Source organism: Mustela lutreola, chromosome 6 (genome assembly GCF_030435805.1).
Source record: "Mustela lutreola isolate mMusLut2 chromosome 6, mMusLut2.pri, whole genome shotgun sequence".
Taxonomy (NCBI): domain Eukaryota; kingdom Metazoa; phylum Chordata; class Mammalia; order Carnivora; family Mustelidae; genus Mustela; species Mustela lutreola.
The window spans coordinates 143,248,132-143,320,220 of NC_081295.1; the positions used below are offsets into that span (position 1 = coordinate 143,248,132).

At 40.3% G+C, this 72,089-nt stretch overlaps 1 protein-coding gene across 1 annotated transcript; it reads left to right on the forward strand.

The window, feature by feature from the left end:
- The first annotated feature begins 22,388 nt into the window (after nt 1-22,388).
- On the forward strand, nt 22,389-52,498 carry TMEM170B (transmembrane protein 170B). Its single transcript, XM_059179255.1, has 3 exons — nt 22,389-22,720; nt 39,409-39,579; nt 49,936-52,498. Exons 1-3 carry the CDS (start codon nt 22,402-22,404, stop codon nt 50,064-50,066), a joined length of 621 nt encoding a protein of 206 aa, XP_059035238.1. The 5' UTR covers nt 22,389-22,401; the 3' UTR covers nt 50,067-52,498.
- The last annotated feature ends 19,591 nt before the right edge of the window (nt 52,499-72,089 follow it).

Sequence of the window (72,089 nt, forward strand, 5' to 3'; positions counted from 1 at the left end):
AAAACCAAACAGACAAAATATATACTCTTGAATATAATTATCTAAGTACATATTTCTAATTCCCATAAGAAATTATGGCAGAATAGTTTTGTGATGGGAAACCTGGAAGATGTCAGAACAGTTGGATTCCGACTATGAATCATCCATTTATCAACTTGAAATCTTATTTAAGTAATAATACTTTCAGATATGTGGCAATAAAGCCACTTCATAAGGTTACTATGAAGGCTAAAGACAATGATCACAATGCTGATGCTAGTAGATTACATTTGGGGGGAGCTTATCATGCACTAGGCACTCCTGTCCATTTTTCATTTAATCCTCACAAAACCCCATCAAGGTTAGTATTACACTTTTGGAAGTTGAGAAAACCAGAGTTTAGAGAAACTCGGTAACTTGCTCAAGGTCATACACTTCATAAAATGGTAGAGCGACATTTCAAATCCAGATGTCTCCAATGCCAAATACATTGATAATTGTTCTTTATCCCAAATATATGGAAAGAATATAACAATTTCTGATGAATATTAAATAATCCCATTGTGCTAGTTCCTTTCCCTTTTCCTTCTCTGCTCTCTGGGGCAATGAAGCACGCTAACAAATTTAACAACCATCTCAAACATATTCTGTGTCAAATCTGTGTTTCCAACTCAAATTGCCTTTCTGTAAACTCAATAACTATGCATCCAACTTCCTTGAATGTCCTAGAGGCATCTCAAATTCAATAGAGCCTTAACCAAACTCATTATTTCCATGTTAATTGCATTCTATCCATGGTCCCTATATCAGTCAGCAGTTTTCTTGTAGTTCCCTTATCACTTTCAAATCTTCATAGCTTATTGATATACTATTTATACCCCCTAACTGATCAAATTTTTGACCAGATCAAATGACTGGTCAAATTTTTCTGCTCACTAAAAATTCAACTTGAAAAATCCCTTCCCTTTTGGATCTTTGTAATATCAATTAAGTAGCATCACCTCTAGTCAACTTTCATACTTTGTATATAACTCTATTCTTATATTTTATGATTTTATATTTTAGCAATAAGTAGATATTTTTTCCCCATTGCCCAAACACAGTTTGCTAGAAGTTTTTAGACAATGGAATTGTTCTAGATATGTTCTAGTAACTACTGTGATGGACTCTGTAGCACTAGATTCTAAGGTCTGTAAGGGTAGACTATATCTTCATTCATTTTTATATGTCCACTATCTAGAACATGGGAGATCCTCACTTCATCTGTAGGAAATCAATCAATCAGTCAATGAATAAATAAAATATTTTACAGTGGCAGAGTAGGGGAAAATATACTTACCACAAATACCAGGCAACTGCTACATATAAGTACTGGGAAAACATTAATCAACTGCGATTTATTTATAAATGAAAAGCTAATGCAAATAGGCTTCCAGTAATGGAGAAATTGCTTCTATCAAGTCAACCTGCTCTCAAATAACAACCATCAACTCTATTTGAAATATAACATACAATATTCTAAAGGCATTCCAGAAGAACTAAAAGAAACTGGAAGGACATCTACACTTGAAAGAAGTAAATGGCACAGGGTAATTTTCTTATTTTTAAATAGCTTTTTGTTTGAGGTTAGGTCCTGGCTACAGCTTGCCATGTGGTAAATTCTAATAGAAATCCACAGGCTTACTGGCTAAGGTGAGCCAGAGTACGGAGTTTGGGGAGACGACACAGCTGCAAAATGAAGGGGAAGTCCTGGAACTATTATAACCATCTCAATAAATAACGATGGATTCAGAAAGAAGCAGGAAAAAAAAAAGAAAAATTTAAAAAAGGAAATTTCTGAACAGGAGCAAACACATCAAAAAAGGAGACGACAGTGAAACTCAGAGCTCCGAAGCAGGGGAGCAAGGAGCAGGATGAAGACCTTTTATCCCTAAATCTGGCAGAAAATGAAAACAAAGATTATTGAAAATCTGTATTTGGAGTTTGGATTCTTATAAAACACATGTGTGGATTAACAGGAAGCTGACAAAATCTCCAAGATCTCTTCAGATGACGGCTAGCGCTGCTGGAGGGCAGGCTATCCTGGAGAAGCAGCTCTGGGAAAGCGCTTTGAAACAGTAGCAGACAACAGTTGATCCCTTGGAAAAGGCAGTAGAAGCAGGTGCTGGAGATCGGCAAGAGCCCCACAAGGAAAGACGAAACACGTCTTTCGCACTGTCATGGACATGGTAGACATAGCAGGAAGGAGTAATCAACCAGTACTGGTAAAGTTCATGCATGAATCTCAACACCACAGAGAGGAACACGGGTGTTCTACTTTCGGGAGCTGATGTAGACATTTTGACTGCGAAACTTCACGCTATGGTTGGTAACAGAAGTGGGGAACTAACCTGGAGCGCTGGTGTGCGTTGGCTTAGATTCCGTCTGGTGGACTCTCTCCCCCAGTGCACATCATGGTAACTTGATCCTTAGAGAAATAACCCCAGCATATCCACGCGCTTTAGTCTTCCTTCCCCTTAAATACCTAAATAATCAAAGGAAGTGTTTGTGGTGGGAATATCTGTGGCTTTGGGAGCAATTAAATATGTTCTTCTTTTTTTTTTTTTTTTAATCGATCATGACTGCTTTAGAACTAAGTGATGGGATTTCTGTCCTTCTCCAGGACGATAAAGGAAAAAAGGCAAATGAACTGAAGGAAGTTCACCATTCTCAACAGATAGGCAGGTATGAGGCTTTTGAAATTTTGGGGGTACTCCGGCAAATACTTGTTTTACATTTGGATGATATAAACAATGCTATAAATGTTAGATTGAATAACTTCATAGCGGGTTGAAACTTTGTTCTTTATAGTGCATTAATAGATGTTGTTTTAAACATCATCATTGTTCATAAAAATATCCTTTTTAAAAAAATAAAACCTTTAGAAAAAAAGTAGTGTATATTCTTCCTTGATGAAGTTTGAGAATGAGAGCTATGAGATTAGCTGAAAATATCTTAAGCATATCTAAAAAAATACTTCAACCTAACAGAGGTCAAATAACTTCACGTAATGAAAATCTTGAAATAAAAATATGATCTTCATTTAATGGTAGGCACATATCAAGCTACACATTTAAACCAGAGCTTCAAATACTTAAAAAAATAAAAATAAAAATACCTAAGAGAAGTTTTGCAGATAACTTTATCTGCAAAATATCTGGGGGCGCCTGGGTGGCTCAGTGGTTTAAAGCTTCTGCCTTCTGCTCAGGTCATGATCCCAGGGTCCTGGGATCAAGCCACGCATCGGGCTCTCTGCCCTATGGGGAGCCTGCTTCCTTTCTAATCTTCTATATATGATGTCATAAAATTTATATAATGCATTTTTAACCTAACATTGTTTTGCTTGTGATTTTCTCCTTTTCAAGACTCTTTAAAAGTTTGTTATTTTTGTTTGCATGGAATGTAATAGTACTAACTTCCATTTCAACATATTTTCATGACATTTATGATTGCCTTTTCTAAAGACATAAATTTGAACTACACGTTGGATCCCAACTACTCTTCCAATAGACATCTATTTCTGGACTACATGCCAAACCCATAATGACTCTTTTTCCGTGGGAATGGCCCATTTCACAATCCCCTCTCTACAATGTAACTTTGTTGCTAAACAAGCACGGCCCAGAGAAGTGATCATGGAACCCATTTTATAGTAAATTTTATTTTAAATTTAAACATCATTTCGGATGTCTAGTTCTTCTCTTGTCCCTGACGACATTTAGGGGATGTCACAAACTGAGCATTTCAAAATCGAATTTTATATCCTGTTACAAGAAAAACCACGGAAGCAGTCTCTGTAACAAAGTTACAGTAGGTAATCTGTTTCAAGACCACAGTTGATCGTAAAATTCTGGCAACCTAAACAAAATGGGCCAATTATGCTCTCACCCAGGAATTTCAAAATGAAGCCCAGGGTAGAGTTTGCCTCTTCATGTGGTCTGCAATAGAACCCGCTTTGTGGAATGAAGGACCAGACAAAGCAGGCTTTAGAGAGAAGGAAGCAGGAGGAAATGGACAAAGGAGAAGCAGATACAGACCAGGAGCACTTCCTGGATTCTGTCAGCTGTCAGTTGCTGGTTTCACTTCCTTCCAGAAGGCCAGTTGCATTCCTGCCTTTGGGTTCTGTGAAACCCCTCATCATCGCAACACCCAAGTCCCAACTTCTCTGTTTTTTGGTCAAACTGAGTTTCTCTTAAACAGATCCCAATAATGCAAAAATAAATATGGCTTACGGGAGGTTTTTTCCTGTAAACCCTATTCATGATTAGTATATGGGAGAGGGCTATTCCCTATTTCCTCAATCTAAGGGTCCAGGTTAGCTTTATATGGCCTGATGCTCACTCACTACTCACTGTAGTGCTCCCCACTCAGTACATATATGCCCCCTGCTACTCACTACTTACACGCCCCCCACTTATATGCCTCCCCTCCCCACTCACTACTTATATGCCCTGTGCTCACTCATTATGTATACACCCCTCTGACCACTTAGATGCCTCCCCACCCACTAATATGACCCCTGCTACTCACTACTTACATGCCCTGCCCCCCACTTCCACATTACTTCTGTGCCCTCTGCTTTCTCACTAAGATGCTGAGTATAGTCACCAGATCACCTCTGCTCTTCTTTTCCAGAGGTGACAGAGGAGGTGGTCAGAAAATGTACAGCATTTGACATTCGGTGACTCTTTCAGATGAGCTTTTAATTTGAATCCCTTTGTGTTGTTCCTAGAAAGGAAATCAAGTTTCATTTGCCTAGGAAGTACAACTGGTAAGTATTTCTGACGTCGTCAATAATTTGAACACTTTGACAATGAAGCACCTTCGTTTTTTGGCTTCTGAATGTCAGTAAGTTCTGTTTTCAGAAATTTTGCCTTGGGTGAAGCATAGATTTACATGTCAATATTTTGAGTTGACTAAGGCAAAGAAAATAAAAATGACATTCACTCACCTTGCTAAATAAAAATGTTTCCAGTATTCCCTATATATATATACATATATATATATTTTTTTCTTTTTGTTGCTTCCTCACAACGCTGTAGACTCAGGATATTAGACCTCTCACATGAAGACTGGCTTCCAAGAGGTCCTCTTACAGCCTGGGCTCACCTTACCAGTATAATTTTTACTGGCTAGTGTAGAAAGTCAAGGAGAGTAGAGAATTCGCACAACTCTAAGATGTCCTGGTGATTTTTCCTCACATGATTTAGAAAACTATCTTTGTAATTCATGCTGCAGACTCTGTCTACCTTGGGTGAAAAACTTTCAGCCTAGAAAACTTTCGTAGAACACATTAGGTTTTCGAAACTTGGTTTCTCTGAGCTCTCCAACTATTGTGAAACTTTACTAAAGACATTAATCAAGCAAAAATTATTTATCAATAAATAGCTTTATGCCAGGTGTTATGTGTTATAGAACCCCCACTCCCCATGAGATGTAGACTTTGTCATCCTTTGTCTTGTAAAGTAGATTGGAGGAGGGGCTCCTGGGTGGCTCAGATGGTTAAGGGTCTGCCTTCAGCTCAGGTCATGATCTCTGGGTTCTGGGATGGAGCCCCACATTGGGCTCTCCGCTCAGCAGGGAGTCTGATCCCCCTCTCCATCTCCCCCTGCTTGTGCTTTCCTTGTCTCTCTCTCTCTCTCAAATGAATAAATTTTTTTTTTTTAAATCTCAAAAAAAGTAGACAGGAAGAGATGGGATACACTACATATGCTAATTTTTAGTTTTGAGACAGGAAAGAGAGAAATGGAAAAAGTAGATGCAGAAGCTAAGTTACAGAGGCCACGCAGAGAAAGTTACAATCTGTATTTCTGATCATTTTCCCATCCTTCCTTTGCTGGGGCTTACCTAAAATGAACTGAAGCTAAAATGGTCAGAGAGAACTTCTGAGAGACGTGGGATTCGATTTGGGGCTAGAAGGAGGAGACAGGATTTGAAAGGATAAGTTGCCACACGGACAACATAACCCAAAGTGTGGAGACGTGTGTACCCTCAGTTTTGCAGAGAAACAGTTAATCTTACCAGAGCGTAAGGGCATGTTGGAAGCCACGGGAAGCAATACTGGGCGAACATGGTGGATAAAGAGAAGTTAGAAGACTTTAATCAAAGGAGAATTAGGAATTTCTGAGCAGAGAGAGAACAGGATAAAAATTGGGGTTGGGAAGATTAGTTGGCAAAGGTCATGAAAGATGCATCGGAAGGCTGGAGACTGGAGTCTGGCAAGCTAACTAGGACATTGCTGGAGTCGTTCTTGCATGAGGCAATGAAGACGTGGGCTGGGCAGTGTCGTTGCAAATGTAGTGGTTCGGTTTCATTCCTTTGCATGAGGCTGTCCAGTTCTCCCAGCACCATTTATTAAAGAGATTATCCTTTCTGCATTGTATGCTCTTGGCTTTTTTGTCATATATTAATCGACCACAGATGGGTGGATTTATTTCTGGGCTCTGTATTCTGTTCCACTGGTCTATGTGTCGGTCTGTATGCCAGTACCATACTGTAGGATTATTTCAGCTTTGCAATATAGTTTGAAATCAGGGAGAGTGATGCTTTGTTTTTTCTCGAGCTCGGTTCTTTCTTAAGATTGTTTCAGCTATTCAGAGTCCTTTGTGGTTCCATGCACATTTTAGGGTGGTTTGTTCTATTCCTGTGAAAAATGCCATTGAAATTTTGATAGGGACTGCCTTGTATCTTTGGATTGCTTTGGGTTGTATGGATAGTTCAACAATAATCTTTAATCCATAAGCATGGAATATCTTCCCATTTATGTGTGTCTTCAATTTCTTTCAGTAATGTCTTATAAGCTACATGCTTTAGAGATTTACTAATTATATTATCCTTCAGAGAAGACATTCTGGAAGGTTAGAGTCTTATTCTAATGATGTTGCCATTACTTTGAACACTTTTTAATTCTTTTTCAAACCAATTTATGAACTATGGAAACAACTGTTTCACCACTTATGTTACACCTCATTTTTAAAATCTCAATTCAATTAATTAACATGTAATGTATTATTAATGTCAGAGGTAGAGTCAGTGATGCACCAGTCTTATATAACACGCAGTGCTCAGTACATCCCATGCCTCCTTAATGCCCATCACCCAGTTACCCATCCCCCCACCCAACTCCCCTCCAGCAACCCTCAGTTTGTTTCCTATAGTTAAGAGTCTCTTATAGTTTGTCTCCCTCTCTGATTTTGTCTAATTTTATTTTTCCCTCACTTCCCCTATGATCATCTGTTTTGTTTCTTAAATTCCACATATGAGTGAAGTCATATGATAATTGTCTTTTCCAACTGACTTATTTCACTTAACATAATACCCTTCAGTTCTACCAAATCATTGCAAGTGGCAAAGGTTTTTTTGATGGCTGAGTAATATTCCATTGTATACTATATACACCACATCTTCTTTATCCATTCATCTGCCAGTGGACATCTGGGCATTTTCCATAGTTTGGCTATTGTGGACATTGCTGCTATAAACTTTGGGGTCATGTGCCCCTTTGAATAACTATATTTGTATCCTCCAGATAAATACTTAGTAGTGCAATTGCTGGGTCCTAGAATAGCTCTATTTTTAACTTTTTGAGGAACCTCCATACCGTTTTTGAGAGTTGCTACACTAGCTTGCATTTCCACCAAGAGTGTAAGAAGGTTCCACTTTCTCCATGTCCTCTCCAGCTTCTGTCGTTTTCTGACTTGTTAATTTCAGCCATTCTGACTGGTATGAGGTGGTGTCTCATGGTGGTTTTGATTTATTTCCCTCAGGCTGAGTGAGGGCTAGTCTCCAAAATCTATAAAAGAACTTCTCAAAATCAACAGCCAAGGAAAAATAAGCCAATCGAGAAATGGGCAGAAGACATGAACAGACATTTCTCCAAAGAAGACATAGAGATGGCCAACAGACACATGAAAAAGGTTACACCTCATTTTTGATCAAAAGAAATATTTTCCCAGGCTGATTATTCAACTCATATTATACCAAGCAACTTCTGACTATTTCCAAATGACAAATCCACACTCAAGTGATAAACATTAGTAGCATCGAGGGCATTTAAAAAAAAGTGTACTAACTAGTTATTGAACGTAGCCTAAAATGTCCACATGTCCAAGGAAAAGACTCGGATTTCAAATAGAAAAGCAACTTTGTTGGCATAAATGCTTGACTTCAAACCAGGAAAACTGTTTAACAGAACTTTTTAAAAGCATATATTATAGAACAATCTGTTTCCAGATACTTAGTTAGCCCTGACTGCTTACTCTTACCGAAGCAATGATGACATTTTCAAGGATGCATTTCCAATTGAGGTCAAGTCGGCAATTTCAAAGTAAGTGACCAATTTAAATACATGCAATTTTTTCTTTCTCATCTCTTAGGCCTCAGTATGCATAAGAAGGAAATGGCCTTGTTTTCCAAGGCTCACAAAGACTAGTAAGGAATAAATAGTGATTTCAAAATGCTTAATAATCTATTCACATCATGTTCAGACTTTCAGAAAGGAAGAAGGACAAATGAAAGGAAAAATGGTCTTTAATTTGTGCCCACTGCAAGTAACTTCCCCAGAGTTTCCAGATTCCCCTCCCTAAAAAAAAAATATTACAAAATAGTCACTTTGTTTAAAATGTGATGTTTTTAAACGGGCCCCTTAGGATACATGGACCACAAATTTTTCATTGCTGATCCTCACCCTGGAGTAAATTAATATGTTTATTCATCCTTCTGTGTTTTATGTATCATATTTCACAGTAAAACACTAAACTTCACTTTGTTTAGAAATCCAGGGCAAAATACGAGAAGGTTGAATTAAAGGGAAGGTTCCCTTGGAAGCCAGACTCTGAGAAGCAAGAAATGCTCCCTGGTTGCAGAGAGGAAGTTGCATTTTGTTGTGCAACTTGTTGGTTACACAGCACCGTTGGCCTAATTCTGAGAGATGCCACTTCAACCATTGCCCAAACTCAGTGCCTTGCTCAATCAGTATCTGTTAATTTGATTTTAAGACATTGTCTTCTATTCCTTTGGTCTTTGGGAATGATAAATTAAGAAAGGTAGCTGAGTGCTCCAGTTGATACAACCTTTCCTTAAATTTGGAATTGTAACATATTTACTGAGTACACACTATATAATATAGGAAAGTATATAATGTATATTATTCATATAATATGTAATACATCTATATTTTAAATATACATATTACATACAATGCATATCTAATAATGTACATATATACATAAATTATCTAATTATGTGTTATATACATGTATAATACATGTCACACATGTATTTTTCATGTATAATGTTAGTGTATGTTTGGTCTCAAGTTGTTTTTTACCTGTTTCTTTATCGTTTTTTTTTTATTTGATTTATTTTATTTAACAGACAGAGATTACAAGTAGGCAGAGAGGCAGGCAGAGAGAGGAAGGGAAGCAGGCTCCCCGCTGAGCAGAGAGCCCGATGCGGGGCTCGATCCCAGGACCCTGAGATCATGACCTGAGCCCAAGGCAGTGGCTTAACCCACTGAGCCACCCAGGCGCCCCTCTTTATCGTTTCTAATGTATGTTCTGTTTTCCCTTAAATCGATACTGAGGTCTTCAAGGGTAGGAATAACAACTTCTTTTTAAAAACCATATATGATTAGGATAAGGAAGGAAAAATGATGGAAATTATTAACTTGGGTTCAAGGTTGTACTCTAACAATGGGCCCAGATGTTTACTATATGAGCTTGAAAACGTTATATTATCTAAGATGGCATAAAAAATGGCTACTGAAAAATTTATGTTCAGGGTTTTACTTTAATGTTACAATATATTTCTAGTTGATTTAAATCTATGATTGGTTATACAATCAACATATGATTGGTTATATAGGTGACAATGTATTTCTAGTTGACTTCAATCTATGATTGGACAGAAATTTAACATGGGCTGGAATGGTGGGGTAATGTTCATTGTGCATGTGATATGACAAATTAAGCTGTTGGAATGGGGGAAGGAAGCTGGTCTGGGTGAGTTATCCAGGAGATGCTTTCACTAGCTAGCTACAGAAGTATTGCTTGGGTAGAAAGATTTTGTGATAAACAAGATCTGCTCAAATTATTTGAGTCTGATAGAAAATTTGTATCACCTAGATTGGATTATTACACTGAATTCATCAGTAGATTCCAGGAAATAGAATTAGTGAGCCATCAGGTACAACAGAATTCATTCCTATCAGAAAAGTATTGGAACATTAATTAGGTTAGCTAAACTGCTGAAACAAAAGCTCCAAAATACAATAGCTCAGTGCTGAGAGGGTTCAAATTAGCTCTATCTAGGTCAGTAGGGGTGCTCTATGCCCTGTTCCATGCACCCTCCTAAGAACCTGAGCTGATGATTGCTTTGACGTCTTCAAGTTCTGACTTTCAAGGCTCCTTGGGTATCACCATCCCAGTGGGTCAGAAAAGTGAGAGACTGTAAAGGAACAGTTATGAGAGGTTTTTACATACCAGCCTGAAAAAGGCACACAGCACATCTGGGCACATTCCCTGGCTAGTCTTTAACTCCAAGGAAGGCTGGAGAACATATCCGGCTGTGTGCCCAGGAGGAAGGGAAGAAGAGAATTTGGTGACCAGCTAACATCTCTGCCACAAATATCATACAAGAAGGTCTCCTTCTATAGTTTCTATAAATTTCAAGTCTCAGAAATCTTACTAAAAGAAGGGGGTAGTTTGGGGGAGTAACAGGTTTGGGGGGTCTGAAGTTAAATGGTACTATGCTTGGTGACTTTGGCAGGTAACTGGAGGCTCAGAGCTACACTTTACTCATTGGAAAAGTAGAATAACACCCGAACCTTAAAAGAGCATTTGAGGGTCATAGTTCAGCATGTGGAAGATAGAAAAGTCAAGTGATAGCTTTTAAGCTGTTTGTAAGAGTTCCACCTTTCATTTCAGAGTTTCTTTCAATAATATAAGGGCTATCCCTTCTGTTGAATATATTGTATAACCTAGATGTCTTCAAGTTTATTTATTTTAGAAACAAGAGGAGGAAGCACAAGCTGTTGGGGGAAAGGGTGGGGAAGGGGCAGAGGGAGGAGTAGACTCCCAGCTGAACAGGGACCCCTCTCCCCAATGTGTGACTCCATCCCGGGACCCTGGGATCATGACCTGAGCCAAAGGCAGAAGCTTAACCAACTGAACCATCCAGGTACCCCAACCCAAATGTCTTCAAGTCTCCTGAATTTCTTAGGTTACCCTTGTGATGATTCATTTTATGTGTCAACTTGACTGGGCTATGAGGTGTCCGAATGTTTGGTCAAATGTTGTCCTCGGTATTCCGTTGAGGGTGCTTCTAGATGAGATTTAGGTTTGAATTCGTAGATGAAGTAAAATAGGCTGCCTTCTTTAATGTGAATGGGTCTCATCCAATCAGGTGAGGCAGTTAGGGGACCCTTATCCTGTTCTTCAAGCCACAAGAAAACTTCTCTTGAGGCTCTCTCTGTGAGTACCTACATCCCTGTCTAGGTTCTGTGTTGTCCTGAGCCTGGGCCAGGGAACACCAGAGGAACAAAACATGGGAAACTAAAGGTCTGTCTGGTGGCCCTTCTCATCTTCTTCTCCAAGCCATCTGCTACTCTTTACTTTTCAAGTTCTTCCTGTCTTCTGTCTAAGTGTAATAGCTGCACTCCACAGAGGATGCCAAGTGAAGCATTTATTCTATCTTACCTTGAACTAGACTGTGACTTAATAATTTTTTGCTTAATCAAATTTTCATTTAAGCATGAAACAAAAGCAACAACAAAAGATTTTAAGGAATTTATTGTATTTTCCATAGACTTCTTAGTGTCAAGGATGAAGTAATATTGTGTAGCTTATAGAAGTTGAGAGGGAAGTGGGTAAAGGGAAGGTTTAAACATTTGGATTTCCTAATCTTTTCTAGCTGGGATTGAAATGATATTTAAAGTGGCTCAGCTTTAGAACGAATCAGCAGAAAAGTTAGCACCAGTGGATACCTGAGGACTACCAAGTGGTTGGGGACCAGGGGTAGAAGAAGATTTTCACTGAGCATATTTGCCTGGTGAGAGTTTTCAACCATGGGGATATTTTATGTCTAAAAAAGGGGTTGAGGCACCCAGGTGGGTCAGTCACTTAAGGATCTGCTTTCAGCTCAGGTCATGATCCTCAAGTCCTGGGATCAAACCCCATGTTAGGCTCCCTGCTTCGCAGGGAGTCTGCTTCCCCGTGTCCCTCTGCCCCTCCACCAGATTGTGTGCAGTCTTTCTCAAATAAATAAATGAAATCTTAAAAAAAAAAAAGAGGAAATGAGGAGAAATAGAAGTAGATGCTTTCTCATCAAGACTATTCCTTGCAAGTCCTTTTTGTATATTCTTTAGAAGAACTATTGTTCAGAAAGTTGACATTTCCATATACTTTTATAAAAATATAATAATATTTAAATAAAACAATAATAAAAGCTAGCTTTAATTAAATGTTTATAGTGGAAGTAAGTAATTTTAGGATTGCTTAGAGTGGGTCAGGAGTCACACTCTAAACAGAGGATGATATGTCTATTAGTGATGGTGATAGAGATTATAATAAGAAATAAAAACAGAATCTACTCTTTTAAATGATAAGAAATGCATAAAGGACGTACAAACCACATTAATTAAATACTTCTTTTAAAAACACAAACAGAATAATATAACTATGATACAACTAATAACACATACCTAGTATATCCGCAAATGGAAATGGTTTCAAATTTTCTGTAAAATAGTCTAATGGTGCGTCACAAAGTCAATCTCAACAACAGAACTGCTAGAACAAAGTTATTCAGAAAGGTTGAAAAAGAATGGACAAAATTATGCTTAGCAAATACAAAAAAGAATATTTCCTTTAAATTCATGATCTTAACATTAGATGAGATTAAATTAAATTTTGAAAGCCTCTATAATACAAATGAAGACATTTTATTATTATTATTATTACTATTTAAGATTTTATTTATTTGACAGAGGAGAGCACAAGCAGGCAGAGCAGCAAACAGAGAGGAAGGGAGAAGCAGAGTCCCTGCTGAGCAGAGAGTCCAATGTGGGGCTCAATCCCAGGACCTGGGACCATGACCTGAGCTGAAGGCAGACACTTAACCAACTGAGCCACCCAGGTGCCTCAAATGAAGACATTTTAAATAGCAAGGCGTTAACCTTAAAAAATAAAACCAGTTATTTTACCAGGCAAAAATGTGTTTATTTGGGAATAGCAGAGAATTGCAATCCTGGACAAAGAAACTAAGTCAAAAACCAAAGGCAAGTCCACTGAACAAAGCAGAGGAGTGCTCTGTACAGAAGAGAGGGGGAAATTGGGAGGCTGATTCAAACAAAAGTCCACTGGAGTAAACTGGGAGTTAGAAGCATAGTGGCCCTTCATTGGCTGAGGTGCGACCACCTCTCATTGGCTGGGCTGTTGCTAGGAGAGGAGGAAAACCTTTTCTTCCTCCTGCTGGGGCAGTAAAGTTGTATCCATGAATTAGGTCTGTCTCTTCCTGTCAGATTTGCAATGGTAACAGGTGGTAGGGCCCGAGAGCTCCTGTCGCCCAACCTCTGGACTCTATTTTTAATGTTTCCCTTTATTAGTTTTCACAAAAGTAACAGTCATAACTAAACTCTAATATACTAGAAAATCTACTCACTGAAAAGTATACAATCAAAATCCATAAAACCCAAACTACAGAAATAGGAGAAATAGACAGACATATTGAAAGGGTTCTATTCAAAGTCCCCTCCCCAGGCAAGCTTACAGACAAATCTCACAGGTGTCTATAGTTGGCGTCAACTCTTTGTTTTTCTAGGTCATGGTGCTCCACATTCTCAGAAAACAGACCACAACTACCAAACATATTCTTCTCAAGCTGGACCACAACCCTGGACAAGCCCTGGGCAGAGCCCTTTGTGAAACCTGTTCACCTCCTGCTCTACCAGGCCAAGGGTTGACCTCTTCCCCACACACCCTCCCCCATGGGCACAGCTACAACCAACTGCAACCCTCTCACATCCTTAAATTCCCTAACAGAAACTTGGGGTTGTCATCTCTCTTAATGTCTGGCCCCTCTCTTCCCTTGGAGAATGAGTAAGCTCTCCTAGGCTTGTTGCTCTATTCTTGGTGCCATTCTTTGTTGCCCACATCACTCGCCACCCTAACACATATATGATTTGTAGGAGACTGACCTCACTCAGCCTATTTTGGACTGTATTATTTATTCAAATTATTTGTTGCCTCCATGCACCCATGCTTCCCTTCCTTCCTTCTTTTCTTTCTTTTTCCTATCCCTTTTGGTCTTTTATTTTTTTTTAAGATTTTATTTATTATTTGACAGACAGAGATCACAAGTAGGCAGAGAGGCAGGCAGAGAGGCAGGCAGAGAGGCAGGCAGAGAGAGGAGGAAGCAGGCTCCCTGCTGAGCAGAGAGCTGGATGGGGGGCTCTATCCAGGACCCTGGGATCATGACCTGAACCCACTGAGCCACCCAGGTACCCCTCCCTTTTGGTCCTAATCATGTAACCTGCTTTGGCCAAAAGAACGTGAGTCTATGTGACATGGATCATATCTTTTTGTAAACTTTAAATGCATCAGTTTAGTTTGGCGCTCCTCCCTTGTTCCTGCCAGCACTGGGACTGGGGGTGAGGTGGGCAAGGTAGGATTATGCAAGTGCAGGATCAAATTCTGCTTTTATTTAAAACTTTTGATATTGTGATTATCGTGGATTTTTGTATTAATATTGATTTTGAAACTATTGCATGAGAACATTATTTATATCGACTGCTGAGTTTTTGGAGTCCTCTTGAAATTTTCAGGCAAGGCCAAAGCCTTTGCTGTGACCCTACTTCCAGTCCTAGACCATGAGGACAGCATGAACCTTCAGACAGTATCTGATGTGAATAGACCTATGCCTGGACTGAGCCCAAGCAAGCGGATACCAGGAAAACAAAAACCGATCTAAAGTCCTCATGCTCCACAAGTAAGAAATGAGATGTGTTGTTTAAGCCAATGAAATTTTGAGTTTCTGCGTTGTGTACCTTGGGCTGATGAAACCTTACGTACAGCCTATGGAGATCTATCAGGTAAAAATAAGTAAGATTTGGAAGATTGTTGGTAACAAAGTAAAAATGGTAGATCTTCATGGATACGGCAATTTACTAAAAACAGAATACACATTTTTTCTTCGTGTATTCTCACTTACCAAAGTTAACCATATATTGGGCCGCAAAGGAAATGTTAATAAATCTCCCCAAGTAGAAATTGTATAGATAACACTCTTTGGCTAGAATGTAATTGCATGATGAGTGGCTAATCCATAGAAAACCGCCTCTCCCAAAAGTCAAAAATTAAATTATCTCTTTGAAATAATTTAAAAGTAGAAACCAAAACTACAATGGCAGAATTTCTGGAAGGTAATAATAGAAAATGTTAATGGAACAGTATGCTTCAAAAGCTCTGGAACAGAAGTACCACTCAGTGAACACTCAAACTTATGTACTTATTCAGAAACAAGAACAAAAGTAAATGAATCAAATAGCTAAAGTAAAACTAATAGAAAATATCAAAATGATACAAAGGAAAGCAGAAGAAAATTGATCATGATAAAAGTAAATAAGTGAATGAATATATAGACACATGGAGAACTGATAAGTATCTCTTAAGACCTAGTTAATGGGGAGAAATATAAAATCATCAGCAAATATAATTAGGATAAAATGAGGGAATATGCAAATTCATAAACTAAGCAATGTGTTGGAAAAGTTTAAAGAGGCATTGGTTAACAGTGAAAATTATTTTTTAGGGGTGCCAGGGGGGCTTAGTCAGTTAAGCATCTGCCTTCAGCTCAGGTCATGATCCCAGGGTCCTGGGATCCAGCCCCACATCAGGCTCTCTGTTCAGTGGGAAGCCTGCTTCTCCCTTTCTCACTCCCCTTACTTGTGTTCCCTCTCTCTCTGCATCTCCCTTTCTCTGTCAAATAAATAAATAAAACCTTTAAAAAAATTATTTTTTAAAATGGTGGACAAAATTATAAAAAGGATTCAAAAAGAGAAAAACATATCCACATGGATTGACTGCCCCGGGGGGAAAATATTAAATAGAAAAAGCTGATGAAGAACCGCTTCCCCAAAGCATCAACAGCAGTTTAACAGTTGAATTCCTCCAAATCTTTAAGGAAGCGAGGAAACCCAAATAAGAACAGTTTCTAATTATTTTATATAAAGCCAATACAAATAAATTAGAAAAAAAACCCCTAAATTAAACATGTTTTTAAACAGAGAACTGCAGATCAATCTCACTTGTAATATTAATGGCACAATTCCTTTTGTTCAATTTTTAAAGTGTTTTATTTTTTAATTTTTTAGAGACGGGGAGAGAAAGAGCACAGGAGTGGGTGTTGAGGAGCAGAGGGAGAGGGAAAGAATCCTGGCTCCACACCCAGCGCAGAGCCAGATGTGGGCCCAGATCATGACCCTAAGATCATGACCTGGGTCAAAATCAAGGGTCAGATGCTTATCCAACCGAGCTACATAGGGGCTGTCACCCCCTCTTTTTTAGAAGATTTTAATTTTAAGTAATCGCTACACCCAGTGTGGGACTTCAACTTAACCATGCCATAATCCAGAGTCACATGGTCTACTGATTGAGCCACCCAGGCACCCTCGATGGCAAAAATTTAATAAAAAATTAAGATGCAGAATTATCATATTAAAAGAATGAGAGATCATGACCCAGTAGCATTAATCATAAGAATTCAAAGAGAATGCATTAGGAAATGTATTAATACAATTCACTGTATGTGGAGAACCAAAGGAAGAATCACATGGTCTTATCTACAGATATTAAACAGACATTTTTAATAACTTTTCAAAATTAAAATTCTTAAAATAAGGGGAAAGTTCTCCATTTCCCCTAAACTTATTTATAAATTTAACATGACTCCACTAAAAATATAACCAGTAGTATTTTTAGAATTAAGAAGCTGATTTTAAAGTTCCTCTGGAATAATATGCATTCAAGATTAATTTTTTAAAAATTGAAAATGAAGAATAAGCAAGACAGAATTTAGATATTAAAGCATATTTTACAGTTAAAATTAAAACAGTGTAATACTGATATATGAATAGATAGATAGAACAGAAATGAAAGCCTGAAAATAGATCCAAGTATATAAAAAATTTTGTACATGAAGTAGCTGGTATTTTAGGTGGTTAGATATTTTAAGCATTTAGGTGAGAAAATGATGGATTATTCAATAAATGTTTTAGGACAACTGAGTGGCCATCTTAAAAAAAATTGGATCTCTGCCAAGCTCCTTACATTAAAAAAATTACAAGTGGACCAAAGTTATAAACAAAAACACTCATAAAATATTCAGGAAACATAGAAGAGACTTTAAAAATCAAATCTGAGAGAAAGGAAGACTTTCTAAAGCACAGCTGAAGACTCAGATACCATAAAAGGAAAGCCTGATAATGTAAATATCAGACATTCTGTATGACAAAAGAATTTTATTAAAATTAAAAGGCAATGGACAAAGGTTCTGGAAATGATAAATGCAATGCATGTCACAAATGGTGTGTTGTTAAATATCTAAAAGGTCCTACATGTTATTTTTAAAAGATAAAATATCCCAAGGAAAAATGGTAAAATTTCCTAGAAAAGGTAATCCAAATGTTCCTATACACATGAAAAAATGTGTAACTTCACTCAAGATCAGAAAAACATTAATTAAGATACAGTGAAATATGACTTTCATGATTTTGTTCTTGGCATATAATGTTTGCTGATGTTTAGCTCCACAGTGAAATAATTTAAGAACTGAATGCAGTGAGAATTAGGTATTACAAATCTATAGGTGCTGTTCAGTCAACAGACTATTTTATGTTTTATATTTGGCCTTCCACCTATAATATGAGCAGGGTGGATGCAGGGTAATTTGTAAACATTGGTTATGGGTGAAAACTAAGTCTTGTATGTTGCCAATGCAGGATTTTGTGTGCATGTGATTTTAGCAATATTTTTCTTCTTCTGCTCGCATTTAGCCTTCAATATATGAAATTTTAGAGTCCAAATATCATTATGTATTCTCTCTTCTTAAGACTTGGGATGATATCAGGGCACCTGGGTGGCTCAGTGGGTTAAAGCCTTGCCTTTGGCTCGGGTCATGATCCCAGGGTCCTGGGATCGAGACCCACATCGGGCTCTCTGCTCAGCGGGGAGCCTGCTTCCTCCTCTCTGTCTCTGCCTGCCTCTCTGCCTACTTGTGATCTCTGTCTGTCAAATAAATAAATAAAATCTTAAAAAAAAAAAAAAAGACTTGGGATGATAAATAAGGTGGTTTGAATACACAGGCAGAGATAAGGCACAAAAATGAGATGGAAAATGGAGCTGGAGGCCCTGGCGGTTATCTCTCTGTCCTCCCATCTCAAACATGGCCTTGACACTTGATGACTATGGATGGACGTCCCACTGCCAATGTGAAGAAACTCTTCCTTTTCTGGGCAGCTCCATAATGGTAGCTTGGCATGCTAAGTGTGCCATACTGGGGAGATACAATAGGACACAGCTTTGTATTTCCCGGTCACAGAAATTTCAACTTTTTAAATTCCCAAGGTAGGCAAAGTGGAATGATTCTAATTGTGGTAGCTAGGCTATATTTAGGGTGTGAATTTCCACAGTGTCATTTTCAACATTGTTTTTAGAATTACAGCTTTTAGAGAAGGAAATACTCTTTACCTTGTTTCTCTGATTTACTGTGATAGAAATGTATCTTGACTTAATAGGTGTTCTGAGAAACAGTGCAACATGTAAATTTCGGTGCGCATATTTACATACAACTCTTTGTTCTTAGTACTTCTGTCATTTCTTTCAACTGAATTTTATTTTCTTCAGAAAACAAGCAACAATGATCTCACTGGGTGTGTGTGTGTGTGTGCACAAAGATTTGAACAGCTTTAAGTATGGATTTTGAAAGCAAAACAGTTTAAAAGTGTGAAATTTTAACTCATCCTTGTGAAAATTAAATCTATAATATTTGACACAAGGCCTGACATAAGGAAGGAGGTTGCGTTCATTATTACTATTTCTCAGAGGACATCAAATATTTGGAGAGAGAGATAATATTATTATTCCCATTTTAAAGCTAGTTGCAGGCAGTATTCAAACCATATTTTTCAGATAATCAACCTATTGAACCTATTCCACTACTCAGGGTTTAGAACCACTAAGATGTGCAAGAAGATGAAATTAGATTGTCTATACAATGTGACATTATGCTGTAGTACTGTAGACCAAGAAAGGAAGATAATAAAGTGAAGGAAAAAATTCTCAATTGTCAATGTTTTTCTCAAAGGATCATATCATTTTATATTCCAGTTGATTTTGAAAGCTTTCTTCCGGGCCCTCTCTGAACAATTAATAAGATGCCTAAGTCTTAGGGGTGTCCCTTCACTCGCAAGCAAAAAATAAACCAGGAACTGTTTGTAGATTGGGCACAAGGGCATAAGATTGAAAGACACCTCAAGGATTCATTTGAGGCATTCCCTAACTTCTGCAGTGTGACTAAGCCATTCCTTGATTGCTACATTAATTCAGTATCAAAAATCTGCAAGGAAAGAAGTTACACATGTGACTTCTTTTTGCATTAACTCAGTTTGGAGTTTCATTACTCTGGCTATTGGGAAAATGTTCAGTTCTCTCAAGACTATATAGGGTTCTACATGGTGGGTATCATTAGCTTTATCAAAGCAAAGACAAATTAAATGCAATACATTAGTCTAGAGAATAGGGACCTTATTCATCTTCAAATTCTATAGATGAGGCCTCACAGAGAACATTATGGATAGTAGGAGCTGAATAAATACTTACTAAAGTGAACTGAAAAGGAGGGAGAAAATTGTCAGGTTACCGAAGTACAGATCACATTGAGCCTTCATTGCTGTGTTTTACAATCTCATTTCCTGACATTGTTTAGATTTAGTTTAAAAAAATATGAAAAACAAGCAAAATGCCAACTCTTCTATGAAGTTCATTCAATTATTCATTCAGCTAATATTTATTGAATATTACATGCTAGGCACTGCTGCAACTCCTGAATGTTTTAAATATATGCTACCATGTTTAAATAGTGTGTAACCAGAAGCACCCCAATTGATTCTATGTAAACTCACTAAAAGTTCTTGATGTGAGAGTTTAATGCAGCTGTTCCTATAAACCCTTCATCATGGGATGTGTTCATGTTTGGTTAGTGATACCACTAACCAAATAATACCTAGTCTCTTAATGTTGCCATAAGGTAACCTGCACTTCCCCATTCAGAACCTTAAATTATGGAGTTAATTACTGAGGTGAGAAAGATAGTGTCATTTGCAAGAAAGAGTTCATAGAAGAGGAATTCAGAAACTGGGCTTTCAAGCGGTGTCACCTCTATTCAATCACTTAATTCTGCAGGATTAGTTTTCTACCTGTAAAATAAAATGAATTAGAAAATTATTAAAGCCTCTTTTAAGTCTGGTAGTGTATAATCTTAAATTAATTAAGATGTAAGACTTCTAAACGGTAGGAAGAAGATAAACTGTACATTGTGAGTTTTGGCTCAATTTCTATTAATAACGCAAAAATTTCCCTTGACTGTGTTGTAATATCCAACAGATAATACATACATATACACAACAGACAATTACATACATATAAAATTATTTTTTTAAATTTTATTTTATTATTATTTTTTTAATATAATTTTTTATTTTTTATAAACATATATTTTTATCCCCAGGGGTACAGGTCTGTGAATTAACAGGTTTACACACTTCACAGCACTCACCACATATAAAATTATTTTTAAGGTGGTCACCAAGATCACTGTCTTAGAGGTGATTCAGTCCCTCTGTGCTTTGGCCAGATATACTTGGTGATTTAGCTAACACATGAACTTCTTTATTTCTCTTTGTCGATTTTCTTTTCCAGAAAGCAGAGCAGTTGAAAAAGGCTGGAGAGGAGGAGGGGGCTGCCTAGTGCATATTTGTTATCGCCAAAATTTAGCTTTAATTTTTCAAGTTAAAAGGTTTCATCCTTCAAGGAGAAGTTAATAAATGAATTTGCTGTAGTTGTAAATCAGACAGCTCCTCGGGCTCAGATTGGACACAGAGAAAAGCAGCAAGCCAAGGGAGAGAGTATAGTTTCAGCCGTAGGGGGAAAAAAAAAACAACAGAGGCTCTGACAATTTAGATAAAAAGAATATTGCAACGAAAAGAGAGCGAGACTAGAGGACGGCATTCAGGAGTAGGACACCTCCGGATCCCTGGGTCAATAGGTGATTTCGGATGCTAGTGCCACGGGAGGCCCAAATTCTTGAAGCGGGAAGGACTGGATGAATGATACAGCGGGTCTATTTCTGTTTTAGCGGCTTAGAAATGTATTCTGCAGGTTGTGACCTAGCCAGATCAGCTGACTTACTTGAAGAAAAAAAAAAAAAAAAACACGCAAATTTTAATACATCTAAAACGTTGAGATATTTACACCCTTAAAAAAAAAAAAAAAAAAACTTGTACGCAAACATCTTTATTAAAAGCATTTTGAGGCCAAAGAGCTGTAATGCCACAGAACCCATCCCACGCGCTTGAGCACCCCGGCTCCCCACACGGTGGGTCAGGGCTGCCCCGCACGCTTCGAGTCCAGCATCTCCGCCCCCAGCTCCGCCCCGCTCCAGCTCACACCAGGCGCGCGCCCGCGGTCTGGGGGCGGGGAGGGAGTGGAGGTGGTTCCCTCGGAGCACCCAATCAGCGGCGGGGCCGGGCGGTGGCGCTAGTGACGTAGGCCGCGCTTCCCTCCGCCCCACTGCGGGCCGACGCTCGGCGCCGTCAGCCACCCGAGCTCGCGCGCGCGGGGAGGGGGAGGAGGAGGGCTTTGGGGGCCGGCAGGCTGTCGGAGGGCGGCGGGTCGAGGGGAGGAGGGAGAGTGAGCATGCGCAGCGGCTCCGGGGACGGCGGGGGAGGTGGGGACCTGTGCGCGCGCGCACGAGCGGCCCGCCGGCGGCCGCGGGTGGAGGGGGCGGTTCCTCGAGTGTCCGCGGCCGGAGGGTGGGCAGGCTGGCGGCAGGTGCCGCTGCGGCCGCCGCCGCAGCCTCCTCCGGGTCCCGGGTCTCCTCGTCCTCCGGCGGTGATGAGCTGGGCCCCGTCGGGGGCTGCACCTGCCGTCTGCCCATCACCCCGGGCCTCCCTGCGTGACCTCGGCCTCCTCGCGTGCCCGGCCCCCGCGGCGCGGGGCTGCCCCTGAGAGGGAGCGGCAGCGGCAGCGGCCTCTTCCGCCCCGAGTCCTCGCTCGGGGGCCGCGCGGGGAGAGCGCCCGGCCCCCTCCCCTCCCCCGTCCGCCGTCCTCAATGTCTCCCCGGCGGGGAGGGGGCTGCCTGGGAGACGCGCTGAGCTGCCCCCCCCGGAGGCCCGTCGGCGGCAGCAGCAGCGCCCGGCCCGGCGCCCCGCAGCCTTCCCCGGCGGCGGCGGCGGCCTGGAGGAGCCCTGCACCCGCCGCCGCCCCCGGAGCCTCGCAGCCGCCGCCGCCACCCGGCGTCCGAGGAGAGGGCGGCGGGCGCCCCCCGGGGAAGATGAAGGCGGAGGGGGGCGACCACTCCATGATCAACCTGTCGGTGCAGCAGGTCCTGAGCCTCTGGGCCCACGGGACGGTGCTGAGGAACCTCACGGGTAATTGATGCGCCCGGGGTGGGGACGGGGATGCGGTGCCGCCCCCTGCCTCCCTTCTCGCTCCCGAGGAGGGGCCGCGCTCCTGCCGCCCCACCCCCGTGCGCGCCGGCGGGCTGGCAGGCGGTCCCAGGTCCCGGCCAGGAAGGTGTTAACTGGGGGCACTCCACGCGGGTCCCCGGGGCCAGACGCTCGACCCACTCCCAGGGCGCTCCGAGGGGCCTGATCGCGGGTGGAGAATCCACGACCCCCTCCTCCTGCCGGCGCGGGGAGGGCTGCCGACGGTGCTGCCTTGTGTAGTACGCGCGGAATCGCGTTAGTGCTGAGACTCGGGCACAGTTAGCGCTGGTTTCCCCCACACCCCCCGCCCCGCAAGCGCGCGCACACACCCCGCTTGCTGCTAAAATCCTCTTCTTTCTGGCAAATCTCAAACCGGATGCAGGACTTAAATTCTCTGTTCACCATGATCAGTTTGCTTCACCTGTTAAATTGTTGTTGCCCTAGATGACTGATGAAGTAGGTTATAGGGGGTAAGGGGCTTGGGCCAAGATCTAGTGCATTTCAAGCATTTCAGCTTAACCATTTTCTCCCTCTTGTTTCTCTCTCTCTCTGGCCACAAGCTGCCGCTTCTGTGACATTTGATTTTTTTTTTTTTTTTTTTTTTTGCATTTCCCTTCATTCGTCAAGGCTGTCAAGAGGGAATTGGACTTAACTACATTATAATAATTAACCTCAATTTTGGTGGTAAAAGTGAGCAGTAATATTCTTTTTTATCGAATTTGTAGGTTTGGTTTGTGAAGAAACTTCTGCATTAATGTGGAAATTCTTACACTCTGATTTCTGAATTTAAAAAATACTCTTTAAGATTAGTGGTTAGAGGAAAGAGATTCTCTTGCAATGTGGTGTCTCCTCAGTCTCTGCTTCCCAGGGAAAAAACTTAAAAACATACTCAGGATTTAATTCTTGCAAATGTATAAAGCTAAATTTGGTAGGAACATTTATAATACATTATGTCAAACTTGTTAAGTGTGAAGAGTATTTTACAAATATAACCTGTCCTGACATTATATACACATGTGTATTATATACATGATAAATATAGAGTATCATTTATAATATAGTATCATATGTATATATTTATTATAAAATCTGGCATGATATGGAATTTAGATATCTGTAGAGAACAATTTTATAGAATTTTTATACCGTAGAATGAATTTAAAGACACGGATTTTCTTGAATGCAGCAACTATAAAATTAACATAGATTCTGGATTGATTCATGGTGTCCTCACTTTTAATCTGTGGTTATTTAACTTGATACAAACTGACCTTATATGATGGTTGAGGGTGAGGAACATATTTTTATTTCTAAAAAGAATACATTGACAGGAAGACCATTTCATGATTCAATTGAACTTGGAGATAGCCTATGTTATCTTACTTCTGGCTTTGCTTATATTTATCTACTGTTCATATTTCAAATGTTGTATCCATAGTGTTTGTAGGATTGAAGTGAAAAGTAAGAACTTAAATATATGTTTGTATTTGGTAAGGACTCACCATTTATTTAGAGAAAATTAGTTTGGGGAGCTATAGAGTAGTGTAAATGTAACGTACCACTTGGCTAGATCTAACAGTATTTCTAAAATATTGACTTTAGGATTCCAATCATTATAGTGGCTTCCAGTTCTATGAGTCAACCAGTAGGTTGATAATAGTTTCAACCCAGGGTTAACTCTCATTATTGCTTAAAATAATCTTAATAATCGTCTGTTGCTCATCAGACTTTGCCATTTCGTAAAGGATATGCTGAACATCCAAAACTAGTTCCTTGGGTGGGACTGAGGAACATGGGGACCTCTTCTAGGAAATATCGAGCCTGACTATGCAAAATGCTGTTTGTCTTGGTAGAAACAGAGGAAGATGTAGGTCAGAAATACGCTTCACCAGCAGGTGAGTGAACCACATGTTAGGAATCCATTTCTAAAAAAAAAAAAAAGTGGATTCTGCAAGTGGTAACATTTGACGTGATGTGATTCACTGTGGCCCTCTCATGCTGGTGACCTTAGTAATCCTATATGTACCTTGGTTATTAGTCCAGAGATGCTCGCCATGGTGCTATTTAGGATTTGGTCTATTCAAAACAAACACACACGTCCTAAGACAAGACTCGACTGCCACTTACTTTGTGAGTGCCTGCTATGTAGCAGACACTTTACATATATTGTTTCTGATCTTAAGAATAACTTTCCAAAGTAGAATTGCAGAGAAGAGAGGCGAAGTTGCCCCAAATCATATCAACAGTGAGTGGCTGAGCAGGACTCTGAACCCCTGTCTTTGCCCGCAAATGTACTCTTTCCCCTCTGCCACCTGCTTCTGCTCCTCCTTTTTCTTTTGGCAGAATGAGTTACTTACCTCACCCTGCTGCTTCTGCTCCATATACGTGCTTTTATTATTATGTTGTTCAATTATAATTTTTATTTGTCTCTTCCAGACTGAACTTTTGGGGAGGGGGTCATTGTCGTAATCATGAAATTCTAGAGTTTTAGCATTATTCTGCCTGCACATATAAATACTCAATATGTGTTTATCAAATTGCATTTCTGAAACAATACTTAACAATTGCATTAGTTAAACACTCTACTTGCATTAGTTGGTGTGAATATACTGTTAACTAGGGGATGAGTTGTGTAAGCAAATTTTATGGCTAGATGTTGAACCTTTAAACTACTTAATCCTGAAACTACTTAAAATGCTTATTAAATATACTTTTCTGTGCTTGTTATCATGCCTTCATGTATTTGATCTTTTCGATAATCTTGAAAGAGATTATTGTTTATCTTTATGGATTCAGACATGGAAGCTGAGAGTAACTTGCTCAGCTCTGATAGCTAATAAGTGAAAATTTATTACCTTTTTTTCAGACTATGATAACACATTAACTCAGAAGACATGTTTGTCATCATGATAAACTTAGAAATGAAACAGAAAGGAGCATAGTGTAGAACCAAATTAATTTGGATTTAAGAAATGGCTGTGTGAAGGATTGCAGAAATCTGGTTAATAGGAACTCTGGTTAATTAAGCAAAAGGAGAGTGTGTTCTCATCTCTATTTTTTCTTTACACTAACATAAATAACAGGTGTTATTTATTCTCTTTGTATTTTATCCTAAACAAAGGTGAAGTAGGGAAGTTTTTATATTGACTTTTTTTTTCCTTAGACACTTATCTTTAGGCAACAGTCTTGTGTATGTATTACTTCAATAGAAATGCATTTTCAAAAAAATGAAAATAAGAGCTAGAAATTAGAACAGGCTTTAGAACTAGAACTTACATAGTTTGACTGCTTCATTTCAGAAATACTGATGTATCACATCATTAAAGTAACATGGCTGGGATCAGTTACTCAGGGACAGAGGCAGGCCCTAGAAATGATGCTCAATGATGCTTGGTTCTGTGCCTTTCATTTCGTTCCACACAGATTTTTAATTCAGGCACATCTGGTGATAAATCTTAAGATACTTCAGAATAGCCTAGCATTATTTGCCCTGATAAGCCTAATAATGTGTGAATGGAACTACTTTTTGTCCAGCAAACAAAAGATACTGGAAAATATAAGATATTATTGAATAATATTTCTTTCCCAAAATTTTAAGTTGCCATTGCCTGTGTAAAAGTTAGTGATCCATATTTATTATATATGTAGCTTTAGAAATCCTACCAAATTTGCTCTGCTATTTATTCTTTCTCCTTCCTGAAGACACTAGTATAGGGATTCCATATAGAACAGATTAGTACCTGGAAATTCCATCTCTTCTGTTAATCACCATTGCTAAAGTTCTCTTCTCTATCCATCACTTCCCAAAGTGTGTCATTCACGGGATTCCAAAATTATTAACGGTGTGTAGCTTATCCGCTTCTTCAGCTTACTAAAGTAGAGATAAATGCCTTCTTTATGAAATAGTTTTTCTTTCTTTCCATATGTTCTAAGTCTCCTTTCCCCAGTCTAAAATTATAGTCAGTATGCATGTACTCTTTCAGTTTTATGGGTAATTTGACTTAAAAAAATAATCTACAGTGTAATACATTCCTTTGCTTTACTTTTATTTTCTTCAACTACTTTGGCTCCCAATTTTGTGTTCTGACCCAAATTTAGTTGCTAAGAATTTAGAGAAGAATTTTTTACTTAGAAAAACGCAGGATCCCTAAACCTGTGTGTAAACACAGAGTGAGACTGGTACTGGGAAAAGATAATTGGTCCCTGGGAAAAAAGGCACAGGCTGGCCTCGGGCTCATCTCCTTTCGCAGTGTCTGTTGCAAATGGGGGGCAGGTGCCCCTCTTCTGTGGGTACAGACATCGAGAAGCTGGGAATTCAGGCTTGAATGAAGGTCAGATAAAATATATATGTGCTTATTTTTCCTGTTATACATACACACTATTCTAGTTCCCTTTTAGACTTTATAGTGGCTGAGCTACTTTAGTGTTAATATTGACTGTCCGCAAAAAAAAGAAAGAAAGAAAGGTGGGGGGGTTGGGAAGTTTTTTATCCATTTTGTGTAGTTGGAATTGTCCATACACGGGAATAACCAGCATCTTCCTTCAGTATGCTCCCAAGAAAGTGTGCAGCTTTCTGGGGGTACCCTGCTCCCTAGCTTCCAGTGAATTAAGTTCTTTCTAAATGCTCTATTACAGGAGGTTTTTCTGCAATACAAGTGAAAAATTCCTTACTCTTATGTGGTACAGAGCCCATTAACTAGCGCTGCTATGATTTGTACTTTATAGGCTTTCACTTTTTGGAAGTTTTACCTATATGTCTTACTGAGAATGAAGCTACTGTAGTTTTTCAAAAACCAGAATTGTCATCTATGGGTTCTTACTTTCTTAGTCTCCATCTCATTATCTTTGAATCATGCGTCCGTATGATTCATCCATATCCTCTGGCAATAGCAAGTCCGAGGTCTAGATGACATTTCTTAAAGCAGTTTCTGGGTACGTCTTCGGACTGTGTGAGCTGTAATTTTGACGCTTTAATAGACTCTTAATATAAACTTACCTTTGCTTTGTTTGGTGATTGAAAGGAAGGACCGGAAAAGTAAGGTAATTCAGGAAGAGGAGTCAAAATCACTAGAGGTATTTGTCTTGTGGAGAGAAAGCCTAAACTGCAGAGGAAGCCTGAGTCCGGGGTGGGGCAGAGGCAGTGAAACCAGGAAAGGAAATTGGGATTAAGAATAGTTAGGTGTAAACTGCAAAGCTCCTGGAGAAAACAGAGGCAGTAATCTTTTTGACATTAGCCATGGCAGCATTTTTCTAGATCTGTCTCCTTGGGCAAGGGAAACAAAAGCAAAATTAAACCGTTGGGACTATAGCACGGTAAAGCTTCTGTGCAGTGAAGGAAACCCATCAACAAAACAAAAAGGCAATATACTGAGTGGGGGAGAAGATATTTGCAACTGATATATCTGTTAAGGGATTAATATCCAAACTATCAAAGAAATATAGATAATACCAAAGAATGAATGATCTAATTAAAAAATGGGCAGAGCAGCTAAATAGTCATTTTTCCAAGGAACACCTTTGGATGGCCAACAGACACATGGAAGGATACTCAACATCACTCATCATAAGGGAAGTGTGAATCAAAACTACAGTGATGTATTGTAGAGTCAGACCAGGTAGAGTCAAAATGACAAGAAATAACAAGTGTCGGTGAGGATGGGAATAAAAAGGAACTGTCACGCACGGTTGGTGGGGATGCAGACTGGGGCAGCCACTATGGAAAACAATGTGAAGGTTTCTCAAAAAATTAAAAATAGAACTGTCATATGATCTAGTGGTTCTACTACTGGGTATTTACCCAAAGAGAATGAAAACACTAATCCCAAGACATACATGCAGCCCTGTTGTTATTGCAACATTATTTACAATATCCAAGGCGTGGAAGCTACCCAAGTGTCCACTGGTAGATCAATGGATAGAGAAGATGTGGTATATATGTACAATGTAATATTAGCTATTAAAAAAGAAAGATTTGTGACAAAATGGATGGACCTGGAGGATATTAGAATGAGTGAAATAAGCCAGACAGATAAATCAGAGAAAGACAGATACCATGTGATGGTACTTACATGTGGAATATAAAACCAGAACAAATAAAAAACAGAAACAGACCCATAAATACAAAGAACCACCTGACGGTTGCCAGAGGGAAGGGAGATGGAGGGGTGGGCAAAATAGATAAAGGGGATTGAGAAATACAGACTCTGGTTATCGAATGAATAGGTCACCCAGATAAAAGATACAGGATAGGGATTATAGACAATGGTGTTGTAATAGCATTGTATGGAGACAGACAGTGCAGCCGTAGCGAGCAGATGCATAGGGCAGCCTCCAGACTTGTCCAATCACTGTGTTGTGTACCTGAAACTAACATCGTGTGTCAGCTCTTCCTCAACTAAGAAAAAAAAAAAAATCAGCTGTAAGAAGAGAGCCCCGAGACTATATAGCATGCTGAATTTACCACAGTATCAGATGAAAGATTCTAATAAATACCAAAGCTCTAAAATAGTGATGTTCATTGAATATTTACTACATACCAGACACAAGGCAAAGCATTTGATATGCTTCTTTTTTCCTATAATGGAAGTGACCATGTAACTTACTGCTGTATTAAATGTATGTGGTTATATCAGGTAGGATAGACTAATTGTGCTTTTCGTGGCAAAGTATTTTAGCATTAGAAGTATAATATAAAAAAGTAAAATAAATAAAAAGTGTAATATAAAAGAAGTATGATATTAAAGAAAAGTAAAAGTAGTATAAACAGTGGCAGTGGAATCATTTTAAAAAAAGGTCTCATTAGATTATCCAATTCCAGTAACCTTAGCTGAGGAGATTTTTCACCAAACCTTGTACAAGTAGGAAGAACCAAACTTTTACCTGGGTCCAGTTGCCTGTTCTTACAAATCTTGGGATATAATCTAGAAGGACTTTTTGTAAGAGTGAAGTGATATAATAGGAGATTTCGGAAAGCAGGAGGCACCTGTATACTACTCTCATATCAATGTCTAGCTGCGATGTTTCTGTCAGTGTTGTGGACTGGATTTTCATGATGAAACTGCACCCCTCTCCCATTCCCTGCCACGAATTACTTTAATCCAACATAGTTTCTGAACTTTGCTGCCTATCAGCATCACCTGGGTTGGGTTAAAGGTACAAATCCAGGGTTCCAGTCCCTATTTATGGAGGACTTTTGAGAAAGGGGTCTCTGAAGCTAACATTTTTAGCTAGTTCTGGGTGATTTTGTTATTGAGAGCTCGAGGTTTGGGAACACCCAATTTTTAAAGATAAAGTTTTTGGTGATCAATCTGTAGCTATATTGTGATATATAAAGCAAATTAATATGGAGAATTTGGTATAACTAAAGACTTATTAAATTTTCAATATAAACAACTCATTTCCAGGAGGATGCTCAAACCCAGTTTTTAATAAGTGACTATCTTTTAATCCTAATTATTAATATTATTTTTAATATTTTAATCTATTTAATATTTTAGTAATGTTTCTTTATATGAACCATTAACTGTAGAGAATAATTCCTATTAAATGACCATATTTTGAAAATTCAAGATGGCTTAGCTACATTAGATCTGAAGTATATGGGAGAATTTAGCATTAGCAATATTTATGTAAACACTTAGATAATGTGCAGCTATTGGAATTCTTCCTTCTGGAATAATCTGGGTTCTGTCAGATACTTGTATGCAAATAAAGAGTCTAAAGAAACAGTAGGATCCCTGCATTTATGGATCAAGAAACTTGAGTTTTTTGCTTGACTGCAACTAAATGGATTTTGCATGTTGGACAAGCCACATGTTTCCCAGGCTCAGGTTCCTTGTGTGTAATACAATCTGATGCCAGCCGTTCTCATGCTGATGTTATGGGAAAGCTGAGTTAGAAATTAGAAAGTAGGGAGAGAAAAGTTTAGTTAGGGGCACCTGGGTGGCTCAGTCCGTAAGTGTGTGCCTTTAGGTCAGGGCATGATCCCAGGATCCTGGGATGCAGCCCCACATTGCGCTCCTTGCTCGGCAGGGGGCCTGCTTCTCCCCCTCCCACTTACCCTGCTTATGTTCCTTCTCTGTCAAATAAATAAAATAAAATCTTAAAAAAGAAAAGGAAAAGTTTAGTTAACTATGAGTTAAGGAAAACGCTTACCATTTGCATATAAACTTATTTCTTTAATCTTTAAAATTAAGAAATTTTTCTTTTTTAAGTGGTGCTTCCTCAGGTTTTTAATAGGCTGATTTATAAGGTGAAGCTTAGGACCTAGAAAAATCCATACTCTGTGAACACCATTTAACAGCTCTTAGAATGGGGCCTTCTTAAAATTTGGTTTAGGAAACTCTGGATTCAGTATCTGAAATTATGTCTTCGTTTAATTTTTTTGTTTATCTGTGTGTGGTGTAACTTCTTCCTCTGGATTATTGTCAAGTGATATCCAAGGTGTGACACTCTGACCAGGCGTGCACATTACTTGCTAAATTTTCTTGGTTGTGCTTTTATTTTCTGATCTGTCATTCATCTGGCCCTGTATTTAGATTTAATTTTAGGAGTTTTTTACATTGAGAATTTCATTATATGTTATGCTCATTGATGTAAAAAGTTCAATTTTCAGTGTTCAGTGTTAATATCCCTTGGAAATATTGTGTCATGAGATTGTGAAACATTTTATCAATTGCTGACAAGATTTTTTAAATCAGTGACTGATTCAAACAAACATGTTGTTACTGACTTTTTTTTAGTATGACATGTATAATTTAAGATACTTGAGGGCATACAAGTAATAACAATTGAAATCATTGTATAATGCTATAATTTCATAATAGATTCAGATTTTGACATTTAATTCTTATGCTTTTGTAACTGAGTAGCTAATCAATTACAAGGAAGAACAAGATGAGTGACATCTTTTAGGAAGACAGTACTATGGCTTGAATATAGAGCAGTATTTGAACTATTTTAAGTAGCCTTAACCTGATTGCTTTAAAGCAGTGATATTTTGATTGTTTTAAATTAAAAAACTTGCTTTTTAAAGAAATTTCTTTTACTATTCAATGATAAGTACTGTAATTTACCGTTTGAAATTATATAATTAGCTGGCAAAAGTGTAATTTAGTGAAAGTGGGTAATAAGTGTTGCCATAAGCTTTGAGAAAGCCAATGAATTAAGGCAAACCCTGAAAGTATCACCATTGAATTTAAAAACTAGTGTTTTTTTCTCTCTTTAAAAAGCAGAAGCAGATAGCTTTAAATATTTACTGTAGCTTCAACTTCTATGTTAATTGCAGTTTCAAGTGGACGAATACAGTGACTTATTTTTAAGTCCAGTTAATATGTTAAGAATGATTAAAAATAAGGAAAAATGTCCTTTATGTTTACCTTCATTTTAACTTTCTTTTTTGTTCATTTCTTTGTGTAGAGTTAAGCTTCCATCTACTATCATACTCCTTCTGTCTGAAGAGCTTCCTTTAATATGTCTTTTAGGTCCACTGGTGATTAATTCTCCCAGCTTTTCTTCTTTTTGAAAAAAGTCTTCATTTCACCTTCAGTTTTGAAAGCTATTTCTCCAAAATATAGATTCCTGCCTTTCCAGATTTTTTGTTTTGGTTTGGTTTGTTTTCCCCTTTCAGTCTTTAAAAAAATGTCACTCTATTGTCTTCTGGTTTGATGGTTTCTGATGAGAAGTTTGCTATAGTTTTTAATCTTTGTTCTCCTATATGTAAACTGTTGCTACTAGTACTTTCAATATTTTCCCATTATCGTTGATTTTTCATCATTTCACTATGATGTATCTAGGTAGTGTATAGCTTATTTTTATTTTATTGTGTTTTGGTTATTTTGGCAAGTCTTTATCTTGCTTGAGATTCTCTTGGAGTCTTAGATTTGTGGTGTGATATCTTTCATTATTTTTATAATTTTTCAACCATCTCTTTTCAAATATTTTTCTTTTCCATTCTCTTTTTCTTCTCCCTCTGTGACTCCAATTACATGTGTGCTAAACCACTTGAAATTGTTGCATAGCTCTTAGAGGGTGATTCCTCTTTTCCCTTAATCTCCTTCTTTCCCTTATTCTCCTCCTTTTGTTCTATTCTTTTTTCTCTCATATTTTAGTTTGAATAATTTCTTTTGGTCCATCTTTAAGTTGACTGATTCTCTGCTTAACTGTGTCAGGTCTATTGGGGAGACCATTAACAGAATTTTTTATCTCAGATAATATGGTTTTTGTTGTTGACTTTTAAAAAAATGTCAAGCATTTCCATTTGACTTTTACTTGGAATTTCCATTTTTCTGCTAAAATTCCACATCTGTTCATGTGAGTTTTCTACCTTTCCCATGAAAGCCTTTAACATGTAAATTATAGTAACTGTAAAGTCCCTTTCTGCTTGTTGTAAAGTCTAGGTCATTCCTCAATTTGGTTCTATTGATTGCTTTATTTCTTGACAGTGGATTCTTTTCTTTACCTTCATGCCATTTCCAATATGTTTATTATTTAGTTAAATTAAATTTATTTAAAAAAATTCTTATGTGACAGTGAATTCTCTTGGGACCTTCTTTGACATTGTCCTTCTTGTTCAAGCTTCTCTTCCGCATTATATCAGCTACCCACTGTGCTCTGAAGAACCGAGTTATTAGAATATATGCCATTGAAATCATTAACTAAACACTCAACATGGCAGCTCTTGCTAATATATGAAAGTACTGTATTAAATTAATTAATGTACCATAGTAAATATTTTCAGCTATGCAGGCCATATGATCTTTGTCATAACTACTCAGTTTTGCTTTTATAGCATGGAAGTAGCCATAGAGAGTCTGGATGAGTCTGACTATGTTTCAGTAAAGTTTTATGGACACTTAAATTCAAACTCTGTGTAATTTTGAGGTGTGAAATATAGTTCTTTTGATTTTTCAACCACTTGAAAATGTAGGAACCATTCTTAGTTCACAGACTTTACAGAAACAGGTAGTGGGCCAGCTACAGCTCATGGAGCCTACTTTGCTGACCTCTGATCTAGGGGACTTTTTCAAATTATAAGTGCATCATCTTCCTGAGACTCTAATAAGTCACCTAGGTGAGATGCATCCCCAAACTGAGAAGTCACTGATATTGGAAACTAAGGGGAGTGATTTCCACGCTTTTAGATTTGCTGGAATGAGAGCAAAGCTTGAGATAATCTAATGTGAACACAGACTATCTAAAGATACAATGTGGACCATTTTTATAAAGAAGGTAGAAATCCTGAACAGCTAACAGAGAAGCAGGCTCTCCGTGGAGACCATCAACTTAAAGAAGGACCAAAAGAAATTATTCAAACTAAAATATGAGAGAAAAAAGAATAGAACCATGTCTTACTGGCATGGTATTTTCTGCTGGAGACTTTGAGTATGTCGAGCATACAGTAAGAGTTCAGCACCTGTTAATGATTTTAGTAGAAAGGTGAGATAGTCTCTAGAGGATTAAAAATACATTTAGTGTTGTTTGTCTAATGAGATGGTTTTGTTGTTTTTATGACTTTGGGATTTTTTCATAAGCATCTCTTCTGTAACTTTAGCATGGGGTAGTACTTCTGATTTCTATTCCATGTTGTGGTTATTTGGTAGAGTTGACGAAAGTGTTGTTCTTTAGGTCCTACCTCCAGAGATTACTTTAATTTAGGGTAGTTCTTGTGAGCAGCCTGGGTTGAGGAACTTTGGCCTAGTAGAGCACCTTCATTGATGAATTTTAGAATGAAAAACTACTTTTTTGAAGACAGTATGTTTGCAGCAAAATTAAAAAATATACACATTTCAGGCAGGTTCTAAAAAATATAAAGAATATATAAAATAATATCACCCATCTCTTATCTTTAAAAGATAGCCATTGTCAAGTTTTCTGTTTGTGCTTTTTTTCTGTACATAAACATATTTTTTAGTAAATAGGATTGTACAGTATGTACCATTCTTTGACTTGTTTTTACCCAGTTAATACATTTTAGACATCTAGAGAAAACCATTTCTCATAAATAATTTTGCCCAAGGATTAAAAACAAAAGCACAGAAGATAATTTTTGAGCAACTTGGCAACGGGCGCTGATGAGAGATACAGATTGGGAGCAGGGCTATTCTAGGATTGTTTGGAGGCCGGGACACATCACAGTTCTCCGTGCAACAATTCAGGCAAAATTTGTTTACGGTGAAGATTCCATAATCTTTGAATAGGGAGAAATAACCAGAGGAGATGCACCCAAGAAGAAGGAATATTTCCTTCCAGTGAATTAAGGTGAGTGTATGGATGGCAGGCTTCAGAATTTTCTGCTTTGTGCATTGTATTTTTAAAATTTTGTGTTGCATCTTGTTTAGCATGCACCAAGTCTCCCTCTGGCCTATCCTCCTCTCACCGTTGCTCAATTGCTGGAGGCTTGGATTAGGTGGGCTGTTGGCAGACAGGAACACTGGGCCTGTGGATGTCCACATCAGCTGTATGGCCTAGGCAGTTGAGGAGAAGGTGGTGGTATTCCATGCCTGTCCTCCTAACATCTGTCCTTCCTCTGGGGCTCTTGGACATCTGGTCTTGCTCTCCTCTTAGGATCCTGCAGTTCTCTTCACCTGAACTAACCCAGCAGGCTTCCTCTGTTTGCCAGTAGTGAGCAGGGCCTAAGACAGACTTGTTTATGCAGAGGAGATCAAGTTCTTCAGAAGCCCTATCCATGGACCAGGTTGCGTGCATCCATCAGGTAATTCACAAGCATAGTGATAACATGAGGCCTAAGTTAGCTATAGATATTCTCAGCAGAGTTCAGTTTTTCCAAGATAAATAATAACGATTTTTTAACAAAGACAGAAATGTGAAAATAAATTTAAGTTTAGGTAGTTTATGCTCAATCTGCTTAAGGGATAACCCTTGCCTGGTCACTAGAGGACTCTTCGAGGTTCTATTTTAGTTGTATAATTCTTTGATATCTTGGGGTTTCATAGAACATTAAACTTAAAATTTACATTTCCAAATGATCAGGCCAATTTATTGTTGAAGCCAATAACTATATAGTCAATAGACAAACACCATTGTTTATAATGTCAAATAATTTCTCACTCATAGTCTTAAATATAGTTAAGAGTGCTTTACCCCTATTTGTATTTCAAGGACAACAAACAAAAGTGTTTTCTGGGGTAGATCTGGTAAGCTACCAGAGCTGGCTTGGGCTACGAGGCAGATGATTGTTTTCTTTCTCTCTCTCTTTCTTTCTTTCTAAGATTTTATTTATTTGTTTGACAGACAGAGATCACAAGTAGACAGAGGGAGGTGGGGGAAGCAGGCTCTCCGTGGAGCAGAGAGCCTGATGCAGGGCTCGATCCCAGGACCCTGAGATCATGGTCTGAGCTGAAGGTAGAGCCTTAACCCACTGAGCCACCCAGGTGCCCTGATTATTTTCTTCCTTAAGAGTATCTGCCTGTTGCTATCGAACCCTTCTTGTCTCAGCGCCTCCCTGATGAAAATGCCTTCATGTTCCCTTATATTCCCTTATATTTCCAGTTTTTTAGGTTCACTTTGAAAAATTACATCTTTAAAGATAGAAATATCTTCTGAGCAGGTTAAGCCTTTTTGTCTTTAATGCATTTATTATAAATTGAAGCTATTTGTTTGGGATTGACAGCATGAAAACACTATTTTCCTGAAATCTGGAAAGGCAAGCTTTGTATTCTTTTCCATAATGACCAGCATCTGTCTCTTATGCCACTGAGAAGCATGCATGGTCCTTCAGCACACATTGGAAAATATGTCTGGTGACTCTTCCTTCAAATTATTTCACATTAACTGAGTCCAATCTGATTGTTACTCTTAAGAATTTGGCATGCTGAAATGATTTTATTTTTTAATCTGTTTTCAGTGTATCCTCTCTTTTAAAAAAAAAAAAGAGCTTTTTACTTGGAGACGATTGTAGATTCACATGCGTTTGCAGGAAATAATGCGGAGAGAACCCCCTTACCCTTTGCCCAGTTTACCCGATGAGACCATCTTGGAAAACCACAGTATAATATCAAAACCTTGATACAGACCTCATTCAGACTTCACCAGTACTACTTGGACAGGTGTACTCAGTTATGTGTGTGCATTTATTTCTGTATGGAGTGACAAAACTGTACACTTGTACAAAACCACTGCAGTCAAACTATAGAATAGTGCCATTGCCCAAGACCCCTAGTATTTACCTTGTTCTATCCACACCTTCTTTCCTTCATGAGGTGTTTTGGGGGGGGGTGTATCCTTCATGAGGTGTTTTTTTTTTTTTTTTAAGAATGCATTTATCTATCTATTTATTTGAGAGAGGGAGAGCACAGGGGCGGGGGGAACAGAGGGAAGAGGACAGGCAGGCCCCCCGCCGAGCACAGAGCCAGGCGCAGGGACCCATCCCAGGACCCCGAGATCATGACCGGAGCCAGAATCATGAGTCAGGTGCCTAACCAACTGAGCCACCCAGGCGCTCCACTTCACACATCTTTAATTGGTTTCTCATTTATGGTCATTACAATAATTATCTCTTTCTTTTCTTTAAATTTTATTTTATTTTTTTTTCAGTGTTCCAAGATTCTTTGTTCAAGCACCACAGCCAGTGCTCCATGCAATAGGTACCCTCCGTGATACCCACCCCCAGGCCTTCCCACCCCCCACCCCTCACCCCGCCAAAACCCTGTTTGTTTCTCAACCGTGAGAGACTGTGGACTCAGAAAATAATTATCTTTAAAAATTATATCCATACGTTAAAAAGTTTATTTTTAGTGTGGTTAAAAAAAAAAAATGCATAAAATTTCCCATCGTACCTATTTTAAGTGTGTAGTTCAGTAGCATTTAGTCCCTTCACACCGTTGTGTCACGGGTCTCCACATCTTTCTTGTCTTGCAGAACTGCAGTTCTGTACCCGTTCCCCTCTCCCCAAGCCTCGGGCAGTCATAATTCTGTTTCTTCTCTGAACCACACTGCTTTGGATCTACCTCATGTGAATGGAATCACACAGTATGTGTAGTTTTCTGTGACTGGCTGACTTTACTCAGTATGACGTCCTCAAGCTTGAGCTCTGTCGTGGCATGTCCCAAGGTTTCTTTCCCTTTTGAAGCTGACTACTATTCCATTGTATGTGCCATCCCCGTTGGTGGACACCCGAGCTGCTTCTGTTTCTTGGCTGCTGTGAATAATGCTGCTCTGAACACGGGTGTGCAGATTGCTCTTTGGGATGCTGCCTTTAATTCTTTGGCTCTATACACAGAAGCGGAATTGCTGGATCGCATGGTAGTTCTTTTTCCAAGTTCTTGAGGAACTACTCTACTTCTCCTTGGCAGCGGCACCATTCTACATTCCCACCAACAGCATATACCTGATAAATCTGTTCTTATTCATCCATTTTTGTTCTCTCTGTCTGTTTCATGACTGTTTCATTGACCTTTCTTGAGGTCAATGAGAGAGAACGCTAGTGTAGATAGATATCCTGCATTACGGAATGTTGGCTTACCAAGGATGATCATCAAGGTGACATCCCAGCGTTCTGGTGTCAGCTCTTCCAGCTCTAAGTCACACAACTTGTTTACATAAAAAGGAATTTTATGACAAGGAAACTAGGGTGTTATGTGGAAACTAAGGGTGGTGATGTGGCAGGCCATAGGAATCACTGGAATGAGGGATTTCGTTGTCTCTTCTCTTTGGTGGGTATAGTTTTCTTTCATCTTGTCCCAAGGCTCTCATCATGTGATGAAGAAATGGCCATTCAGAGATCCCTCAGCCACCCAAAGACTGAGGTGCTCCCTTGGGCCCAGTCCAGAATTCCCAGAGGAAGGGAAAGAGCGGCTCAGCTGGGATCAGTTGTCTCCCCTGACGTACCTCACCACGGGCTTGGGCGGGGAGATGGAGTCAGTGCAAGGACCTGGCCAAGCCTCTTGGAGCTGCGTGGGTTGACTGGGAGGGTGCAGGAAGCCAGAAGGAAAGGGAACGAGCACAAGAGAGACAGAATGGAAGGTGTGCTCATCGACCGTAGCCTAAACCACAGTGAACAGTAATTAAGGACACTCTGAGGAAGGAACGATGGAGCTTGGAAAGGTCTGGGTAAGGACTATTAAAATTATGCGAGACAAAGAAATTAAAAAAAAAAAAAAACCCATTCTGAGTGATGCCTTAGTATATAAAGTTGGGATCCAAGAGGGGAATTGCCCGAAATGCCTAAAATCATAAAAGATGAAATTGTTGATTTCTGGAACAATTTGAATTAAGAGGTAGATTTCAAAAATGTCAACACTGTTATTTGGTGTAGAAAATAGAAAATCCTATCTCAAACAGCAGTTAATAAATTTATTGCACGAGATTTGCAAATATGTTAGGGACTCTCTAGACACGTTGATGGGTTATAGCTGTATGATGGAGACAGAGCCAGTCAGAGCGTCTTCGCCTTAATGTTTTGAAGGCTGAACTGTTCCCCCCTCGAGCATCAGTGATGATGATCATCGTTAATGTTTAGTTAGTGTTGCTATGTGTGAGGCACAGTACTGGGCACTTTTCTATCCGTTCTCTCATTTACACTTCCTCCAAACCCTGGGTGCGCCCCTGTTCATTAACCCGGGTTGTCTAGGTTGTTTCCAGCAGAACTATTAACCCTCTGCTCTTCTTTTCAGAGATGTGGTACTGGATCTTCCTGTGGGCTCTCTTCTCGTCCCTGTTTGTCCACGGTGCTGCGGGCGTGTTGATGTTTGTGATGCTGCAGAGACACAGGCAGGGGAGAGTGATCTCCCTCATCGCCGTCAGCGTCGGATTTCTGGCTTCTGTCACCGGCGCGATGATTACTAGTAAGCGGGTTTTGCTTTGCTTAAGGACCTGACCGTGCATGCACTTTATTCTTACGATGAAGGGGGCGTTCGTGTCCTCTCCCACGGAAGGTATTTTCAACACTGATTACACTTCACCTGGAGGAAAAGATCCGTTCATGGGCTCATGGAATGGAGAGTTTTAGTACTTCTCTGTGAAGACTTGCTATGCAGGGTTCTGTGGGATCTAGAACAACTTGTGAAAATTGACAAGGGGCACAGAAATTCAGGGGGAGGTTTATTTTCTAGTGGACTTAGTTTTTGCTTTAAAGGAACTCCGATCTAGTCAGGGAGAGAGACTGGCACACCGATTTGACAGTGGTCATTGTCATTAAAAAAGTGAAAATACCCACCACCTGTGGGTATTATAGAGGGCACGGATTGCATGGAGCACTGGGTGTGGTGAAAAAATAACGAATACTGTTTTTCTGAAAATAAATAAATTGAAAAAATTAAAAAAAAAAAAAAAAGTGAAAATAGAGCCCAGAGGTCCTCGATGTGATCTGCCGAGGACTACAAGGTAAAACCGCACTTTCTTCTTAAATACAATTTGTTACGACACAAATCTCCTCTGACCTAGTGGGGATCGGCCACGTGCTAGTGTCCTCGAGCCCTGATCAGCTGTCCTCCTGTGCTGCCTGAAGTGCCCAGCGGCCCTCGGCAGCCTTCCCTCTGCCTTTCCTTGACACTGGAGCGGGCCCGCCTCTGCCTGGGGTTCAGAGAGGCGGTCCCAGTTCCTGCTGTGCTGGTTGAGCCGGTCCTTAGATGTCCTGTTGAGACCAGAGGGTGCCATGGCTGCTTCCTTGATGCAGCTCTGCCTGCAGGGGCTGCTGCTTCTCTGTGCTGCTGGGGACTTCTGCCCTCGTCAGGGCATCGTAGCGGCTTACATGGCCCTGCACTTGGGGCCTGCTCCCTGGTGTCTGGGCAGCTCACTGCTGCACAAGGACATCTTCCTTTCTGGTTGGTTTTTAGCCCCCCAGATAAAAGTCAGTCCTTTTCTTCTCTAGTTCAAAGGCCTCCTTTTGGGGGAGGCAGTCACCTTTTCCCAGAGGGATTTACATACCTTGCCCTGTTCCCATTTCCCAGTGTCTGTCCTGTGGCACTACTAGGACATTCATAAACAGCTGTGGGACAAAGTGTAACTATGACTTGTACTGGGATTTAAGGGAATGGAGAGGTTAATTTGGAGGGAACTGGTATAGTAAACTGTTCCCCCCAAGAACATGTATTAGATTTCCAGGTCGTCGTCTGTTTCTTCATCCGTGCTTCCCTCACCGTTCGGTTTTTCTGTGTTACTCTGTATTGGGTTTCGGTTGTTGCCGCAGGCAGCCTGTCACCCGATCGTGCGGTACCGTGTCCATTCTGCCATAGCTGGGGTGTAGGGCGAGCGCTCAGGTTTAGCCGAAGCACAGGACATGCAGAGTGAAGCTGGAGATTCAGCTGGAAAGACAGTGGAACCAGATCCTAGAGGGCCGTGGAAGGCGAGCCAGAAAATTTGGGCTTTTTTCCTGCAGGCCATGGAAAACAGGTAAGATCATTTTGAATGGGGTTGGCAAGGGACAAAGCAGTCCGATGGAAAAATGTAATAGCTGAATATAGTTATACATAAAGAACCAGGAGGCAACTCAGAAGGGGCAGGGGCTTCGTCTCTCTTCACCACTGCTGCCTTCCTAGCAATAAAACAGTGCCGGGATCATAACAGATCCTCAGAAAATGCTGGTCGGAGGGATGGGTTCAGTAGGGGAGGAGGTACAGGGGTAAGAAAGGAGGAAACGCGAGGGAAGAAAGGAGAAACGGAAAGGAAGGGGAAGTGAGAGACCTCACCTGTGATCTGAACTTGAGGCGGGGATCTGAACGAGAGTTGTAGCTGTGCTTGGACGTGACGGCTAAGGACTATGGCAAGAGGAATCAACCCAAATTAGTTTTACTCACTGTGGTGGCATACACAGAGGCTTGGAAGGGACTGCAGTGTTTTTGGTGGGTGCCACTGCTGTGATTGCGAACCCACGAACATTGTGCTTAAGAGTTGTGAGCCGCGTGCAGATCTGTGCATCTATTGGCATAAATTACCGTAGAAGCTCAGAGATCAGGAGAAATGTCACTCTCCTTAGTGTATCTCTAATGGTGCATTTGTATGTTTATTGCCTAGTTTCAGTTCAGCCAAGAATAAAATACGCCAGTGATTTTAGAAACTGCTGTGTTATATTTTAAATCCTTAAAAAGAGAAGTCTGACATAATTTCAAGTAAAAATGTGTATCCAGGTTTCCAATAAAGCATTTAAATTTCTTCTGGCTAGTCTTTTGACCTACAGACACTTGAATTAAGAAAACTAGCCAAAATGAAACTATTTTAGCTATATTTATTTTCTTAATGCAATTTGTGATTGTCCGTATTCTCACAACTGTGTATTCAAGTCTGCAAATGATTGCCTCCGATCTCTTCTGAATAAGATACTGATTGAATATAGACACATCTCTGTTATATTTTGCTCCTCCTTAGGTTTTATTTCCAAGACAGTGATTTTTCATTTTAGTTGGTATTGATGGTTAATAACAAACTTGGGAGAAACCAGGTGTCTGTATATTGCCATCAGCCAACATTATACAGCTGACTAATTTTAGCAAATCTGAAGGTATAAAATGACACATCTGTTTGTTGGGTTAATTTGCATTTCTCTGATCACTATAGAGCTTGAACATCTCTTCTTATGCTTATTATATATTTAGATTTCTTTTTCTGCAAATTGCTTCTTTAAGCAATTTAAGTGCTTGCTTTTCTTTTGGGGTTCTTGCTTCCTTCTCATTAAATTATAGGGGTTTCTTATACACTAGAGGTATTGGTCTCTTGTTGGTTTTGGAATTTGCAAATAACTTCTCCATCTTTTATCAGTTACCATCATCTATGATGGTAGTTGATCTATTCTATGATTCTATGATCTATTGAGCCGAAAGCTTGAATTTCTGTGTTATCAGCTTAAAGAGTTTTTTGCCTTAAGAACTTCTTCCCCCCACCAAGGTCAAAAGATATGCTGATATATTTTCTAAGGTTAATTTTATTGTTTTACCTTCAGTACTGAGGTCTTCAATACCTACAGAACAGGAGTCAGCCAACCTTTTCTTAAAGGGAGTATGTAAACTTTGAAAGCCCGGTGGTCTCTGTCAGAGCTCTTTGGCTCTGCCACTGTAGTGTGAAAGCAGATACAGAAGTGTGTAAATGAATAGGCATGGCTTTTTCTAATAAAATCTTACAAATACAGGGATTTGGCATTCAGGAATAATTTCATAAATTCCTGACTTGCCTGGTTTAGAGTCTAACTTTGTATTTGGTATTAGATAGGATTCCAGGTGTATTTATTTTTCTTCCCACATAATAAGTTGGGTTTGACCACACCATCCATTAAAAATACCCATCATTTCCTCATTGATTCACCTTGTCTGTGTATTATGCTCAAGCACGAGGATCTGTCTCCGAACCCTGTTCTGATCTGTCAGTCTTTTTATGTGTTCTTGCAGCAAGGTCACTTTTTTTTTTTTTTTTCTCCTGTAGTTTTGTGGTATTTCTTGATACCTGATCAGGCTGGATCCCTCTCATTTCTTTCTTAAGTTAACATGGCTGTTTAAGGACTTTTATTCTTTCACATAGATTTTAGAATATGTCTACTCAATTTCTCAAAAAGTATAACTGTATAATGTTTATTGGGATTTAATTTAATGGAGAGGTTAACTTGAGAAGACCTGGCATAGTAAACTATTCTACCCAAGAACATGTATTAGATTTCCATGTATTCGGATCACCCTCTGTGTCTTTCGTTAGAGTTTAAAAATGTCTTTCTCAACAAGAGGGTTGCATGTTTTTGGTTAATTCTTAAACTCTTACATCGTGGTTGCTGTGCATGGTATCTTTCAGTGACATTAGTTAGTTTTATTGGTATAGAGAAATGCTGTTCAATTTTCTGAGTGGTGTCTATGAAAGATAAAGCAAAACAGTATCTTAGTAGAAAGATACTAAGATGAATAATCGCTGGTAAACTGATTTAAAAAAAAGTTAAGGCAGAAAAATAAAGTATAGAACAAAATAGAATAAATAAGTAGAGATTCAATGGTAGAGATAGAATAAAGAATTATAAAAATAACAGTTTTGCAAACAGGGATATATTCCTAAGTATAAAATGTCAAAATTGGTATAAAAAGAAACTAAATGAGATTAGGACAGTAAGTATATTTAAACAATTGAAATGCTGAAGACCCCCCACACACAAAGGAATTCCAGGGTCAAGTGAGTTCTACCAATATTTTGAAGGGACAGTTGAGTTCCTATTTTATCCAAATTTTTGAGGAAATGGAAAGAGTAAAAGCCTTGCACAGCTCATTGGCTGAGGCCAAAGTAATCTTGTTAAGCAAAATAAAGACTGTGTAGGAGCAGAAAAGTATAGGCTCATTTACCTTTTGAGTGTTACCCTAGGAATGTAAAAGTAATTCAGGATCAGACATGACTATGGCTGTGTGCCAATAAAACGCTATTTATGGGAACTGAAATTTAAGTTTTGTATAACTTTCATGTATCATGAAGTGTTTTTCTTTTGATTTTTAAAAAATCTTTTAAAAATGTAAAAACCACTCTTCACTCCTGTGCCACGTCCGTGTGATGTGGTATGCAGGGTGGACCTGTGAACCGCAGCTCGCCAGCCCCTTGTTGGACCACACAGGCTGGTGGAACCAACACTGTTAAAACCAAACCTGTCTTAGCCTTCACGTTTACTTTCTCTCAGGAAATTCGGAGGGCAAGTCAGGTCACTTTCTTTGGTGTGTCACTGTATATTGACATCTTTCTTCTGCTGGTGGCTCTTCTAGTCTCTCTTGACCTTGTAGGTTCATGTCTTTCACTAACCCTCATGTCAACTCAGCAGTATTGCTTTCCGCACTTCATCTTTACTGTGCAAGAGTTTGCTAGTCCCTAGGTCCTCAGGAGCCTTTTCCTTATTTCTAAGTGATTCTTTCTGCCATGGTTGGTAGGGGCAGTTCCAGACATGCACCATTTATTTCAAGCATTCTGTTCTGCTTGGGTCTTCTTTATTCTTGCATAACTTAACCTTGTACTTCACCAAAAAAATAAAAACCATAATATTTGTGGTCTTTCATCTGGCTAGTGTGTAGCAGAATACACTGTAGAGAGAGTGAAAACTAAAGCAAGAATTGGAGGGACGACATTTGTGAACATATATAAATAGAAAAGGATTAATATCCAAACTATATTTTAAAAACCCTATGAATCAAATAAGAAGAAGAAAACTCAATAGAAAAAAGGATGGAAAATTTGACAAGCATTTAGTAAAAGTAGAAAACCCTCCTGGCCTCTAATATGTGAAGAAAAGTTCAGTCACATTAATTATCGGGGAAATGCAAATTTATCACAGAGATGACATCTCTTATCAGATTGACAAAAATTTAAAAAATAGATACCAACTGCTTCTGAAGATAGGAAGTAACTGAAATATAAATTGGTATGACTACTTTGGAAGATAGTTTGGCATTCCTTACTGAAGTTGAAAATGCCTATCATATAAGGCTAAGCAGGGGCATCTGGGTGGCTCAGTGGGTTAAAGCCTCTGCCTTCCGCTCAGGTCATGATCCCAGGGTCCTGGGATCGAGCCCCGCATCGGGCTCTCTGCTCAGTGGGGAGCCTGCTTCCCTCTCTCTCTCTGCCTGCCTCTCTGCCTACTTGTGATTTCTGTCTGTCAATAAAATAAAATAAAATAAAATAAAATAAAATCTTTAAAAAAAAATACAAGGCTAAGCAATTCTACTTTTACTCGTGTATTGAAGAGAAATTTTTGACAGTGTACGTGGGCCAGGGGTCACGCACAAGGATCTTCACAGAATCAGTGTTTGTCATTGTTAAGGATTGGAAACAAATTTACTGGCAGTAGAGTGAACAAATTGTGGTATATTCATGCTTAGAATTCTATGCAATAGTGAAAATGCATGAATTATAGCTACACACCCCAACATGGGTAGCTTTCAGACCTATGATGTTGAGCCCCAATTCTGGAATACTTACTGCGTCAATTTACATAAAATTAATTTATTTTACAAAACCAAATAATATATGTTTTTAGGATACAAGAAGGTGGTAAAGCTGACAAAAAGCGAGGGAATGATAAAAAACAAATTCAAGGAGGGAATGGGACATAAACTGAGCAGAGTACATGGGAATTTCAGAGGAGATAGTGACGTTCTTCTCTTCAGTTGGATGATGGTATTGGGAATTTGTTATTTTATTATCTACACACACACACTTCAAAGACTTATATATTTGAGAGAGAGTGGGGGAGGGGCAGAGGGAGAGAGAACCCCAACAGGCTCCACCCTGAGGTCACAACCCTAAGGTCATGACCAGAGCTTGAGACGAAGAGTCAGACACATAACCGACTGAGCCACCGAGGCACCCCCCAACGTATGTTTTTATAAATACTCTTTCATAGCTGCTTCATATTCAATAGCAATGTTTCCAAATTCATTTATTAGGCATCTAAAATTGTTTTCTTGTAGATCTTTTAGATTGAGAATCACTGGTGCACTCTTCTGACCAGTGCGTCTGGGTGTGGAATCCTACAACACAGTGGGGATTTCTGTAAACCTGCTTCTTCTGGAGGAAAGTTGTAACTTCCGAATTGTTTCCTGACTGATTATCCACTGGAAAGAAAACGGTGGTTTATTTTCTGTATAACACTACATAGGCTTGAAGAGCTTGTCCTGTGTTCCTTGAAAGATTTTAAAGAAGAATAGTTTATTTAGTAGCTTTGTTTGTTTTTCCTCGAACAGCAAGGCCTTCCAGCGTGAAATCCATTTTAATCACCAGAGCAGCCAAATACTTAGTAAAGGAGTCAGCTTGTTTGGGAAAGGAGATGCCAGTAGAGTGGAAAGGTTCTCAGTACTCATTTTCTATTCCTTAAATCTTTTTTTTTTTTTAATCCCCTTCTCCCTTTGTCTCTTCGGGTATGTTTCCATGGTTCCTGACCTCCAGTTAAAATCTAACCCCCTACGGAGATGCCCCAAATGTGTTTTCTTGGGCCCTCTCCCTCCAGCCAAAGGAACCTACCCTGAACTTCAGAGGCACAGAAATAATAAATATAAGCACTGCCTCTTTTAGTTACATAGAAAACACTTGACATTGAACATGTACACAATTTTTCTTATTCTGTAAGATGTGCTACCTAGCTTAAAGTGTAATTTATTCCTTATTATTTGATATTAAGAATTCAGTGAACTTTGTCATTACCTACCAATATTTTAGTTTGGAAAATAGGATTGAAAGATATTCTGACCTTGAGGATGAAAGTTTCTTAGACTTATAGAGAAGTATAGGCAAGCTGGCGTGGAAATTTAGATTTTTAAAATGAGTTTTAATTTCGTAAGTAATAAATGACTGCATATTCTCCTTGTAAAACGCAAAACATTATGGATGAGGCAAAGGTCTCTTTGGACTAGCACTCCCAAACTAGCGCTCTTCTCAGTTGTAATCCCTATTTTTAGTTTGGCTTTTATCCCCCCAGATTGTATGTCTATATGAATATTACATTTATTCATATTTACATGTATAAACGTTTACATACAGGCACACCAGCATACAGATGCATGTACTCATAGAGAATAGATACAGTTTCAGGTTTCATTTTCTTTGTTGCAAAAATGATATGTCTTAGGTTCTGTTCATATCAGTTCATAAGTTTTTTTATTTTTCTTTTGAAATTGTATGGGTTTCATCGTGTGGGCTTGATCTAGTTTACCCACTCCAGACTGAAGGATATTGGGTCCTTGCTTTTGATTTTGTGGTTTGTTTGTGTTTGTTTTTGCTACTACAAAATGTACTGCCTTGGTTATCCTGTGTGTGTTTGTGTGTATGTGTGTGTCTGTGCTGTGGGTATGAGTCAAGTATTTTTCTAGTCTGTCCTTTTAGGGTTTTTCTCTTTTTTATATAGTTTTAAGCTCTCTTCTTTTTCCTAAGGTCATAGATACATTCTCTTCTGTTTTAAAGTTTACATTTATAAGATTGTTTTTAGTATTTTAATATTTTAAGATTGTTTTTAATATTTTAACTTAATATTTTAACTTTAATATTCTTTAACTCATATGAAATATATTCTGGGGAGTGTTGTGAAGGAAGGATCTAGATTTTCTCCTTCCAGTGGCTGCTAGTTGTTCCAACATCATTTACCGAATGCTAAGTCACTGGGAATACCTTTTTCATTTTCTCCTATGACAACCATTAGCCAAAGCTGAGTGCATACTAGGACCAGTCACTCTTTATCTTCATGCTCGCCCATTTTACAGTTGAGGAAATGAGGCACAGAGAAGTTGAGGGACCGCCCCGTGTAGCATGTCTGCTAGCTAGTGGATTTCGGAGTTTGGTCCACAAGTCTGGCTTCAAAACCCGTGCTCTTCACCTCACATGAGCGTGAGATGTTTGACTTGATGCGTTTGCTTCCCATTTCCTAGGAAGCCTGAGCTAGTAAGTGCTTAGATTTTCACTTCTTGGATCATTTTGGAAAACTTAGTGCTGGAGATATGGAGGCCAAATTGAAGAGAGTCATGGAAATCTAGGGTAAATCCACAGAAAAATAGTATTTCTTCAGGTTTATTTTAATATTATTTTTGATAACAGAGAAAGCATAAAATCTTTAAAATATTTTTTTCTTTTTCAAAGATCTATTATTTTAGGGAGAGAGAGAGTGCATCAGGGAGGAAGCGGCAGAAGGAGCCCCGTGCAGGTTCAATCCCAGGACCCTGAGATCACGGCCTGAGGCAAAATCAAGAGTCAGATGCTTAGCCCCTTAGGCACCCATTTTTAAAAAATCTTTAACATTTTTTAAAGAATGTTCTCTAATTCTAAAACTTGAGGACGTCACCAGTTACTCTAGTGAAGCTTATTACTTGATGAGGTAAATGTTAGTGCCACTAGTTTTATTTAATGTTGAGATGTTTATCAGACTTTATGATTTTCTGAATTCCTTGTTTTCTTTTTTACTTAGTACATATGTAAAATGATAGAATGATTTGGAGATTTATAGCCAGATTAACTGTTATTGGAATTCCTGCTCTTGTCCTCACTGTACTTCCTTGGGCTGGTCATTTAACCTCTCTGAACCTCTGTTTTTCATCTTTACATTAGGTGGTAATATTCTGGCCTGGGATGATATTTAAACAAGATAGTGTTTGTAAAGATAGTATTTGTAAAGTTGCTCTCAAGATATATAACACGTAGTAAAAAGGGAGTACATTTTAATTTCCTTCTTAAAAAATGCACATATGAAGTCCTTGGCTCAGATCAGTAACTTCTCTTCCCAGTTTATATCTCTTTAAAGGAATATAGTTACTTTTGTTTGGGGAATTTTAAGAGAATGACAGAGTTCATTCTTAGTTAATTTTTTAGGAACAGATTTCTATCTCAAAGAACTGTCGTGTCAGTATCTCTGAATCATTTACTTCTGGTCTTGCATTTTGTTTGGCCATTCTAGGATAGATCTTTTTTTTTTTTTTTTCTAGGGGAAAGTTTGAAGGCCATCTCAATCTCTAAATTAAATACTCTACTTACTCTAAATTAAATGCTTAGAAGGCATACTCTAAATGAAATGTTTCATTATATGTAGTATATTAATAAGGTGAAGTGTTGAATCAGACTGAGACTCTGAGACTCCTGGAACTCCAGGATTCCCGCATTCTTGGAAGTGTGCACGATTTAAACATTTTTCCAGAACAGACGTCAGGTTCATCTTCCATTTTTATTAGATGTCATGATACTAGTCTCTAAATAACTTTATGGTTGTATGCTTTATTACAAAATAAGAACTATATGGTAGATTCTGAGATGTAGCTGTCAATTCTTTAATATTTCATATCACATTTAAGAATTTTTTAAAAAATTTCTTGAGTAATTTAGGAACTGCATTAAACTGTGCAGTTTTCTTTATTTTCATTTGTGATTATCAGCATATTGAGTTGTATGTTTATAAAAATAGTGATTGGCCAGTTCAACACCCAGGTGAGAGGTTACAGTAACAGATTACTCATGTTTATGAACATGCTTAGTGTCAAGTAAACAGCGTGTGTTGTAAATACGTATTTTGCTGCTGAATAGAAATCCTGTTTTTCCTGGAAGCCAGGTGGTCAAGTGTGACTTTCATGGATCCCACGGAAACCTCCGTGGACAGGTTAGAACAGGAGCGTGTAGGTGACTGACTCTGGTGTGCAGAGATGGAGGACGATCTGACGTGCCCACGGCGCAGGGTGTCAGGAAGGGAATGAACGTGTTCTTGTCTTTCTCTGCCCCTTGTCACCCAGGCGCAGCCGTCGCGGGCATCTACCGAGTGGCAGGGAAGAACATGGCCCCCCTGGAGGCGCTGGTGTGGGGCGTGGGACAGACTGTATTGACATTAATCATCTCCTTCTCAAGGATCCTCGCCACACTCTGAGCTGTCGGTGGGCATGTCTCACTTCACAGAAGGAAACAGATGTACAGATTCTCAGAACACGGCGTTGTGAAGGAGCGGGATGAAATTGAGCAAGGAGAGCGTGGAAGGAGCAGGTCGCTGCAGAAGGCCTTGAGCTGTGTGCGAAGATCGCCCTCTGGTGTCCAAGTGATTGCACTACCGCACCGCACCTTAACGTGCCTCCGTCCCAGGCCAGGCGCATCCTGGAAGCCGTGAGCAGAAGCACCTTGTTCAGCTGCCAATCAGGTTAACACTGGTGTTGACTCATTTTTCTTTAACAGTGTTGTGTTGAGTTACGGGGACGTTTTGAGGAATTGATATATGTGCCAAACTCTTCTCTCTCTCTCTCTCTCTTTTTTTTTTTTAAAACATTGATCATGTGACAATTTGCAAGTGTAGATGTAGATGAGTGCTGTGAACCACATTTGACATGAATTCAGGTAACGTAGTGAGATTTTTCTTTCGTGACGCTAAATCCCGTGTGAGTGCTGAACACCGAATCCTTTAGTATGCGGCGAACTTTTTGGTTTTTAATGTTGAACGTTTCTGGGATTTAGGGCTTTAATATGTTTAGGCATTATTGTTATTTAATTTATGTGGAAAATAATACTTAATGGAAAACTAGCTAAACTCTTGTAAGGACTCAAAGTAGACCCATAGGGTGCATCCTTCCCACTCACTTAAATAACAAACACTCTTTTAATAGTTTCCCTCCTACGTAACTATTCTATTGATATGAATTCAAAAACTATGGGTCACACACATTGACTGTAGTTTGTGTGTCATAAAAATATAATTTGAAAATTTTCTTATAAACTTTGTAAGAAAAGAAGGCTGAAATGCATGTTGCATTCTTTGACCCTTCTAAAGAAAGTTTTTGCCATGTATCTCATGGAGAAAACATCTTTATAACTCGTATCTCGGTGGGATTATATTACTTGTTGCATATATCTTGATTTTTGACAAAACATAAAGGATCTTGCATTCTGGAGTATTACCTATATTTAAAGAGTGGCCTAAATTAGGCTGTGAAAACAAAGAGCCTCATTTGTAGATAAGTGACAAGTTATATAAGAAGAGTAATAAACTATCTTACATTGGGCATGTGGTAACATAATTTTGCTAAGTAAAAATTGGGGAATATAAGTAATTTAAAAATTTGACACTTAATCTCAGCATATCAGTACAGTACTGAACATATATTAGAGCCGTTCTGTCGTTCAGTTCTCGATTTGCACTACTAAGTTTCCTAGAATCAGCGACGACATTTAATAGAATGAAAAAGTACTTAGTAATACAACATTTTAAGAGGTTTTGGCAAGATGGAGTTGTTTTTAAGAGTGCAAGGAGTAAGGGGGACAGAACCTGGTTGAATTTGTCTCCAACTGATTGTTTTAAATTCCAGGTCCTCTGATAAATGTGCTAACTCAGAAACCCACTGCAGAAAATGTGAAGTTAAGGGCAATCCAAAAAACAATCTGCATACTCTAGCCTCACTGTTTTATACCCCGATTTGCTAAAAAGTGCATTTCTATTAGGTCCCATTCAAATTTAAGACCCTCATTACCCACACCACTTCTTTTCCACCAAAAAGCAGAAGATCTTTCAATGACTTCACAATAGGGAGTTGGGGAGGTGATACTTTTACCAGTATGGAAGCCAGTCTTGGGGGTTTACTAATGCTGTGGCTTAGAAATCTGTTTTTGTTTTGTTTTTTTTTTTAAAACCAATAAGCAACTATGCATCCCTAGAGATCTTTGAAGTAAACCTTAAAATTGATTCTTTTTATCATGTACAAGCCTAAAAATTATTTTCATGTGTTCTTTATGCTCCTGATGCTTTCCCAAATTAAATTTAGGCATAAATTTTCCAAGTCAATTTGATTTCTCCTTTTCTTTCAGACTTGAATTGTGTTCTTCCTTTACTTTGGCTCTTCTATTGGTCATTTCAAGTGTTCATATTCTTTGAGAGGAGTTACCAATCACATGTTCACATTGTTTCAGATCGACGGTAGGAATATTTCTTTGAACATTTGGTTGTTTCATGATGTAAGAAAGTTACCTTGGTAAGGGAATACGAGCACATGGTTTAGAATCCAAAATTAGCCAGAAAATAACGCAGACACATTAAATCCATCCGTGTGTGGACCAAAGAGATTCTAACTCCTGTTTTTACTCTCGAATGGAAGTATAATTAGGTGGTTCTTAATTAGTCTATGGAGTGTCCTGCAGCTCTCTCCATCAGGTTGCTTTACATTATGAATTGTGTCTGCGTGTGAGCTCTTAACCTTTGGAGAATTGCTGGTTTCTTTGCTGTTTTCAGTTCTTTCCATTGGGATTTTGTGCAGATGTCACTCTCTTGATATTTTCAAATGCAGTTGAATCGTGTGAGTTGATGAAATTGTCTTAATAGCTCTTCCTGTGCCGAGATTTATTTTTTTTTTAAATCAGTGGTTTTCCTACAGAGACAACAAATGCTTAATGTTATATATTCACACACACATATGTATCATTATATACATATATGTAAAGCTGCTACATATGAATATAGTCTAATTGGAAAGCTTTTGTTCAGTGAACACTTTCCCGTTCTAGTAGAGAATTTTATATATTTGTTCAGTTGAGTGATCTTTTAAATAAGCAAGGATATTTGAGATTTTTTAATTTGGAGAAGTTTTTCTTGGGTTATTAGTGCTGGAGACCCTCGTTTGTGATATGACAAAAAGCCCTTATTGATGTATTTGGGTTAAAATTTATATATGATTTAGCAGTAAACTTTCTTTGTGATAAATGCTTTTGTGATAAATGCAGGAAGGAAGGGGGAAATTTTAGAGTTTATACTCCTTTATTTAAAAAAATTTAAAAAAAGTTTACTAAAATACTACTGATGGTGAAATCAGTTCCCCAAAGAAGAGACCTATGCCAACATCTCCAAACTAATTATACTTAACATACTGGTTAGAACTGTCCATAGATCAGAATCGATCAGGGGGGCCCACTGAAGCTACAAATAATGCAGAACTTTTAAATGAAGGGAGTGCAGGTGGCCCCATGGGAGGACTCCACTGGTTGCCTAGAATAAGGACATTTCTAAATGGTGGCTGTATTCAATGCCCACAGCTTAATCACTCTTACTTTACATCTTACTGTATACTAAGCAGTCTTAGTCTGTTACCTGGGGTACTTTCTTAGTATTTGCAACGTATATTTGCACAGCCCAAAAAAGCACAAGGGTTTTGTTTGTTTGTACTTTAAGTGAGAAGTAAGGAAATGAGCGACCCCGTATATCACGCATCTGTGATATAAGGAATGGGGTAAGTTAAAATCAAAGAGTGTTGAAAACGCCTTTAAAGATGGACTAATTCAGACACAGAGGGCTCTGCCATGTTGCTGTGCCCATGCCATGCCGGCACTTCCTCGCCAGCTAATTCCGTCTGGTATGCATGGCTCTGTGGCTTTCCAGGTTCCGTCCTGAGTATTTCTATAGTAAATGCAAGGAGGGAGGGGGGGTCCCTGCCCTTGAGTCCACCAAGAGCTAGCAAGTAATTGTAAACCCTAAAAAGCCGGGGCATTTTACTTCCCGATTCTGTTTGAGAGTTTAAGTCCTGGTCCCCCTTCCCGCTGCCCCCAGATTCTAGTTTTCTCAGTTTATCCACTGAATGGACTTTCTGAAAGTGAGATACCATTGCTCTGACAGTGTGGACAGAAGGCTAGACTGTAGCCCTCTGCCTCACCTCGAACCCAGGACCTGTCTCTCTTTGAATGCACAGCCGTAACTATTTGGCAGTAGGTGACCAAGGGAATCATTAGGATGGTTTCAGTTACATTTTTAACACCAACTGAATATGTTGTTTTGTAAAATTCATCTATTTTCTTCCATTTCCACATGTTCCCCTACATCTATTTTAAGAAGGAAACTAAAAAAAAATGTCTCATAATCTTGCTTCCTTTACCTCCTCTCCAGCTCTTTATTTTGAAAATGAGCAGATTCTGCAAGACCACTTCTGGGAGTTGGAGGGGGTGGAGATGGCCAGGACGAGCAGGATTAAATTCGTTTGTTTATTGCTAGTTCAACTAGAAAAAGGGTGAGAGTAGTCAGCACTGACACTCCCCCTCCTCGGCCCGGTCTTTGTCTTAGCCTGCTGTGCTTCCCTTGGATCATTCAGCCTACGTCCACTGAATGTCTACCACAGGCGGCTTCACTGTCCTTGTTTCGGGGATGGCACAGGGTGTCCTCCGTGCCCTCCCCTCCCCCTCCCCCTCGCCCCTGCGCCACCGGCTTCAGGTGTCCGGTCAGTTCTGTAGGAAATAGATCTGGGCTTCGGTGCCTGCCGTGCCCCTCCTCCCACGGACCAAAGGTGCTTATGCCCTACTTGTTTCTAACTGCAGGGGGTTCTGTTATTTTTGATTTATGTCAGGTTATAATTCATGAAGTCACAAGACATGAAGGATATTTTCTGAAATATTCTCAAACTACTTCACTCTTCTATTACCTTCCCCCCCCCCCTCTCGAACGTCTTAATCAGAATCTCTTCAGAGTCCTTACTTGTTTGTAAGATGTGAAGAACACAGAAGGTCACGAAGGAGTTCTGGCCGACCTAAGGGGCAGAGAAGTTGGGCACCACCTGCTGGGTCGCTGTGTAAATGGTTGTTTTTAATCGTCAGGGGTGAGAATCTCAGTGCGGAAAGTTGGCTAGTGATCCGATCAGTTGGCTCATAATCTCTTAATTCGAGGGGAGATTCTTCATGCAAAAGGACATTATTCGATTAAAGATGACAAGGTGTTTCAAACACTGTGGTAGCATTTTGTAGCAGGGGGCAGTTTTTCCTTTAGGCAGGAAGAAGCTGGAGGGGAAACACCGCAAGCCAGGGCGAATACAGCTGCCCCCGGTGGTAGGTCTGTAAACTACACTGTGTGAGGACGTCTGCTGTTCATTTGAGAGACTCAAGGGAGCATTCACAATCCGTGTGTGTGTGTGTGTGTGTGTGTGTGTGTGTGTGTTGATAGGTTAGCTCTTCTCATAGAACGATCTCTGTTCAGTGTAGACAGTACAGTGTTTTTAAGGAGGCTGCTAAGGTAGTTATCTAAAAATATATTTACGAATTTGTTTGGGGGAGTAGTACTTAATATGTTTCAGTAAATGTGGAGGTTTACCAGTGAATACTTGATTAAATCGATGGAAACGCCCACATTTCTGCATGAGCTGAGCTCTGAACTGTATCTCCTCCCCGGAGGTTAGAGGAGGACTCCTTACATTCATTGCGCATACGTTGGACTTACATAATGACCCTTTGTCAATTTCAAGAATGAATTTTCCAGTTTCTTAAAAATCTCCCCCTTCCTTCCATACCAATGTCATAAGTTAAAGGTTAAACCCAAGTGCAGTTTGTTGATAGACTCAGAAGCACTGTTTAGAAGAAAAGGTTCTTAACACCTTACGGTCATGCAGTTATAATCTCACTGAAAAATAAATGTTCCAGGCAAGCCAAGAAAGCATGAACCTCTTCCATATTTTTTGGATGATGTTCTGCATCCTCTCAATCTGGCCTCAATGGTAATGTGACTGTCCCCTCTTTGGGAATCTATTTAGGTACGGAACTGAAACTGGAAAGCAGTGTAACACTAATATATAGAACGAGGCACCATCATCCATAATGACCATAACTGTAATACTTTTTCTCCTAATTTCATATTGAAAATTTCCAAAGTCCATCTCTCGTTTTAGAGCCCTGTACGAATGAATGTTAACTTGACAGTACTACTGATTAGGAGAAATCTCTCTTGTTTTTAGACTTAAATATTTGCACATCATCACTAAGTATCTTGGGGGAAGGAACGTTTTAAAGTTTCCTCCATAGAGAGCGAAATAGAGGCCCTTGTTTGAAAAGAAGTTAAAAATGATTTACTTTCAGTACTGGATGAGTTGGTTGTCTTAACTGTTGACCCTTTCTTGGTGTTTGTGGTAGCAGATGCATTTATGTGGAGAAATTTTTAGTTTCTACCCTCAATACACGCAAACGTGAGCTGTACACATTTTAGATGAACAAATAAAACTCCACAGTATTTTCCATTACAGTCCTATAACTTACTAAAATTTATAGGATTCTGCCATGAAGTATTAACCCCTGACTCTAGACATTTGAGGACGAGGGGATCCACTTCAAATGAACCAACAACAATGGCTTGATTTAAATAGCAACAAAATATAGTTTACCCGCTAGGTATTAAAAATTCACTTTCAAATTGTGTTAACTCTCAGGTCACTGATGAGTCATTTAGTAAAACGCAGCAGTTTTTAAAAGCTAAATGATGCCTTAGTGCCTTGGAAGTTAAGATACTTTTGCAGAGTGAATTTGACGGGATACAGGACTGGCATACTTGTTACTGGAGATTTAGAATTTAGGGATGGTTTTATTGAATTCACTCCTTATGGTGAATAAAAATCAGCCATTTTGCCATTGACTCCGACAAATGACAACTACTTTCCTTACATTTTCATGATGTGGTATTTGTCTATAATTTTTTTTCTTTTTACAAGGAAGTTCGAAATGGAGAAAAATGTAGTCAAGACAATGAAGTGTGGGATTTTAAAATTCAGTTTTGTCGTAAACTAGAAATTCTAGCGTGGACAGTGTTAGTTTTATATCGTAGTATTAAAGGGCAGAAACTTTATGTAACCTTTAGGAATATGTTTACCATCAGGGATTTCTTTTTACTATAGAAAAACTTAATGTACTGTGAAGTTTAAAGACAGGAAGAATAAATGTTAGACGGGGTCACACACAAAAGCAAAGGCGTATGTGATGAACTACCCCATATTATGTGAACACAATCCCCTCCTTCTGTTAAGACTATAAACTACACTGTATGAGTATGTGTACTGCATGTTTACATAATACAGTTTAATTTTGAAGGATTATTTTAAAAACTATGTTTATGTATAATACCTAACGAGCTGTAAATATTGTATACTATTGATTTTTAATTTTATATAAGCGATTTTTTTATTTCCCAATTCATGTACAAACCTCATTGTGTATATAGCCTGATTTCCTGGAGAACACAAATTTTGCAGTGAACTTTATTTTAATTGTGGTAAGCATCAAGTTAGCCTTAGGGATGTTGGTCTTTATTTTCTTTATTTTTCACCACTCATTTTCTTCAAAGGGCAGCAATAAACACATGCAAGTTATTTTTGACTCTAGAAAGTTGGTCTGCAAACACAAGATCTAGGTTCCAATTCATTGCTTTAAAGAAAAGATGCACAATTACTATCTACTGTCTGATCACAGGACCATTTCTGAGGTCCGTGTGTCTCTCCTCTTTGTAATATACAGGGTGAACTCTTTACTGACACACACAGGACAACTGTTAAAAGCGAATCCAGCACTTAAACGTCATTACACAGAATTTATTGGATTAAAAATTTGTAATATACAGTATTTTAATAAAATTTCTGTATTCAATTTCATGCACTTATATATAAATAAACCTGTCTTTAAAAGCTTTATGGGGCGTTTTGACTCTTGACGACAGCTTCTCAACTCATTCACTGCGGACTGGAATGTTTTTTCTCTTACCCTTCGGTCAGGTTTTCTCGGCCCATTTTACATGTGGATTTTGGAGGTAGTCCTGCAAAAGTAAGAAGTCCAAAAGACAAACTTGGTTGAATTTATTGTTTTACCCAGGACTAGTCATAGGCCACATAAACATCTTCTTCTAAGAATTATTGTTTTACAAGGCACACTCTCACTTTTATTAATAAATGACTACCATTTATGGAGTGTTTATTATCTGTTAGACACCTTATTCTTTAACAGGGTGATCCTTCAAGTTAAGTGGATTACTAAGGTTTGCAAAGGTAATCCTTTGCAAATGAAGCACTGGAGGTTCTGAGAAGGTGAGAACTTCTCAAGGTCACACAGCTAACAGCACTGTGCTGGGGTTTTCTTACTCTCTTACCTGTGTGTTTTCTCCGCCAAGCCCTGTCGGCTTCCACAGAGCATTCTGGGAGCTCCTACCTGCAGGAAGAAAGTCTCATTCTTGACCAAGACCAGATGGCCTCACGGGGATTTGAAAAATTATCAACTCGGGATTTGTATTGTCAAATTTATGAATACTCGGAATTTTTCTTAGGGATTTCAGGGGGCTGGTACGGGATACCCAGGTAGACTCCTCTATTCTTCTGCCTGAGAAGAGATTAGGACTGACAGAGCCAGTCACTGTCATCGTTACAAACCCCACAGGAATAAAAGCTAGGTAACTGTAAAAATTCTACAAGCAAAACGGAAGTAAACAGGTTTTTTTTTTTCATGTACATGGACATATTAATTACTGAACTGAAATAATTTTTCCTCAGTACCTATAATAATTATAAAATTATTATATTTCTCCTTTATAAGTCTTAAAAAGTTCTTGAGCAAAACATAAATCTTGAGATTAAAAAAGCATTTCCTGACGCACCTAGGTGGCTCAGTGGGTTAAGCCTCTGCCTTCAGCTCAGGTTGTGATCTCGGGGTCCTGGGATGGAGCCCCGCATCGGACTCTCTTCTCGCCGGGGAGCCTGCTTCCTCCTCTCTCTCTGCCTGCCTCTCTGCCTACTTGTGATCTCTGTCTGTCAAATGAATAAATAAAATCTTCAAAAAAAAAAAAAAACCCTCATATTCTATGTTGCTTCTATTATCTTTGACACTTAAAGTAATACTTTTATAATGTTTTTCTAACGGGTAAGCTATCCTTGGGTATTTTGATATTTACTGAGCATTGAGAAAAAATGTCAAATTCAGACTTAGTGCCGCTGGTGCAGAACAAGAGCCGGGGGAAAAGGTTCGGGTGGTAGACTGAGCTCCGAGAGGGAGCATGGGTCCTACCTAGTGAGACTCGTGGAGGCAGAGGAGCTCAGACTTCCTGGATAGGCACCTGGGCCGTCCATGTGCTGAAATGGAGCCCGTGTCAATTAGTGAAATAGTACTAAACGTTTCGGGGTACAAGGAGAAAGGAAAACAGGACCTGCCACTGATCTTTAAGAAGTAGAATTTGGGTTCACCTCCAGCTTCTAATGGAGTCTTACCAGAAGAATTTTGACAGAAGAATCGTTTCCGTTCCATTGTTCTTGTTGACTGCCATTGATTTCTCATTATTTGTTGTTATCAGACAACTTTCTTTAGGCCAGATTTACGAATATCCTTCAGGCTCAGAGACTTCTGGGGACTGATTTGCAATATGGAATCACCATCGGGTGGTTTTCTTGCAGAGCAAGAGTTTTACCACTAGATGGCGCAATGGCTCCATTTTATTTTTCCCTGCTTTCGTCTGGGCCGTTCCCTACGAACAGAGCCTGTACTTTTGGACTCAATTCTGTAAGATACATCTAATGTTCATTTTTTTTTTCCGACAAAAACACACATGAGGAAAGTAAAGTTGAGACAAATCAAGAGCTATGCCTTATCACTAACAAATTTAACTTTCCAAAGAACATTATGATCAGGTTCAGGGGTTATTTGCAAATCAGAAAAATCACATTAACTGTATGATTTTGGTAAGTCATTAACCTGGACCTGGATTTACGTATTTTTCTCAAATTTGTTACTCTGACCCCTAACACATTTTTTTTTCATTGAAAAGTTAATGCTTTAGTGATATTTAGTTATTTAGTTGGTCAACTTGTTGGATCAAAGGGGATACCCCAGCATAACGCCTTGTCTTAGCATGAGACTTGGTTGTACATTTCTGCTCGGCCTTTTAGTGTGTGGACTTGGCCAAGTTATTTTCCTTCTGTGACCTTCAGTTTTCTCCTCAGTAAACAGGGACGCTATCTCCTGTTGCATGTAATGGGTATTCAGCAAATCCTCCATCCCGTTCGTCCTCTCGTGTAATGTGGGCACTGGAAGGGTCATGCCCTTCTAGACTTTGCCCTCAGTTGTGGTAGTTAAGTTCAGGTACCTCCATTTCCAAGTCAGGGCCGGATCCTCTTCCACACAGTGCACAGTGTATTTTTAGAGAGAGGATTCGTTCCAGGTTCAAACTGTCCCACTGAACCGTGTGCTGCTCTGGCAACAATCCGCTGGGGGAATTTCTCAGAGACATACCTCAGTAGACAAGAGCCTGGTTAGAAAAAAAGAATGGATAAACTTGCTCAGCAAGCGAATTCCTTGCGTTCTGCCAACCAAATACATACAAGATGAGGAAGCCACAGCAGCCAACATCGATTCAATTCCCCGATGACGGTTGTGACTCGCCTGTCAGCTGTACACAAAGTCATCCGTCACCTCAGATCCTGCTTCAAGTGGGCTTCTCGGCTTTGTTTATTGTTCTGCAGAGACAGGGAATTGTTGGGCGTCTCAGCTCCCGAGTTTCTGACCTTAAAAGCACAGGCGGAGACAAACATGCCTGTGCACTCAGGGTCTTAAAGAAATCGAGACCCAACTTGAGCAACCAGAGAAGGTACCCAACTGATCTTCACAAAGTGACATCACCCCCATTCCCTCTGCATTGTTTCGGGGGGAGCTGGTGTTGGTGGGTGAGCCCAGCTTGTGATACAAGACACTGGTGTTCTCTTCGGTGTGGAAATCAGGAGGAGGGATGGAGATGCGTGGGAGATGTAGGGCTGAAGGAACAGCAGGTTTGAGAGACTTAGGACTTCTGGAAGCCCCATGGTATGGACTGATGGGGAAGGGGTCAGATCTGGGTCTTCTCCTTGGTTCTGACCCTGTGTGCCCATGAGACCTCACGTTAGAGTAACCTCTCTGTGCCAGTTTCTTCTGGAAAACAGATCGGCTCTTTCTGTCTTCTCTTAAATGTGGGCTGAAACGTTCCATGGGACATCAGTACAGATCCGTCATTCAAGGATCTTACTGGACCCAGACTGGTTTGGCATCCTGGACCGGACATTGGCCACATCTGTTACAGTTCTAAGCTTTGGCCCACCTTGTGACTTTTCTTTTCTTTTTTTAAAAGAAAGATTTTTTTTTTAAAAAAAGATTTTATTTATTTATTTGAGAGAGAATGAGTGAGAGAGAGCACGAGAGAGGAAAAGGTCAGAAGGAGAAGCAGACTCCCCAAGGAGCTGGAGCCCGATGCGGGACTCGATCCCGGAACTCCGGGATCACAACCCGAGCCCAAGGCAGTCACTCAACCACCTGAGCCACCCAGGCACCCCATCTTTTGATTTCTTATCTGAAGCTTGTTTAGCTTGGAGACTTTTTGCAAGGTGAAGGAGAAGGGATGAAATTTTCAAAACTAAGGTACAACTTTTTTTTTTTTTTAAACAAGTATTTGGAGGAAATGTGTAAAACCTGTGTGGGTAATCCTTGTAATAATGTTTTACTCCCAAACCATTTTTCACATCTAAAATCTCATTTTATTCTCATAATTCGTTCTTATTGGAAGAAAAGAGAAAATGCCTTTTCTTTTTTCTTTCTTTCTTTCTTTCTTTTTTATTTTTTTAATCAAAGCCATTTACCTGGTTAAATACAGATTATTACGATCAGATGCTAATAAGAAGAACAGACCGGAAAGGGCTACAGCAACCTGTTGCCTGGACTCAGGTAACCCTCAGATGCCTGAAGAGATCCCCTTGGAAACTGATTATTTCCTGCATAACCCACGACTCGATCGTTCTTCCACAATGCTTTGGCCCAAGACATTTTCAGAAAGGATGCAGAAGGCCCAGATCGGTTCTACTGAGAATTTATTAAAGAATCAACCTATTTTCTTCCAACAGAAATATCTTCCTGGGGCACCTGGGTGGCTCAGTCAGTTAAGCATCTGGCTTCGGCTCAGGTCGTGATCCCCAGGTCCTGGGATGGAGCCCCGCATGGGGCTCTCTGCTTGGCAGAAAGTCTGCTTCTCCCGCTCTTCCTTGCTCTTTCCCACCACTCGTGCTCACTGTTTCTCTCTCTGTCTCTGGAATAAATAAGAAAATATTAAATAAAAAAGAAAGAAAGAACTTCCTTGTGATGAACATTTTTAGTCCTATGACTTCCGTGCCCAGTGTTGATAGAATGCTCATATCGACAGACGAGCCACCATATTTAATTAAGGTTTTCCCACGAGTTAGCTTCACTAAGCAAACAATTCCTTTCATAAATAAAACAGCATGATTGTCAGAGACTCTTGTTTTCACCTTAACTGGCTGAATGCACACTACATATTATCTGGACAGGAAAACTTGCCGAGTCAAAGCAAAACATTAAGTCTTCCTAGACATTTTTGCGTCCAAAAGAGACCAAAGAAAAAACTGTAATTTGGGTATCCCGGAGATGGGAAGCAATGTGTTCGGGCTATCTGTAAATTAGGGTCTTTGGTATTTCCGTAGCAGACGCGTTGACTACAATAGGCAGAGTGGACAGCATGAGTCAGGACTAAGTGAAAACATCCACGCTTGACATCAGCAATCTGTTCGTGGTATTTGAGACTGTATTGAGAAAATTATTGAAAGCTGGAACCCAAACCTAGATTACAAGCCGTGTCCGTGAATAAAGATCAGCTCAACATTATGTCACCCCACCTTCACAATGGAGGAAACAAGAGGCAGAGATAATAAAACGGCGGATAACCCCCAAAGAATTTTTGCCTGACATTGAAACCCACACTGCTTTATCAACATCACTTTGTATCTTAAAGCATTTCTTTCTCAAATGTATATAAACTTGGTCTTCACTCACCATCTCTGGAAGGGGGCAGAGGTAGTTAAGCGTTGAAAGATTTCAAAGGATTTTGTTACATACAGAATACAGAATTAAGACGGATTGAGCAGATAAGATTCTTTTTTTTTTTTTGGTCAAAACAACCCCAGAAGTTTACGAAAGAAGCCCTCGAAATAGATTCTGACACAAGGGCAAGGTTTCTTTCATAAACTAAAATGAGAACAATCAAGCTAAAAATAAGGACGAATTGTTTTATTTTTGGAAATATCCATTCAGTGTCTCTATTATTAGAAAATATCAGATGTCAACTGGAGAAATGTATCAAATCATTTGGTAGGGTTCCAGGTTTTTGAAGTGCACCTCTACTGTTCTGTAATTATCTTGGCTGTGATTAATCCAGGCTGGAATCATTTTATCTGAAGCTAGCAATAACTCGGACTCTTAATATCGTAAAAATTTGGTAAACCAGGCCCAATCTCTCTGAAATTTCCCAGTCCCACTGCTCTCTGAGCCATGAAGAAACACAGGTTTCACATAAATGTAAATAGGGTTTATTAAGGATATTCCAAAGTTCACTCTTGAGAAAAAGAATTCCAGGGACAATTAAGTGATAAAACTTGCCTCGCATCTTCCTAACTTAGACTGTCACAGTTCACCCAAGCCTCCTTAGGATTTTGAAAAACTTTGAGTTAAGAGCCCTGTTTGGCTTTGCTTCATTGCCATGAGCCCTCTGAAAAGTTGTCCATGGCAGAAAGACGGATCTCATGGCTGATCTGGGGGTCTTTTGGAAATCATTTCCAAACACATTTTTATTTTTAATATTTTTAATTTTATTTGTGTGTGTGTGTGTGTTTTATATTTTTATTTAATTTTTAAAATTTATTTTCAGCATAACAGTATTCATTGTTTTTTGCACCACACCCAGTGCTCCATGCAATCCATGCCCTCTATAATACCCACCACCTGGCTCCCCCAACCTCCCATCTCCCACCCCTTCAAAACCCTCAGGTTGTTTTTCAGAGTCCATAGTCTCTCATGGTTCACCTCCCCTTCCAATTTCCCTCAACGCCCTTCTCCTCTCCATCTCCCCATGTCCTCCATGTTATTTGGTATGCTCCACAAATAAGTGAAACCATATGATAATTGACTCTCTCTGCTTGACTTATTTCACTCACCATAATCTCTTCCAGTCCCGTCCATGTTGCTACAAAAGTTGGGTATTCATCCTTTCTGATGGAGGCATAATACTCCATAGTGTATATGGACCACATCTGTCCACATTTGTCCATTGAAGGGCATCTTGGTTCTTTCCACAGTTTGGCGACCATGGCCATTGTTGCTATAAACATTGGGGTAGAGATGGCCCTTCTTTTCACTACATCTGTATCTTTGGGGTAAATACCCAGTAGTGCAATTGCAGGGTCATAGGGAAGCTCTATTTTTAATTTCTTGAGGAATCTCCACACTGTTCTCCAAAGTGGCTGCACCAACTTGCATTCCCACCAACAGTGTAAGAAGGTTCCCCTCTTCCGCGCACACAAAACAGACAATCATATAAAAAAAATGGGCAGAAGATATGAACAGACACTTCTCCAATGAAGACATACAAATGGCTATCAGACACATGAAAAAAATGTTCATCATCACTAGCCATCAGGGAGACCATCAAATTAAAACCACATTGAGATACCACCTTACTCCACTTAGAATGGCCAAAATTAGCAAGACAGGAAGCAACATGTGTTGGAGGGGATGTGGAGAAAGGGGAACCCTCCAAACGTATTTTTAAATTTCCACCTGGTGAGCCCATCTCAAAGATCCCTGGATCAATCATGCTAAACATGAAGTAGGGTTTTAATATCTAAGTTTTAACCCACATTTTTAATCCCAGCGGCCCGGGGCTGCTCCTCTCTGGCTTCCAGTATATGCTGACCTTCAGGCTTCTCACCCTTGGCTTGGCCCAGACCTCTGGCTGCAGGTGCCTTCCCATTTGGCCCTGCGAGGTCATGTTTGGCAGAGGTATGTCAGCATTGCTGTAACTAGCATACCCTTCTGGGGCTTCTTGGTCCCAGGCTGGCATTTGCCATCCGTGACCCAGGCTCAAGTTAGTCATGTTCACTGGGATTTTCATGTAGACTCAAAGGTTGCACCTGACACGTGTCAAGTGAGAGGTACAGGCTGGATGTCACGGCATTTCCAGGCGTGAGAAGGTCAGGGACAGCTTCCCAAGTGACATGGCGTCAAGGCAGGACTCTGAAGGGTGTTTCTCCAGCCTCTGTTGAGGAGGAAAAGGATAGAGCTGGACAGTGCAGAGGGAAGGATAACAGAAACCCAGGCAGTGGGGTGGGATGTGCCAGGAGAGCGACAGACAGGAGAGGGGTAAGTGGGAGATGGCAGAAGGGGGCCAGGATGGTGCATAGACACCACATGGAAGAGCCCTCACCTGGGCTCATGAACTTGACTTTGATCCTAGAGGAAGAAGGAGCCATTGGAACTTCTGGAGAAAGAAAGGCACACCTCCATCTGACATGAGAGGGAAGGAGAGCGCTGGGGCCCGGGAGTTCCCTGGTCATTCCAGTGTCCCCTTCTCGCTGTTAGAGGAAAGAGCAAGGGCTTCCATCCAGAATCCTCCTCCTGATCTCACTTATGATTCTGAGAAACGTAATTGGCCTCACAAAAATTTCAGTTTCCCCATGTATGAAATGGTTGCAAAACTACCTCGGTGGGGACCCAGTTCTGGTGAGCGTCTGAGTTCCACCCTTGTCAAGAGGCTATGCTGTTGGAAGAAGACAGGGCCGCCCACCGTTTGCATCCATGCGGATGGAACCGGAGGGGATTCTGTTGTGCGAATCAGTCAGAGAAAGGCCAAGGCCATCCTAGTTTTCTGCTCAGATGTGGAGTGTAGGAAATAGCACAGAGGACCCCAGGGGAAGGGAGAGAAAGCTGAATGGGGAGAAATCAGAGCGGGAGACAAACCATGAGAGACTCTGGACTCTGGGAAACAAACTGGGGGTTGATGGAGGGGACGCGGATGGGGGAATGGGGCCACTGGTGGTTGGGCATGAAGGAAGGCACGTGATGTGATGAGCCCCGGGTGTTAAACGCAACTGATGAATTACTGAACGCTGCATCTGAAACTAATGACATACTTACTATAGGTTGGCTAATTGAACTTAAATAATAATAATAATAAAAGACACAGCTGCAGACAGCTGCAAAAGCCATGCCCTTGGCCATCACTCTACTCTTCTGGATATAGAGACGTTGATCAGCGTGCCGTGGGCTCAGCTGTGCACCCCGGCGGCATCCCTGAGCGGCATGGCCCAAAGTGCCCAGGACAGATAGGATCCTGCCACCTCCATACTTCCCCTTCTTGAGCCGCTGGGTTCGTCTGTTTGCCAGGAGCCCCCTACCACTGCTTTCTTCAGCAGCATTAGCCCTAGCCTTAGCTGTCATCTGGAGAAAAGCAGCCACCTGGCCTGGCTCTGGGAGCAGGAGGGCTGAAACCCTATCTGCTCAGATAGCTCCCGTGCAAAGGAGACTGTCAGAGGAAGGTGAAACCCATTGACCCCAGCCTGGCTCTTTTCACAGAAAGCTGGAAAATCCCAGTTCCCTCGTGGCTTTCCCCTTTCTTCTTTCTGAAGTTCCTTAATTGGGGGAGGGAAGGCCAGATGGGAATTGTCTCGAAGAGCTCTTACCTGGATGCTAGCCGGGGCCCAAGGTGTTGAAAATAAGCAAAAGTACATTGTCATCTATGGGATTTTATTTACACTGTAAGACACTTAGTACATTGTTATTATTAGCTAACATTTCATTTATGTTCCTTCTGTCCTTATCTTGTCTCTATATGTCAGGATTTTACAAAATTATTTGAACACCCCAGGCACCTGGGGGGCTCCGTCAGTGGAGCATCCAGCTCTTGGTTTTGGTTCAGATCATGATCTCAGGGTCGTGAGATCGAGCCCCACGTCAGGCTCCTGCTGAGTGGGGCGTCCGCTTGAGATGCTCCCTCTCCCTCTGCCCCTCCCCCTGCCCACTCACACACCCTCTCTCTATCTAAAATAAATAGATAGATCATTTTAAAAAATTGATTTTAACCCCTCAACCCAGACTCTCTTTCTGGACTAAAGGCCTTATCTCATTCTCCCCTCACGTGGTAGCTTTATAAATAATGTGTCCATTTGGTTCCTTGTCCCTGTCTTTGTGTTTTCCACCTCCTCTAGGCTAGACACCCACCCTGGCCCTACTCCAGGGGCCGCTGTGCCTGGACTCGTCTTCTGGGGAAGAACTTGGGTAGACTCTGAGTTATGGGGATAAAAATGCCAATGGAGAAGGAGGAAAGGTGACCGAGAAACAGAGAGAGAGACAGAGAGAGGGAAGGAAGGAGGGAGAGACAGAGAGAGGGAGAGCTAGGGATAGAGAGAGAGGAGAGGGAAGGAGAGAGAGGGGAGATGGAGGGAAAAAGAGGAGGAGGCAGGGAGGGAGGAGAGAGAACTAGGGAACAGGAGAGCTGAAGAGAGATAGAGGGAAGGGGAGGAACAGAGAGAGGGAGGAGTAGAGAGATTGTTGGAAGAGAAAGAGAGCACATAGCCTCCAGAAGTTCCCACAGGGTGGGAGAGGACGAAAGCCTTGACCTCCTAAGGCTTCTCTTGCAATGACCCGGAAGAAAGGGATAGAAGACTGTGTGTGGCTGTGGGAACGTACATGCCATTGCTATAGTATCGATATCACATGATCATGAAATCAGCACATATCCTCCCGGTGGATAATGGTGTGGGCTTGCTCTCTCTCTCTCTCTCTCTTTCTCTCTCTCGGTAAGAAGGAAGAGCGCCGGAGCCAAGGTTGGTCATGTGTTGAGTTCAGCACTTCTAGCTCTTGGCTCCTGCTGTGGCTGTTGGTTGTGCATTTTCTGGTCTCCTGGGGTCCTGGGGTCATTTTCATAAAGAACATTGCAAGTCTACATTTCCATTCTTGTATACCCCAGAAGCCCAAATCCTGCTAAAATGTTGAAGACTGTATTTTGCCTCTTCGACTTCCTTACAGATTAATTGCATTTAGAATGAAATATCAGATCTTACAAATCAAGCTGATGTCAGCAGGATGGTCAGAATATCTTCCCAGATTTATAAATAGGTATTTAGAGGTCTTCTATGAGGCAGTAACCAACGTAAACGTAGTTAGATCAATAAATAATTTATGGTGCAAATCATTTGTTTTTAGTAGAAATTAGTGGGAAGTTTCTCAGGAATGGTCTCTGCAGTGCACCACATGTTTTCCTTTTGTTTCATGACAAATAAACTGCCTAAAACTGCGCTAAGACTTTTGGGATACATTAGAGTCATATTTTATGGACTGGAGATGAAATATATCTTATCAGTGTTCAGTTTCTTGAATTTGATAACTGCACTGTGGTTACAGAGGAGAACCTCTGTTCTCGGGCAAACATTGCTCTACCCCACAGAAGGGGACATCTCTCAAACAGTTTAGGGGGAAAAAAATGGGGAGGGTGAGTCTGGCTACGTGGACTTAGCAGGATTCTTGTCGAACTTGGACAATGCAAAGACAAACACAGAAACCCACAGGTCAAAGGCTAGTCTGGAAGAGTTTGGAAGAGGCCGGATTTGAGTTTGGTCAAAGAGAATGTGTATCAAATAGCCAGTGGTGGTTTATAGAGAATAATGTGAATTGAGTTAAATAGTCAGAATGAGTTACTACCAGCAATTAGATCCTTTCATTCTACATGCCCTTTGCTACTAAGACTGCCCTTGATCAAACATTGGTCAGGGTCATCTGAGCCTTCTTTTCTACTAGGTCTTAAAATTGACCCCCTTCCTGTACTTGGCCTACCCCAGCCTAGACTTAGCAAAGAATCCCGCTAGGTCATCTAGCAAGAGTCCCCTATTTTGGACATGACCTCTGAGTAATATCCAACCACACCTCCCCTCCGACCCCTTACTCCTTGGGTGGAAACCCTCAGATGTTCTTACCAGGTTCAGAGGTGAGTCTGTTGTCCCTCCCCCAGGGCTTATGTCTCCAGAGATGCTAAGATTGGTCCCAGCTGGGGTAGAAGTGCTTAGGATCCAACACAGAGAGAGTGGGTGGTGTGAAGAGACAGCCATGCAATAGAAAAATGATGAGAGCAAAAGTAACAGGGCTAGGAGTCAGTTGCTGTGAGGATCTAGACTGAAGTGTGTGCTAAAGAATGGGTACAACTTTGCCACGTAGAGAAACAGAAGAAGGAGTGCTCCAGGAGGAGAGCTTCGAATGGGGACCTTCCATGTCTTGGCTCAAACAACTGATCCACTGGTAGGGATTCCAGACCCTGTCTGGGGGTCCCCCTTAAATCACTCCATGGAGCACCCAGCCCTGCCCCCAGGAAAATGTTCATTTCAATGACCCACATGCTACAATGCCCTGCCTTGGTTATTATCAAGGGATTTATTAAAGAGGAACTTTGGCCCTTTGGTTTGAAATGTCAAAAAAGAAGCGTTTCTCTCTTTCTTTAAGGACACAATCTTTCTCTTGGTTCTTCTGAAAATGACTGAGAAGACCAAAAGGGGTGAAGCAGGGAAGGAAGAAGGAAAAAAGAAAGCTTGGCATCGGGGCCTGGAAAACGAGCCCCTACGTGTGGAAAATGTTTTCGCAGTTTCTCCTAGGCAGGACTGGAAGCAAAGAAATCATGCAGAAAAGCCCATGGAAAATTCAAGCAAAATATTTTTAGCTAGTTGACCTTTTTGTAAGAGTAGTATCTCCTTTAAAAGGAAAAATTATCAAAAGAATGTTATGGTACTAATACTTGGAAGGGAGGCAGGAGCAGGAATAAGCCAGAGGTAAAAATATCCAAGTTGGGGTATACATTTGTGGGCCCTGGGCACACAGTGCCTCATCTTTCTGGACTGGATGGTCTGGAGCTCTTTTCTCTTAAATCTGGTAGAACTACACTCTTTGCCTCTTGGAATGTGTCTCAGGGTCACTTCTCCCTTCTCAGAATGCGCCCTCTCTCCCCCTCTTCCTCTCCTCACCACCATTTCCCTACTTCCTTCCCTCTGTCCCTATCATTTTTCTTTACTGTGCTCAGGAACAAGCAGCATCTTGGAGGTGGTGAAACTTCTGGTTAGGAGCCTCGGCTAGAGAGTCTCGATGGTCTGCATTTGTGTCCAGACTCTGCTACTTACTATATGCGTGATCTTGGGCCACTTAATTTCTCTGGGCTTCTGTTTCCTTATCTGTACGATGGGGAAGGGTCACAGTGGCCACCTCACGGGGTGGTCAGGATGGTTAAAGGGAATTCTCAGGGGAGCTGGAGGAGCTCCTTAGAAACCTTAGAAACCTACTCACTGACTCTCTGCTCAATGGAGGAGGAGTGTAAGATAAACCACCTGCTGAGGATGCCCCATCCAGCCCTCCTGGGATTTTCATACCTTCCAGTGTCATTCCAGTACTCCCTGAGTTGATTCTGTTGAACTTGGCTAGATTGCTTGGACAGAATAAACTCTGAGCTAATTCCACTCCATGTTCTGCAATAAAGCCAAATCCAAGTAAAATTATGGTGCCGATAGGGCTTTGCTTCGGTATTGCTTTGTTTTTGTTCCTCTCTACCTCTTCTTTTCTCTAGGTTTCTCCTCTCTGCTTCACTAAAATCCCAAGTACCCAGAGATCCAGACAATGTCACTGCAACAGCCCGCCCAGTTCTGCCTTCTTCCTTGTTTTCCAGAATGGTCTGTCTTGGTGATGGCCTTCCCCCAATCTCATTTCCTGGGGCAGGAGATGCACAGGTGACCCATCCACAGGTGACCACAGGAATGACCTTCTCTCCTGTGCCTCTCTTGTCATTTTGATTTCCGAGGCATGTCTCTACTAATGAAAGAGTGACACATTTCCAGCCCACCCCTGATGGTACCCATCCTGTAGGGAATTCTCCGTTCTTCTCCCTGGAGGTTAGGCTGACTCCAGCCAAGTCAGGGTCACGACTCTAAAGAGACGCACTGCCGGATAGAGGGAGCAGGCTGCAGGGCTGAAAGCTAGACAGGTTACATGGCAGAGGGCTGGGAGCATGGGTGGGTCATCCTGCAGGCAGAGATCTGGTTGTCCCTGGGTGTTCGCTTCGCTTGACTTTGCCGATTGTAATAATTGTTGGAATGGATGCAGTCCTTTTCTTCTCTTGGAAAGTCTTGTCGAACTCAATTGGGTGGTTGGAAAGGAAAAGGAGTGAGCTTCCCGGACTTGCATGCTGTGATTTCAAGGACTCTGTGGGGTCTAGATCTTCTGTGATATTAACATTCTTTTCTCTTAACCAGATAGAGATTTTTAAACCTTTCTTTCCAAACCTGGCAAGACCCATGCCCCTCTTACCTGAACCCCACTCAGCCAAGGACCTTGGCTCATCCACTGGCCCCTCAGTTTCCCTCACCTGCCTGCTTTCTTTACGTATCCATCCCTCCTGCCTCTCCCCTCTCTTCAGGACCCCTGTGTTCCTCTGCCTCTTGAAGGCTAATGCCCTAGTCCCTGACCTAGACTTAGAGTCCTCCTGCAAACCCCACTGACTTTGTTCTGTTATCTGTGTCTTCTCTTGTTTGTCTTGGAGTGCTCTCCTAACAGAGTATTATGGATACCTGCCCATCTTTGCAGTCTTCTTGAGTGGGAAAAACCCACGTCCCTTCCTCCTTTGAACTCCTGCACATCTTCCTCTCCTTGCTGGTGGCCAAGGTCTTAGACATGGCAATTCTGTTCAGAGCCACACCTGCTGGGAGCTCTCCTCCTCTCTCTGACTTCTGAGCCCGAAGCACTCCAGGCCACTGTCCCCCTCCCTGATGCACCAGTGCGTCCCCTTCTTGAAACCTTCTCTTTCCCCACTTCAATGGCACCTTCTTCACTGTGATTTGTTTTTCTAACCCTTGATATCATTCTGTTTTCTTTACTGTGTTCTGTCCTGACATATTTTCCATGTTTTCTATGGATACTCTTGTGTCCCTTTCGTTTTTCTTCTGACTTCATCTGTCAATGACATCTAAACGGGCACTTCCCTCTTTTCCAAACTCCAGATTTTCTTTCCCTCCCTTCCTCCCTCCCTCTCTCCACTCCCTTCCTCTCACTGGTCCAGCAGGTAATTACTGGACATCTTCTGTGGGCCGGGCCCTGTACCAGGACATTGACATAGCACTTACAATGATGCAGGGCAAGTGCTGTGATGTGGGCGGGGAGTGGGGGGAGTGGGTACAGGACATTTTGGGAGAACCCAGTAGGGACCCCCATTAGTGATGGGACCATGAGGAAAGGCTTTCCCTAAGGAAGCAGCGTTGAGGAGGAGCAATGGGACATGCTAGAGACCTGGAGGGTGGGGACAGTGTGTGGGGGAGTG

Coding starts and splice junctions, on each gene's coding strand:
- TMEM170B (XM_059179255.1), top strand. CDS start 22,402: ATGTCTCCCCGGCGGGGAGGGGGCTGCCTGGGAGACGCGCTGAGCTGC. Junction 22,721..39,408: donor GGTGCTGAGGAACCTCACGG/GTAATTGATGCG, acceptor TCTTCTTTTCAG/AGATGTGGTACTGGATCTTC. Junction 39,580..49,935: donor CACCGGCGCGATGATTACTA/GTAAGCGGGTTT, acceptor CTTGTCACCCAG/GCGCAGCCGTCGCGGGCATC.